Source organism: Zea mays, chromosome 4 (assembly GCF_902167145.1).
Source record: "Zea mays cultivar B73 chromosome 4, Zm-B73-REFERENCE-NAM-5.0, whole genome shotgun sequence".
In the NCBI taxonomy this organism is placed as follows: Eukaryota; Viridiplantae; Streptophyta; class Magnoliopsida; order Poales; family Poaceae; genus Zea; species Zea mays.
The window spans coordinates 30382974-30455062 of NC_050099.1; the positions used below are offsets into that span (position 1 = coordinate 30382974).

Sequence of the window (72089 nt, forward strand, 5' to 3'; positions counted from 1 at the left end):
GGCGAACTCCGCTCCGCCCGACCCAGGGCTCAGACTCGGGCTAAGCCCCGAAAGACGGTGAACTCCGCTCCGCCCGTCCCAGGGCTCGGACTCGGGCTAAGCCCCGGAAGACGGCGAACTCCGCTCCGCCTGACCCAGGGCTCGGACTCGGGCAAAGCCCCGGAAGACGGCGAACTCCGCTCCGCCCGACCCAGGGCTCGGACTCGGGCTCAGCCCCAGAAGACGACGAACTCCGCTTCGCCCGACCCCAGGGCTCGGACTCCGCCCAGGCCTCTGCCGAACAATCTCCGCCTCGCCCGACCCAGGGGCTCGGGCGCGGTCTCGGCCATGGAAGACAGACTCGACCTCGGCTTCGGAGGAGCCTCCACGTCGCCCGACCTAGGGCACAGGCCCGCCACGTCAACAGGAAGCGCCATCATCACCCTGCCCCGAGCCGACTCGGGCCGCAGAGAACAAGACCGGTGTCCCATCTGGCTCGCTCCGCCAGATAGGCAATGATGGCGCCCCGCTAGCCCTGTGACGACGGCGGCTCTCAGCTCCCTTATGGAAGCAGGGGGACGTCAGCAAGGACTCAACCGCTCCGACAGCTGTCCCTCCGCCAGGCTCCGTTGCTCCTCCGACAGCCACGACATCACACCAGCAGGGCGCTAAGATCTCTCCGGCTGCCACATTAGCATGTACTTAGGACACTAGCTCTCCCTCCGCTAGACACGTAGCACTCTGCTACACCCCCATTGTACACCTGGATCCTCTCCTTACGCCTATAAAAGGAAGGACCAGGGCCTTCTTAGAAAAGGTTGGCCGCGCAGGGATGAGGACGGGACAGGCGCTCTCTTGGGGCCGCTCGCTTCCCTCACCCGCGTGGACGCTTGTAACCCCCTACTGCAAGCGCACCCGACCTGGGCGCGGGACGAACACGAAGGTCGCGAGATTTCCACCTCTCTCACGACCCGTCTCCGGCCACCTCGCTCTCCCCCCTTCGCGCTCGCCCACGCGCTCGACCCATCTGGGCTGGGGCACGCGGCACACTCACTCGTCGGCTTAGGGACCCCCCGGTCTCGAAACGCCGACAAGATGTGAGTGGTTATTTGTAAAATAAAAAATAATCGGATGTTTAGTATTACTTCCGACTGGTGTCCTTGAGACCACGGAAATAAGCAAGCACAATCGGATGTTTCTTTGTTTCATGTTGTGCACGATAGGTAATAAAAATTTATCTGCCATTGCTAACCATGACGAAAGAATGAGTCTCGAAGTCGAAAGAAAAGCACAATTTTATTTGTCTCGACGTTTTTTATTGTAAGTTATTGTAGTGGGAGTCCCTACATTATTTTTTATATCAAAGAATGAGTATCTATAGGTTACATGTGGGATCGAGAGAGAGAGAGGTTACAATGTTTGTGTCTATAGACTAACGGAGTGTTTTGTTATATAATAGTTGAGCATAGTATCTCCCTCTTGAACAATTTTTTACAATTGTTTACAGTTTTATTATATAACTTTTTCTGCATTTCTAGATACATAATTTTATTTGTCTCGATGTTGACAAGTACAATAGAGATTAGATTAAATTGAACAGTTCTACTACAGTGATATATGGTAATTGATCACAGGGGGTCCGACTATTAGGGGGGAATTAGGACCTGAGGTGGGAATTAGGACCCTGTCATGCTGGAGGTCAAGGAGTTGGTGCCCGCCGTACTAAGAAGAAGTCAAGTGCTTGCTTGATCTAGCTAGTAAAACGTGTACGACACATGTTGGTTTGGTGGAACCGACACATATTATATTCCACAAGAGGAACAAGCCACACAAATTCGGTGGTGGCGTCTCCTCCTGCTCTCCCTCCGTTGTTCTTGTCTCGTTACCTACAGATGCGTGTGGTGGTAGAGAGTCGCGGCAGTGGTTCGAGACACTTGTCGATGGAGGAAGATAAAGACGGCACCGCGTGCGGGATGCGACGGTGACGACTAGTGAGTCGGACTCCAAAAAGATGATCTCTACTTGATGTCTTCTATGGTGGTGTGAAAGAATTTGGATAAGGGTGGTGGAGACAGAGAAAGAGATGGAAAATTGAGGGTTAATATACGACGACAACATTGAGGAAGACGTGATTGGTTACACATGCAAGCAAGAGATAAGTCTTATCCACTAGTAGAAAAGAGCTCAAAACCTGCGGTGGGATTTAATTTTTACAGACCGATTCGGTTATCATCCGTCAGTGCTATTTCTAGTGACGGTTCCTTAAAAAACCGCTACTAGAAATCATATTTCTACATGCGATTCGTTAAGAAAACCAAATGTGGAAATCTATGATTTCTAGTGGCGGTTTTCTTAAGAGACTGCCACTAGAAATCATTTTTATCCTTTTTTTCTTGAGTTTTTCAAACGACCTTGGATGATAAACCACCAATATAAAAGTTATAGATCTTGAAAAGTTATGAAACCTTGTAGTTGACAACTTTTTAAATTGAAATCATCTCAGCTCTCAAAAATTGCATTCGAATTTGTCAAATTCAAAATGCAATTTTTTGCAAACGACCTTGGATGGAAAAATATCAACATAAAATTGTAGAACTTCAAAAGTTATAAAATTATGCAGTTGACAATGTTTTCAATTGAATTCGTTTACAGCCTCAAATAGTCAATTTATACTCGGAATGTTCTAATATGTGAGCAACAAAACTGCAATATAGACACAAGGCACGTCATAGGTGGAGTGGTAGAGGATATTTTATGTTTACTGGAAAATATTCTCACTAGCGGTTTTATTACCTTGACTGCCAGTGAAAATCGATTTTCACTGGCGGTTTTACTAGCCCGACCGATAGTGGAAATCGATTTCCACTGGCGGTTCTCAGTTACTCGTCTGTACAAATAATTTTAAAGAAACTAGTACAATGTTCGTCGTTGCGACAACACACAATCATATTTGATAACTATAAAAATAAATTTAATATCAAAGTGAGCATATGGTCCACATATTAGATATTAAACTGATAAAAACAAATATTATAATTTATCTTAGTGACAACATTTGAACTTACACGTGACGACGTTTTCATGTACTAGTTAATGATAAAAATAAATAATTACCTTATCAAAAGATCACTCATTGTACAAATGTGTTTTTTATGTACACATTATGATTTCTTACATCTGACAATGTGTAGAAGTAACAATGTTTTACATTAATAACATATGAAGTGATGTCACTTATTTAGAAGTGACAAGGTGGCCTCCTACGCCTCCTTGTGGTCCCTCTCGGCCACCTGTTTAAGCTAAAAGGCAACGATGGGGAAGGTGCGTCAGAGCCCGGCGAGGGTGTGCAACATGAGCTTGGTGCCGGAGGGGTTGACCTACGAACATTATTATAGGTCGGTGAGCACGGTGGACGGGGTGGCTCTAGCGCGACATGCACGGAGGGTCATTGGCGACCATGTGCGACATGCATGGAGTTTGTTTGAGCGTTTTGGTGGGTCGCAGCCGTGGCATCCGATCATCTGTTCCGTTGAGCCTCAGGGTGGGGGGCAACGTTTGGGGCGGGCCGCAATGACACCTGGTCCAGTGCGCCGTTGGCGACGACAAAATCGAGGCTAGGGCGCCGTCAGCGGAGGCGATGGGATGGGGCCAGGGTTGCTGGGTGATCGGGGCAGGGGATCGGGTCCTATTGTTTTTGGGGCTGGGGCTGGGGATCGAGTCCCGTTGTTTTCGGGGCCGGGGCGGGGGATCGGGTCCCGTTGTTTTTGGGGCCGGGACGGCGTGATCAGGGCGCGCGGGATCATTCGGATGGTGGGCAAATCGGACGGCTTAGATTGCATAACGGTACAACGGACTGCTAATTTGCGTAACGGTAGAACGGTCGGGAGGCAGCCTACCCCTTGCAGCCTTAATAAGTAGTAGAGATTATACGACGGTATGGTGGTGCACTTTCTCTTTGTTGACTTCTCTTCGTCTTCTTTTTTTTGGGGGGGGGGGGAGTTGACTCTTTCTATATACATTGGTTATTAGTGAGCACACGAATAGTTGGTCTCTTTGCTTCTTAGTTGGTCTCCTCAGCTGGTCTCTTTCAACGTGCTCCTTGATTTGTTTTTTTAATGACAAATAACAGTGTTTGTGTTGGTTCATTGCACAACCTATATAAGTTTTATGCTACCATACGTACGTAGAAAGAGTCAACTCACAAAAATTATAGAAATAGTCAGCAATGCTTGTTCGCCTTGTGGAATATATATCTGTCAGCTCCACACCAAACGAACTTGTGAAACCGAAAGATATGTTTGTGTTGTTTTTTTGCCGATTGCCCGACATAAAGTACTCGGCAAAGAGGCCGTAGCCAATAAACTGTTTACCGAGACCTGTTTGCCGAGTGTTACACTCGGTAAAGCATTTGCCAGCTGTTGTTGAGGTTTTGATAAGTGCCGCATGCACTCCGCAAAGAACATTGTTCCGGTAGTGGTTGTTACAATTGGTTTGGTGTGAAACCGAAAGATGTATATATTCCACAATTTAGAAAAGCAAAAAAAACGGTGAACACGCTAGTAAACATTGCAAACATTCATATGTTATATTTGACTCGTCAAGTGATCACGGATGACGGATGACGAAACGAAGATTGTTGGATATAGTTACGACTATATGAGGTGGTGTCGTTTGTTTCGCATATTTGTAACGTGATATGTAATTGATAATGTTAAATCATTTTTGTTTAATTCCAACCGTAATCTAATACTACACTAGAATGTGATACCGACCTATTTAAATTTATTACCGTGGATAACTGAGCAAGAATAATTGTCATTACCATTTATATTACATTTCGTTGACCAAACTGTAGAAAATATTACACGTTGGTGTGAGTACAAGAATAGATCGTTCCATGAACCATTATCACAGTCCAGCAACAGCAACAAATAATTTGTCTTCTCATCTACGAGATGGGGGTAGAAATGGATGTCCAATCGTCCGTTTTTTTATATGTATCCATCGACGAATCCTCCATTATTTCGCAGTTTATTAACAATTTAAAATTTGGATCACTAAGAAATCGCAGTTCGCTGGAACCTAGCCACTCAAATATACAAAAAGAAAAGAAAGAACACACAAAAGGCATCGTAGGTTTAAACCGCTGAAATAAGGCATCGTAGCTAGAGACTATTTCTCCAGGTCGGCTGATAGGTTCAACCAAAGACTTATTCAGCTACTGATACGTACACGTCGCAACATGCGCTCGGGCAGGCTATATAAACCTCACCGTCCCCATGCCCAAAGCATCAACAACCATAGACACAAACACAACAAGCTAATAAGAAGCTACGTAGCTGAATATTCAGAGAGCACAAACACAAACGCGAGTGCAAAACCAAATGGCTGCCTCGACCTACTTCCTTCTTGTTGCTTTTCTAGCATTGGTCACTTCTCATGCCATTGCTTCTGATCCTAGCCCGCTCCAAGACTTCTGTGTTGCCGACAAAGACTCTCCGGGTATGCGTGCTCTCGTCTTGACTTATCATGTGTTCTTATAATAAATACCTGATCAAATAAGGTTCATTTAATTTGTTCAAATATCACATCTACGTACAATAAGCATTTCTAGGTATGCATGGCCCAATGGCCTATTCTCCATCTAATTGCTTGCCTTCGTCTATGCATACAGTGAAGGTGAATGGATTTGTTTGCAAGGATCCCATGGCTGTGAACGCTGACGACTTCTTCAAGGCTGCAAAACTTGACCAGCCAAGGGACACCACCAAGAGCAAGGTGGGATCCAACGTTACTTTGATCAATGTCTTGCAGCTACCTGGACTCAACACGTTGGGCATCTCGTTGGCTCGCATTGACTATGAGCCCTTAGGACAGAATCCTCCACACACACACCCACGTGCCACAGAGATCCTCACCGTGCTTGAGGGGACACTCTACGTCGGATTTGTCACCTCCAACCAAGCTGACAGAAGCAACAAGCTATTTGCCAAGGTTCTCAACAAGGGCGATGTGTTTGTATTCCCCCAAGGACTAATCCACTTCCAGTTCAACCCGGCCCATGACAAGCCAGCAGTCGCGCTCGCTGCTCTAAGTAGCCAGAACCCTGGAGCTATTACTATTGCCAATGCAGTCTTTGGATCAAAGCCACCTATCTCGGATGATGTCCTAGCTAAGGCCTTTCAGGTGCAAAAGGGTACAATTGATTGGCTTCAAGCTCAGTTTTGGGAGAACAACCACTATTGAAAAAAATAAATCAAGTTACAGTTCATTGTATGGGAATATAATGATTTATTTACATTTTACATACTACTCTATGTATTTATTTTTTCTAGACTTTCAGCTGATAATAAAATAAATGGATTGTATTTATGTACTATAATTGTAATTGTGTCCCAACTGTGGTTCTACCACCATCTCCTTAATCGAAAGTGCATGTAATGTATATGGCACTCTCTCGTTTCCCATTTTATTGAGATGGTTCATATATTAAGCCATCTCTAGAACGATTGACATAATTACACCACTCCTAAAATTTCACTATTATCATGAATGATTATCATAAAGAACTGTCCTTAAAGATCAAATTTCATGGGTGGATTCTTATGCCAACCGTTCCTGAAAAATAGAAGATTTCTACTCAAAAGGTGCTAGCTAGCATGGTTGAGGACCAAAAAAATTCATAGATTTTCAAATATAGTCATTAAGTGACAAGCTTTATATCAAATTTGTAAAGCCCAACAATATCTAAAACTTTATAGGTAACAACTTTTTATTTAAGACCATTTAGAGACCTAAATATATGTTTTGTCTTCGAAGAGTTGAAAATTCAGAATTTCAAATTTCATTTCTAGTGGCAGTGGGCTTTCATTTTCCACCGTCAACACTTCTATAAAAAACTCTTATATAATTATATAGTGATTTGATATTTTTATACATGGCATACCAGTAATATAAATTCAACGTTATGCTTAATTGGTCTCTGTACTACCCACTTTGTAAGAAAAACCTAAAAAGAGAAATCTCATTGCTTCATATATGTGTGTCATCTCTATTTATCATTTCATGTGGACACCCCCACTTAACCAGAATAAATGGTTAACAAAAGACACTCAAATAACTTATCCATTCTTTGGAGTTTTGTTTGCTTGTGCATTAAAATAATTAAAATAATAATGCTAGTAGAAATAAAACAATGACTTGAGATGAAGTTTGAATCCTAAATTGAGAATTAGGGTTTGAAATAGAGAAGGAAAGAGAAAATACTATACAATACAAAAATAAATTTATAAATAGATAAATTTATTCCACAATAATTATTCAAATCATATACTCAGAAATTTGAGTACAAGTTCACCACAAATTTGAAATTCAAATTTAGATTCAAAAATAAGAATGAAAAGAAAATGAATCGAAAAAGGAAAATAAAAAGAAAAGAATAAAGACACCTAACTCGGCCGCGAGGCCGTATTTCGGCCCGTTCACTGTTACTTCGCGCGGCCCATCACTTCGTGGAGGCGTGCTGACACGTGGGGCCATCTGGCCAGCCACACACCGCGCGATACAGCAGCGTTGGCTCGTGCCGACACATGGGGCCATCTGGGCAGCCACCCACGCACGAACCCGCGGACGCCACGGTCACCTGCCCCACCTGTCAGAGAACACGATGGATCTTCTTCGTTCCGCCATTGTCGCGCTGACCGGCGGCAATCGCGCCACTCCACCGTTTTCTGGGGGGTTGTTGGACTGGAGCACCCGAGCTATAAGGACCGGCTTCGGATGCGGTTCCCCACCTTTGCCAACTCGTCGCGCCCCAACCATTGAGCTCAATGAGGGAGAGAGAGAATCACTTTGCCGCCGTCCTCGGGCCGCCACCGGGAATCCTCGCACCGCGAACACACCGTCTGCGGAATTCGGGTCCGGGGCTTCGTGTTTTTGCGAGGAATACATGTGTGGTGTTGCGGTGACTGGGGTACCGTCGGTGCGCTTAGAATCGCTCGCCTGTGTTCTTCTTCCGCCGCGTCGCGTGGACAACTGCCTCTGCACCATCAATCGCCGTCGGGTAACTACTCTACTTGCCAAGCTTTGTCTTCGCTACGTGTATTCCGGTTTAGATCGAAGCTTTAGGCGCGGGATCAGGTAATGGGGGATTCCGACGATGGCGCTCCGCCGTGGGGGCCCTGGTCTTCCCTCCGGCCGTGGTCTGGGGGTAGGAGACGTTGTAGCCACCGTTACCTGTTAGATGTGCGACTCAGATTGGAAACCAGTTATCAATTCGGACGCGTTCGCCTGAGACATTCGATTAGTGATCCGAGGGTAGGGATCGGATCTGGGCATTGTAAAACCCTAGTCGTTGATCTGTCAACATATGCCCAGGATCAGAGGGGGAAATACATCGTTTCATTTAATTAAATCAACATCGTTGATTCCCAATCCAACGCATAGCATCGCATACCGATTCGGGTGTGGGCTTGATATAATCAGAACCCTCGGTTGTCGATCGGACGGCTCTGAACGAAGGATACCCCTTCAACCCAGTAAAACTGCAAAAGAGACCCTATGCTATTTTAGATTCAACCCGACGTCCATTTGTGGGGCGCTCTGTGTCTTAGAGATTTTTACCTTGAGACCCCTGAGTTCCTCTAGTTTTCTGCGCCTAGCCCATGAGAGTAAGAAATCCAGGAAATTAAATAGAAAATAGATTTTTAATATATAAATAAGTGCTAGAACTTGTAAAATTTATAGAAAATTCATTTTTAGTCCTAATTACTCCATTTCAGTTTCTAAAATTTTGTAATATTCTTCTCTATCACTTAGAGTCTCTGTTTTGACATGAAAACAGTAAGAAAATTTATTTCTCACTTAATCCTATTTTAAGCATATAAAACATTTGGAAATTCATAACTTAAAATCTATAACTCCAAAATTTATTATTCCTATTCCTAGGATTTTATTTTAATGTGTAGATTATTATTATGTATTTTTTACATGTTTGGTGTGATGTTAATTTTCTCTATATACTGTGCTTGTTTGTATTGTGGCGAGTAGAAGAGCCTGTGACTAAGGATCCTGGTGCTCAGCAGATAGAAGTTGCTGAGCAGGAGCTCATTGAAGGCAAGTTGTGCCCTTGACCACTTTTTACCCAATAATATTTTTTAATATCACTTATTCATGCATAGGTTTAATTTTGATGGGACCCAATAGGTCACCCTAGTCTGTTTATCCATTTTACCTTGTTTACCCCTGAATCATTTGGGTAGTTATGCTATTGCCTCACATGGTTTTGGGTTAATATTTCATTATATCCATGTTCCAATTATTTTGTTATTTTATTTATGTTCATGTCAAGATCATTAATGTTAATTGGAATATGGAGCTTAACTTGAGAAACACGTGCCACCACAAGGGTGGAATGGGACGCCCTTGGCTGACTAATTAGGAAAGCTAGTGGAAGACTACCTTACCCGAAAAGGGCAAGGGCAGTAGGGGAGTTACATGCAAGGAGGTTCTCGGGTTGATTTTGCTGCGATGGCGGTCAGACGGGGGATTCTTGCAAGTGCTCTTCCCATAAACTATAGCGGGTTTTCGGAAGCTAGTGGAACTTTGTAAAGGCCTCGTAGTGTTGCCCTGCCTCGCTTCCTTAGTAGAGGTGTATGGGAGTCGCGATCCCTTGGCAGATGGGTAACATGACTTGTGGGTACAGGGTACAACCTCTGCAGAGTGTAAAACTGGTATACTAGCCGAGCTCACGGTCATGAGCAGCTGAGGACTCTCGCATGATTAATTTATGAAACTTAAATTCAATTTGTCATTTGCATTGCATGGGATTATTTATTAATTTTGTTCTATTACTTTTATTAAGGTTTGGTATTTACTTACATCTAGTAACTGCTAATAAAATTTTGACCAACTAATTAAAAGAAATGCTCAGCTTTAACCCAATTGTTGAACAGCCTTACACATCACATGAACTCCCACCTTTGGTGAGTTCATGCCCACTGGTTTCCCATAACTTGTTGAGCTATGATCATGTGTGAGCTCACCCTTGCTGTCTCACACCCCCCACAGGAGAAGAACAGGTGGTTCAAGAGGAGCCACACAACGAGGAGTTTGATCTGATCTAGGTGGCGCTGTTTTGATATGAAAACAGTAAGAAAATTTATTTCTCACTTAATCCTATTTTAAGCATATAAAACATTTGGAAATTCATAACTTAAAATCTATAACTCCAAAATTTATTATTCCTATTCTTAGGATTTTATTTTAATGTGTAGATTATTATTATGTATTTTTTACATGTTTGGTGTGATGTTAATTTTCTCTATATACTGTGCTTGTTTGTATTGTGGCGAGTAGAAGAGCCTGTGACTAAGGATCCTGGTGCCCAGCAGATAGAAGTTGCTGAGCAGGAGCTCATTGAAGGCAAGTTGTGCCCTTGACCACTTTTTACCCAATAATATTCTTTAATATCACTTATCCATGCATAGGTTTAATTTTGATGGCACCCAATAGGTCACTAGTCGGTTTATCCATTTTACCTTGTTTACCCCTGAATCATTTGGGTAGTTATGCTGTTGCCTCACATGGTTTTGGGTTAATATTTCATTATATCCATGTTCCAATTATTTTGTTATTATATTTATGTTCATGTCAAGATCATTAATGTTAATTGGAACATGGAGCTTAACTTGAGAAACACATGCCACCACAAGGGTGGAATGGGACGCCCTTGGCTGACTAATTAGGAAAGCTAGTGGAAGACTACCTTATCCGAAAAGGGCAAGGGCAGTAGGGGAGTTACATGCAAGGAGGTTCTCGGGTTGATTTTGCTGCGATGGCGGTCAGACGGGGGATTCTTGCAAGTGCTCTTCCCATAAACTGTACCGGGTTTTCGGAAGCTAGTGGAACTTTGTAAAGGTCTCGTAGTGTTGCCCTGCCTCGCTTCCTTGGTAGAGGTGTATGGGAGTCACGATCCCTTGGCAGATGGGTAACATGACTTGTGGGTACAGGGTACAACCTCTGCGGAGTGTAAAACTGGTATACTAGCCGAGCTCACGGTCATGAGCAGCTCAGGACTCTCGCATGATTAATTTATGAAACTTAAATTCAATTTGTCATTTGCATTGCATGTGATTATTTATTAATTTTGTTCTATTACTTTTTATTAAGGTTTGGTATTTACTTACATCTAGTAACTGCTAATAAAATTTTGACCAACTAATTAAAAGCAATGCTCAGCTTTAACCCAATTGTTGATCAGCCTTACACATCACATGAACTCCCACCTTTGGTGAGTTAATGCCCACTGGTTTCCCCACAACTTGTTGAGCTATGATCATGTGTGAGCTCACCCTTGCTGTCTCACACCCCCCCACAGGAGAAGAACAGGTGGTTCAAGAGGAGCCACACAACGAGGAGTTTGATCTGATCTAGGTGGCGTTTCCCGGCTGACTTTTCGCTCCAAGGATGATCCTTAGTTCGTTTTATATTTATCTTTTATTTTGTAATAAGACTTCCGATATGTAATAAATACTCTGATGTTATTGTGACATTTATCTCTATACACTCTGTTATTATATATGTTGTCTTCTTGGCGCATGTATCAGATGCACCCGGCTTTGTTCCTTAAAGCCTGGGTGTTACAGTCTCTTTGCTTCTAGCACACAACGTTGATGTCGTTGGATTGTGATAGTTGCGTAAACAAGAAAAATATTTCATTGGACAACCTAATTATGCTTTTGCTACACATACTGCTTTTCTTCCGGCTAGGAACATCATGGAGGGAGTGGTAGTCTTACATGAGACTATTCATGAACTGCATCGAAAGAAGTAAAATGGGGTAATTCTCAAGATAGACTTTGAGAAGGCTTATGATAAAGTGAGGTGGAGTTTTGTTCAATAAACTTTGCGGATGAAAGGTTTCTCAGATAAATGGTGCTCTTGGATTAATGCTTTCATTAGGGGTGGTCATGTGGCAATCAAAACAAATGATCAGTTGGGACAGTTTTTTCAAATGAAAAAGGGGCTGCGACAAGGTGATCCCTTATCTCCTCTCTTGTTTAATATTGTAGTTGACATGTTGGCTATATTAACCAATAGAGTGAAACAAGTGGGTCAATTATCCGGCTTGGTGCCACAATTAGTGGATGGTGTCTTGTCGATTCTCCAATATGTGGATGACACCATTTTATTTATGGTTCACGATTTCGAGAAAGCAGTGAATATGAAAATGCTTTTACGTGCTTTTGAGTAGTTATCAGGGCTCAAAACTAATTTCCACAAAAGTGAGGTTTATTGCTTTGGAGAAGCAAAAACTCAAGAACATCAATACGCATAGCTCTTTGGTTGCAGAAAAGGGGATTACCCGTTTAGATACTTAGGTTTATCAATGCATTATAGAAACTAAGTATGGTAGATTGGAAGATAATTGAGAACAAATTCGAAAAGAAATTATCCAGCTGGAAAGGGAAATACATGTCTGTGGGTGGAAGACTAGTTCTTATTAACTCTACCCTTACAAGCCTTGCGATGTTTCTGACGTGTTTTTTTGAGATCCCAAGAGGTGTTTTGGAAAAAATGGACTATTACAGATCGTGGTTTTTTGGCAAGGGGAGGATAATGAGAAGTCACTTTATTTTAGTAGCTTCGGCTATATGTTGGGCAATCTGGTTGAGCAGGAATGATGCAGTGTTTGATAATGCTCCAATAAAATCTTCTTTGCAGGTGGTTTTTCGGGCTATGCATTGGCTCCGCTTCTAGACTTAACTACAACTTAGACAGGATGATCAAGAACTAATAATCAAGGCATGTCGTAGATTGGAGGAGTTGGTGATGCAGATTTTTAGACATCATGGATGGGGATCTGCATGTAGACTTTGTCTTTAGTCTCGTTTCGCCGCACTATGTTTTGCTTTTCTCCGAGTTCTCAGATAGTGATATTCCTATCTGAGTCTGTAATAATTCGGCTATAGTCTCTTTGAGACAAAGGCCGGGAACTTTCAATTCCCATTATCTAAAAATGTACATAGAAAGAGTCAACTCACAAAAATATAGAAATAGTCAGCAATGCTTGTTCGTCTTGTCTATCAACTCCACACCAAACCAACTTTTGTCGTACACATTTTAATAGATCAAGCACTTGATAGCTTCTTTCAATTGTCATATTAAAAATTTAGATTGTTGCTAGGCCCATATTCTTTTTCTAGAACAAATTTACTTTTATTTTGTTATATGAAGAAATGTTCAAAATATAAATTGTACATCATGATGAGTTATACAAATTTGTAGTTGAAAACTTTTTCATTTGAATTAATTTACTGTTTTAAAATGTGATTTTTAAATTGTCTTTGCCTAGTGTTGAAAAAAAACACTTGGCAAAGAAGCTCTTCGCCGAGTGTTAAAAAAACACTCGGCAAAGAAACTCTTTGTTGAGTGTCAAAAATAAAACACTCGGCAAAGAACTTCTTTGCCGAATGTTTTCTTTTACCGAGGGTTTTTTCTTGGCACTCGGCAAAGAGCCGAATTCCGGCAGTGGCCTTTATATTGTTTAGATGGCCACGTTCAGTTGTTACTATAGCTAACTATAGACGAAGGAAATTCAGATATGAGACGCATGTCGATAGAAATTAATAATTTTTCACCGGCTGTCTAATAGAGTCCGATGAAAACTAAGTGATTTCTAGCTACTTCATAGCGGCATTTCGTTCTTCCTTTCTCACGACTCTACTCTCTCACACATCCAGCTCCCCCTGCTCGTGTCGTTGCTCTATGACACCTCGCACCCGTTTGCGCCAACACCGACTTCCCTATCCCGAGCAGTGAGTATTGATCATTGCATGGTTAATTTAATATTAGTTTGGTCAACCTAGTTACAATATAATATTTGTTGGTTAGTTTTTTATAATTAGATTTTACATTTAGCTACTAGCAATTTTTTGTGTTTAAATATAATACGGTATTATCAAATAATTTCATTTTTAAGAGCATATAAAATATTAATAGGTTCATAAATTGTATGTCAATCGTTTCGATCGGCATACTTCATATGTGCCTCACATGTGAGATATGTTGTTTTAGAATCATTTCTATTTGAACGGTTTTATGACGACTGACTATGTGCTATTTATGGACAATCTAGGTTTGCCGAGGGTGTAAAGGAAGATGGTGAAAAGATAATAAAAATTATGCATAAGCAACTTAATATTTTTATATATGTCATATCATCACTACTAGAAAAATGGTCTTTAATTTACAAACACCGAGGTGTGTTGTTACTAGAAATGGCAATGGAGCGTCGATCCCTGAATTTCCGAGGAGAATTCCTTCATTAGAGGATGAGAAGTTTTTCCCCAATGGGGATGTAAACGGGGAATAATTCTCCCCGACGAGTAAGGGACATGGATGGCCAGTGAATTATTTCCCATCCCTGTTTCCCATGGGGGCATTAAACTTGCACATGACGATGATTTCATGTAACAGTTAATGATAAAAATAAATAATTACCATAGTAATAGATCACTCATTATACAAATGTGTTTATTTTGATGTATGCATAACGATTTCTTACATAGGATAATGTGTCTAAGTAAAAGTGTTTTGCATTAATAACAAAGGACGTATGTCCTAATTATAATTTAAGCAGGGACGAGTACCCCTGTCAGGGATTTATCCTGTGGGGAATGAGGATGGGTAAAAAATGTCCTTTATAAGCGTTCGTGGAGATCCCTATTGAGAAAAATATTGTCACGAAAACGGAATGGAGAGCTATTCTCCAATAAGAAATTTTCCGTTGCCATCGTTAATTGTTACGGTTGGTTTGGTGTGGAACTGAAAGATGTATTTATTTCCCAATTCACAAAAGCAAAAAAAACATGGTCAACAAGTAAACACTGGGAAAAATAATCTAATATGACTCGTCAATTGGTCATGGATGACGATACGGAGATTGTTGGATATAGTTACGACGCTATATGAGGTGCAAAAAGTAATTAAAGATATTACTCTCAGCGGACTTTTTAATTGCCACAGTTTAGTTTAAAAATAAACTAGCAAGCAACAAATATTTGAGAACGGAGGTAGTATATAGAACGGTGGTGTAGTTTAATTTCTCGTTGTTGACTTCTTTTTTCGGGGTGGGTAGGGGGAGGGGTGACTCTTTCAATATACGTTGGTGAGCACAAGATTAGAGGCATGTTTGGTTCGCTGCCTAACTTACTATATTTTATCTAACTTTTTTGCCTAAGGTTAGTTCTTGAATTCGGACCACTAATTTTAAGTAAAGTGTGGCACAGTTAGCCACTAACCAAATAGGCCCTTGATCGTTCAATAAACCATTTTTCTTGTTTACGCAACTATCACAGTCCAACAACAGCAACACGGTCTTCAAAAAATTGAAAGGACAGAGTACACGAAAAGCATGGTAGGTTTAAACGTTCAATTAAGATAACTGTATTGTTTTATGGGCAGGTTCTAGATGCTGGAGACTACTTCAAGTCAGCTGATTCATGTCGGCATGCTAGAGAGACGGGTGTAATAACCGTAGATTACATCATGTCTGAAAGGAACCTTGCTGCTCCTTTCACCAAAGGAGTGGCTCAAAAGCCAATCCAAGCAGCGTGCATGGGAATGAGACTCGTACCCTGTTAGCGGTTTTAACTGCGGATAACTGTCCTGTGTGACCGGAGGTCCCGAGATCCAGGCTCCAGGAAACGAAGCACTGTGGAACCAAGAGCACAAAAGATGAAGAGTCTCATGAGCTGTTGTGCTCTGTCTGTATGGCAGGTTGAGCGATATGCTCTTAATGAAGTCAATGCTATAAGCAGGGAAATTGTCCTACAGAATTTCCTTAATGATTTCACCTATATGAGCTGACTGTGGGGTCGCAGTCGGGGAGAGAATGGGGTTTTCTCTCTAGTGAGCTCATGAATAGATATTAAAGGGCATGACCGTAACGCCTTGCCCCATAAGAGAAGTAGATAATCTACCTAGTACTATGTGCCTTTTGTGCGAAGATTCTCACACTAGGGTTTGTGGATCAAGGCGTAGTCATCCGCTTACTCGTGCAGGGTTGGAGTACATTGGGATAGGCTTTGGTTCAAACCTAACAAGTACCTCTGCCGAAAAGTAGTATGTAAACAGTACGAGAGCTCAATGACATTGATCAGAAAATAAGAGTGAAAATGGTGGGGATTGCTGTCCACTTTGAAGATTTTCACTTTATTTGAAAAAAAAGAGAAGGAAGGCTGGGTGGGCCGCTACAAGGCCGGGTGGCCGAGCAACCCACCAAGTAGCTCATTCCTAGGGCAAATGGAAGCTGAGGCTGGTAGTCCGTGCGTAGGAGAAGAGTAGTCGTAGGCTCTGGCCGCGGCGCGGTTCTGGCTCTAGTGATTCGACGCCCGCCGAACTCCATGCTGATCCCTGCACAACTGCCTGGCGGCCGTCTCCTTAAGATGGGCGAGCGCTCCTCTGGCTTTGGTTAAGTTCGCTCTGCCGTTCTTCCTCCTCTCTACTAGCTTGCTAATCCTGTGACGAATTCTACCGGTTCGCTCTCGTGTGCGTCTCACGGGTAAGCAAGTGAAAGAGGGAAGATTTGCCTTTGCGCTCATCGAGTTTGGCATATCTGTGCTCTGTTGCCGGAATCGTGCATTTGTGTGGTGTTGCAGTTCTTCTCTGATCTCTGTCCACCGTGGCCTAGTGCTTGGGCTCCCTGCTGCGCGGTGTTCTTCTTCTCGGTCTAGTGTCGTGGACGTCTCCCACGGCCTCAGCAGCGGCTCTAGTATCTCTGTCAACCTCCCGTCGTGCAGGTCCGGACGTGGGCGGTGGAATTGGTTTTCTGGGACAGAACCTTGTGTTCGCTGCGCTGGACTTCCCACGTAGACAATCTACATGCTGTGAGTTACCTGTTGCCTCTCTATATTTATTGAGTAATTTTGTGCAATCTGCTAGTATCATTTACTTGGGTGTGATTGCACAATTTGTGGGCGGATTTAATTGCTCGATGATGATAGCGGTGTAGTGAGACGACGTGACAGTCTGGGTTTTAGTGTGTTGTTATTTTCAGCATTGATATTTTTTGTGCCTAATTATATCTCTATTTGTTAAGGTTGTTTACCTGTGTTAAATTCTGTTATTTTATTTAGTACACAGCTCCTTACTATTAATATTTATACTTGATTATTAGGCTTATTACATCTGATCTAAAACCCTGATTTGGTAAGATAGGACTGACACGTTAGTCGAGAATCTCTGATCACCATTTAGCGTTGGAGGGCTGTTTATTACAGCAACCCGCTATTTTGAGAGCAATGTAAAAAGATAAACAATAATGTTTATGTGCAAAATCTGTCTTCTTCATCTGCAAGTCATGTTTAATTTTGAAATGGACATGAGCAACTATTTTAAATGTTTACATGTCCTAAAATTGCTATTGTTCATTGCTGCTATAATTACGTATGGCACTTATCTGAGTTATATGTTTGTTTTATTCGAAATTAGAATATTTAATATATTTAAATATGATGGAAGAAGCATGTCACTTATTTCTCTAATATTACAACAGCTATTGCCATCTATATATCGTAGTTGCTGCTCTGTTAGCTTTAATTGTAAATAGGCAATGGATAATTTATGCAGCAACTTAGATGTCATTATTAATGTTGTCTTGTTAGTGGTTGATTTACTATGACTTCATTTCTCTTTACCGAGTTGGTTATTGAATTTAATATAAAATTATATGTACTCCCCTGTCCTAAATTAAAATTCGTTTTAGGTAATTAATAGATTCATATAATGTTTGCTCTATGTATTTTATATATGTGTCTAGATTCATCGCTATACATTTTAATATAGACATAAAACCCAAGAGCTAAAATAAATACTATTTTGGAACGGAGGGAGTACATTATATAGAATTGTATGTAAAAGTTTTATCGTGGCACACCACTACACCAAAATGCTTAACTTCCTAGGGCCTAAACCGTAGGAAGTTAGTGCAAAACTCTCGGAAGTTATACAAACCGTCGGAAGTTAGCCGAAACCGTCGGAAGTTAGCCCGTCGGAACAAATTGGTCGGAAGTTAGGGTAACTTCCGACGGGCTCTCGGAAGTTAAGGAAACTTCCGAGAGGGTCGTCCGCCTCTCGGAAGTTAATGATTAACTTCCGAGAGGGCGCTTCCCTCTCGGAAGTTAAGTGCTGATGCCGTCCAGCACGGGGCTAACGCCGTCCAGGAATAACTTCCGACGGCCTCTCGGAAGTTAACCATTAACTTCCGAGAGTTTGCTATTCCTCTCGGAAGTTAAATTGACCAGCACTAAATATACAATTTGTTTTTGGTAATTCAACACATTACATACATAACAAATATATATAACAGCCACAATACACAACATATCACATATAACATCTCACTTACATAATAACAACATAAGAATTCACAAGTCTCACAAGACACAAGTCTCACAAGTCAAATCCACCTCGACATAAGAATTCACAAGTCTTACAAGACACAAGTTTGAAGTCTCACAAAACACATCGAATGGAAGCCCACTACTGTCGATCAACATTAGGAAATAGCGAAGAGTGATGCTCGCTACCTCCACTCGCGAAGAGCGTATTGACAAAGTCTAACCCATCATCTTGTTGCTGTGCCGACAAGGTAGCTGGAGGAGTCTCATATACCTATACAAATGACATTCACGGAGTTACATCGTAATGTAGCAAGTAAATTATGATAAATTTGCATACCTGATGTTCGGTAGGTGGAGGTGGAGGTGAAGGCCAAGGAAAATGTATGGAAGGTGGAGGTGGGGGGGCCATCGAAAACTATATCCCTTGGGCTTGTGCTAGTTGCTACCAAATTTCCGAACACATTAATGTCAGTGTTTTAAATCAATACATAACTTAAAATGAATGATCTTTTTGAACTTACTTGTATCAGTGCTTGCTGTTGTTGAAACTGAGTAGCATAGTATTCTTGTTGAGCAGCATGTTGCCTCAAGTATTCCTCCTGAACCCTTTGCCGCTCCTGATGTTGCCTAAGCTCTTCTCGTAGTTGCTCAACTTCTGCAGTATCCTGAGTAGAGCGACGGGAGCTACAAGCAGCAGACCTCGACGAACCTCCCCTCTGAACCGTCACCTGGCTCGAGTCGATGACGTTATCGAAAATCAAGTACCTTCAAACAAGTAACATCACGACAGATTCAAAAATAATCTATTGTACTTAAACCGATGAAACAAGATAAGGTATGTAGAGTCCACACCTTCCATGGGGTTTTCCACCACTTGCATACACAGCCTAAGGATCAATAGGTGCGGTCCTCCAGTCATAGTCCGATCCGTGTTGACTAGACATCGCCTCAGCATATGCAGCCTCCATACAAAAGAACAATGCAATCTTACATCACTGGGCACATACATAAATTCATATGAACAAAATCTACCAAGCATTTCAAAACACTCACCAGACGATCTGTTGCCTTTTGGCTACACAACACATCTGGATTTGCAGGATCTGATCCTCTGTGCCCCCTCAGGTATATTTGAACATCACTAGGCACTACACCACTGCTAGCTTCCTGTACGTACATTTGACAAACATTATAATCAGAAATGACATCAAGTCATATACAATCAACAAAACTACACCACTGCTAGTTTCCTGTACTTACCATTCGTTTTGCCAAACGAAAGTGATCATCACCTCCATACTTGTGATACGACTCGGTTCCATGATTGGAACTTTGTCGTATAGACTTTGCCTTGAAATTATCCGAAGCCCAATAACGGCATAAGGCACGCCAAGCAGCATCATTGGCGGCTATCCATGGAATCGAATGCTACAGAAACACAATTCATTTATAAGTAACTGTAACATATACAAGGAACATAGTACATCATATGCAAAAACATCAATTTTTTCCAACATAAGCAAAAACATCAATTACGTGAAGAAAATCTTGCTCAGTCATAGAAAGTCCATATTGTGATGCCTCGCTCTTACTGGTTGCACGTCGTCCTTCACTACTCAACATAGCTTGATTAATCACCTGGATTCGAACATAGTACATCATATCCGCAACAACATCTGTCACGTTCTTATGGAACACGGAGTGTGCATGCTCGGTATGAGTATCTCCATCAGGCAACTTATAATATTTCTGAAAAAGAAACATAGTCAAGAATCCATAATATGAATCAATCATTGAGCTGATAACTCGCAAGAAGATAGATAAACATACCCAGAAGTCGTGCCAAACTGCACCTTGCGCATTCCCATGTTGCGCGTTAACCGCAAGGCCGTATTGATCCCATCTTGTGACAGGGACCTCAATACCATCCTCAATCACCAATCCAAGCCATCTCATACGACAGATATTGCCCAACACTTTATTTACTTGCCTTACACGATCTTTGCCGGTGAAACTACTATCCAGCCAAGCCCTAACAACACAAGCACAATTGTCAAATTCAAAAAATAATTGTTTATCCTCAATGTGTAAGACATAAGAACAAAGCAAAGATGCTCTTACCCATCTCCACTCGGGATTATCTCAACCTTGTTAACTGGTTCTTTAGGAGGGGGAACCCAACTAGTCTTCCGCGGCTTCCGGACCCGTGAAGACCCTCCAACTCCCCCGCTTCCAGAACCTCCTCTTGAAACACCAGCTTCCCCTTCCCTTGACCCACTAGCTCCCCCAACTCCCGACCCTCCATCATTGGGCCATTCACCCCACCCTGTCTCCACCTCCCTACCCTGGACATCCTCATCATCTTCCACTTGTCTCCACTCCTCTGTCTCTTCCTCATCTTCAGGCTCATCCTATAGATCAAAATTAATAATTTAGTTATTCGAACTCATACAAATATTACATTACAAAACAAATATATTGGTTACCTCATCCTCTGTACGCTGACTGCCTGACCCTGCAACTCTGGAACATGCTCCAACAAAGCTCTACGCATGCTCGAGCTTGAACTAGTGCCCTAGAACACTAAGTCCTCCTTTCTCCCAAAAATGGAGGCTCTCCTCGCTAGTCCCTTAGTGAGCTGCTTGACCTTTTTAGACATCCTGTTATTAAAACAAAATCAAATTAGTAATTGAGCATAATGTAAATGAACATAATGTATTGAAATGAACATAATGTATTGAAATGAACAATAAATATATAATTACTTTTTAGTCGTATTCAAAATCAGGATCAAATTGTTTTCTTCGATTCGATGTTTTCTTCTTTGACTTCCGTTTCCATTTTTTGGGACTTACTACATCTTTAGGATCTCCCACTAATGATTCTGGCAAAACCTCAGTATCTATATTAAAATTGGTCGGAAGTTCATCTTCTTGGTAAATTTCTTCAACTTCCGCCTCGAACCATTCACGATTGGTGTGTAACTGTTCACGAGGATTCACTTTGTACACTACCCATGTGGCTTCCAGCTTTATAGATGGATACGATATGTAGTACACCTGGTCAACTTGGTGAGCAAGAACAAATTTGCTACATGCACTTGTTTTGAGCTCATGTTTGACTTCTACCATGCCAAATTGGTTTTCTACAGTCCCTTGATTGGGATCAAACCAATCACATTTGAAAAACACCACCTTAAGATTTTTGCTCCCGGCGAAGTCGTACTCGAGTATGTCATTAATAACTCCACAATAGTTCATCTCTCTTCCACGATCATCGACTGCCCTGCATACAACTCCAGTATTTTTTATCGCCGCAAATGGACGAGTACATTCAAATTTGGTCGAACGAAAACGAAACCCCTTAATGTCGTAACGACCGTAGCTTCTGACTTTTACGATTGCGTAAGACATCTGAAGCAAGTCCTCGTCTAAATTTGGAATTTTGTCACACTGCCAATCAGATGGTGAAATTAGATTTCTAAAACAAAATATATAAAGTAGAACAAGAGTGTTAGGTTATTTACATAATTTCGAAACCAATTAATGAAATTGGGCTTCCCATGTCTTCCTCGAAGCGCGTTTTCATACTGCCTCGAGGACAATTTCTCATTAAGATGCGATTGGAATTCTCTGTTACAACAAGTAAACAAATGAGGTGCGGAACACGATTACTACAAGTAAACAAATTGAAATATGGAGTCATCTTACTTGAAATATTGAGTCATTTCATCCATATTTTCATACATATAGAGCAAAGCGTCCAACTTTTCTTCGCGCTCAAGATGATATTCTGTGGATGCCCCGACAGTCTTGCCCTCAATCTCAAAAATTTGGAGATTGCTGCGGGTCCCTACTTTGTCATCATGATACCTCAATGTAGGGGCATTGATATTGTGCTCGTCTGCAAAGTATACACTCGTGAAGGCTGCTACCTCTTTATATTTGAATTTTTCAGCTATACACCCTTCAACTCTTCCTTTGTTACCAACCATTGAACTAAGCTTCTTTAATGCCCTTTCAATATGGTACATCCACCTGTATTGCACAGGACCACCAACCTTAGCTTCATATGGAAGGTGGACAAGTAGATGTTGCATTGGATTGAAGAATCCTGGGGGGAATATTTTTTCCAACTTGCATATAAGGACATGAATTTCTGTCTCCAACTTCTCCATCACGTCTTTGTTTATTTCTTTAGCACAAAGTTGCCTATAAAAGTAGCTTAACTCAGCTAAAGACTGCCAGATACTGACTTTCAAGTACCCACAGAACATTATAGGGAGGAGCCTTTCCATCATTATATGATAATCATGGCTCTTCAATCCAGTTATTTTATTTGTCTTTAAGTTCACAGCTCTCCTAAACCCAGCCGCATAACCATCTGCGAATTTCAAATTTTTCAACCATTCCATTACTTCTTTCTTCTGTTTAGGTTTTAGACAAAATTGAGCATGTGGCTTTTTTTCATTTTCGTCGAGTTCCTGGGTTGGTCGGTTACAATGTTTTGCTAAGTCCTTTATGGCCTTTATATTGTCTTTTGTTTTGTCACCTAGATTCATCCAAGTACTTAGAATGCTTTCACCAACATTACATTCCTGATGCATGACGTCAATGTTATGCATCAGAATCAATGCCTTAACATAAGGTAGACCCCATAAACCACATTTATGTGTCCAGTTATGCTCGGTTCCAAAACCTATGTATCCATCACCACTTTCATTCTCTTTCAAATTAGTAAGCATAGCCTCAATCTCTATTCTGCTAAGACGCCTGGGCGGTCCCTTTGTCACGATAGTGCCCTTCTTAAAGGTGTTAACCTCGAACCTATACGGGTGTTTTTGGGGTAAGAAGCATCTGTGGCAGTCAAAGTAACAGATCTTCCCTCCAAACTCAAGGCGGAAACAATCTGTATCCTTGCCACATATTGGACATGTCAGAGTTCCATGGCAGCTCCATCCAGCAAATAAACTGTATGCCATGAAATCATGAACGGACCACAAATACGCAACTCGAAGTGTGAATATCTCGTTTTTGTAGCAATCGTATGCTTCGACTCCTTTCCATAACTTTTTGAGATCATCGATCAAGGGTTGCATCATCACATTCAGCCCTTTCCCAGGATGGTCTGGACCAGGAATAATTAGGGAAAGAAACATGTAATCATATTTCATGCACAGATGAGGTGGAAGGTTGTATGGAATCACAAATACAGACCAACAAGAATATGATGTTGCGTTCGTATTGAAAGGTGTGAAACCATCTGTCGCCAACCCAATTCGAATATTTCTCGCTTCACTAGCAAATTCTGGATCAAAGTCATCTAGATCCTTCCATGCATCACTGTCAGACGGGTGTGTCATCACATGAGTGTCCCCTCGTTCACGTTCTTTATGCCATCTCATGTGCCTAGCTGTGTTCCTCGAAAGAAACAAACGCTTAACACGAGGCACAAGAGGCATATAACGAAGTTGCTTTTGGGCTACAGTTGATGTGACCATTTCACCATCATCGTTTTTAACCTCTACATATCTCGACTTGCCACACTTTAGACACTTACTATCATTCTCATGGTCCTTCTAGAACAGCATACAATTATCTGGACAGACATCGATTTTCTGATAGTCCATACCTAGACCAGAGAGCAGTTTCCTGCACTGATACACGTCTTTCGGCATCTTGGGATTTGGTGGAAACACATCGCTGATTAAGCTCAAGAGCTCATTGTAACAATTGTTCGAGAACATGAACTTAGACTTAATAGCCATAAGTCGAGTCACGAAAGCAAGGATGGAAACTGTTGTGTGTTCGTGCAACGACTCTTCTGCAGCCTTAAGAAGGTCGAAGAACTTTTTAACCTCTGGAGGAGGCGCCTCCTCAGGATTTGGTGGAAACACTAAATCAGGATCCCCCCTTAAATCTTCAAGCATCTCATCCATTCTATCGTATTCTACGTCGTCATTGTTGTGGGCTTCCGATGCATTTTCACGGGCAAACTCCTCGCCGTGATACACCCAGACTTCATAGTCAGGCATGTAGCCATATTTGCAAAGGTGTCCTGACAGAGTTCTCTTGTCTTGACATCTATAAATACGACACATACTACATGGACACCGCACATCTGTGCCAGTTCTTGACAAAGTAAAAGCACGAGCAATAAAAGTCTCTGTCTTTCTTATCCACTCTGCTGAGGGATCATTCATACGTCAACCTTCATACATCCATCGACGGTCCTCACCCACCATATTTGATGCTAAAACAGTAGAACATATGATTCACCCATAAGAGACCGCTAGAGCAACGATTTATGACACATAAGTTCCGCAACATTACGACAATTTTGCGAAAATATTACTAATCTGTAACAAACAACATGGTAACATAATTATATTATATGCAACAGTTAGCTTCTCAAGTTGATTAGCCTAATTGACATAATTTCCTACTGTTTAAAATTAGTTGACTCTCGGAAGTTAGTATATTTAATAAAAAAAATAAATACAAACACTCGGAAGTAATTACCTGAAGCGACGAAACGGTGAAGCGACGGGCGGCGGTGGCGGGGCGGCCGAGCAGACGGCGGTGGCGGGGCGACCGAGCAGCAGGCGGGCGCACGGGCCGGGGTGGCGGTGGAGTCCGGGGCGGCGGCGGCGGTGGAGTCCGGGGCGGCGGTGGCGAGCGGGACGGGCGGGCGTGGGGCGGGCGAGCAGCCGGCGAGCGGCGTGGCGGACTGGCGAGCAGCAGGCGGGGGCGCGCGCGACGGCGAGCGGTGGAGCAGCGAGCGGCGGAACGGCGAGCGGCGAGCAGAGTAGCGGCGGCAGCTGCAAAATGGAAGACGGAACAGAGACGGGCGCGCGCGCGCCGTTTCCTAAAAACATAACTTCCGAGAGGGCACTGTGCAGGCCGTCGGAAGTTAACCCTACAGCGACCGGTCAACGGCCTCAGTACGTAACTTCCGAGCGGCACTGTGCATGCCGTCGGAAGTTAACGTACTTCCGAGAGGCCCTCAGAAGTTAACGCAACTTCCGAGAGGCGTTGTGCCAGCCGTCGGAAGTTAACGTAACTTCCGAGAGGCGCTGTGCCAGCCGCCGGAAGTTAACGTAACTTCCGAGAGGCCCCAGTAGCCTCTCGGAAATTATTAATTTCCTACGGTTTTGAAAAAAACCCGTCGGAAGTTATTGGCCTCTCGGAAATTGATTATTTTGGTGTAGTGCACCCTATATAAAAAACTTAGGTCCGCCGTTGACTGAAAGATGTATTTATTCCCTAATTCGCAAAAGCAAAACAAAACATGATGAACAAGTAAACACTGGAAAAAATAATCTAATATGACTCGTCAATTGGTCAGGGATGACGATACGGAGATTGTTGGATATAGTTACGACGCTATATGAGGTAGTATATACGGCGGTGGTACACTTTAATTTCTCATTGTTGACTTCTTTTTTTGGGGTGGGTGGGTGGGGAGGGGGTGACTCTTTCTATATACGTTGGTGAGCACAAGATTAGATCGTTCAATAAACCATTTTTCTTGTTTACGCAACTATCACAGTCCAGCAACAGCAACACGGTCTTCAAAAAAATTGAAAGGACAGAGTACACGAAAAGCATGGTAGGTTTAAACGTTTAATTAATATAACTGTATTGTTTCATGGACAGGTTCTAGCTAGATGCTGGAGACTACTTCAAGTCGGCTGATTACTAGACATTTAAAATTCGGATCACCTACTATGTGATTACTAGAAATCTTCAACACGTATGCATGGTTTAAACGCTGAAATAAGATAACTGTATTGTGTCATCAGCAGGTTCGGGCTGCTAGAGACTATTTCTAAAGGTCGGCTGATATGTTCAACCAAAGACTTATTCAGCCACTGATACATACACGTCGCCACATGCGCTGTGGCAGGCTATATAACCTCACCATCTACATGCCCAAAGCATCAACAACATACACACAAGCAAAACAATAAGCTAAGAAGCTCCGTAGCTAAATTCAGATATTCCAACACAAAAGGGGAGTGCAGAACCAAAATGGCTGCCTCGACCTTCCTTCTCGTTGCTTTTCTAGCATTGATCACTTCTCAGGCCATTGCCTCTAATCCTAGCCCGCTCCAAGACTTCTGTGTTGCCGATAAAGACTCTCCGGGTATGAGTGCTCTCCTTTTGACTCAAGCAGTGTTCTTATAATATATACCTGATTAAATAAGGATCATTTGTTCAAACACACATCTACATACAATAAGCATTTCGAGGGTATATATGCATGTCCTATTAACCTGTTCTCCATCTAACTGTTTGTCTTCGTCTATGCATGCATCCAGTGAAGGTGAATGGATTTGTTTGCAAGGACCCTATGGCTGTGAACGCTGACGACTTCTTCAAGGCTGCAAAACTTGACCAGCCAAGGGACACCAGCAAAAGCAAGGTGGGATCCAACGTTACTTTGATCAATGTCATGCAGTTGCCTGGACTCAACACGTTGGGGATCTCGTTGGCTCGCATTGACTACGCACCATTAGGTCAGAATCCTCCACACACACACCCACGTGCCATTGAGATTCTCACCGTGCTTGAGGGGACACTCTACGTCGGATTTGTCACCTCCAACCAAGCTGACAGAAGCAACAAGCTATTTGCCAAGGTTCTCAACAAGGGCGATGTGTTTGTATTCCCCCAAGGACTAATCCACTTCCAGTTCAACCCAGTACATGACAAGCCAGCAGTCGCGCTCGCTGCTCTAAGTAGCCAGAACCCTGGAGCTATTACTATTGCCAATGCAGTCTTTGGATCAAAGCCACCTATCTCGGATGATGTCCTAGCTAAGGCCTTTCAGGTGCAAAAGGGGACAATTGATTGGCTTCAAGCTCAGTTCTGGGAGAACAACTACTACTGAAAAAATCAAGTCTGAGTTCAACATATGAGAATAAAGAAATGTACTTGTATTTTACATACTACTCTATGTGTCAACCTTTTTCTAGGTTGCGGCTGATAAATAAATAAATGTTACTCTGTCTTACTAGATATGAAACATTAACTTAGTTTAGTAATACACGAACAGTCGGTTATTACGAAGAAATCATTCCCCTACATCTATAGGAAAGGATAAGTCCTAAATTCAACCAGGAGTGACCAACAAAGCTCATATTTATGACAATGCATGAGCTCGAGCGAATTTTTGGCAGAGTAACCCTGATGTTCTCCATTTACATGCCTGAAAATGCTGCAATAGAGAACAAAGGGGTTATGCTTCTAAAATTACGCACAAGCACATGTCTTATTACAAATATGAGCTCTATCGGTCACTCTGAGGTTGTCCAATAAAGGGACAATCCTTCCCCAACATACGTCACATGCATCCCACGTGAGGTGTGTTGGACCAAAACGGGTGATGCGCAGATTCGGCTCCATTTGTTAACTCTATGTTACACACATTTATGCTACATCCGTCGATCGATATTATATAATTCAACTAATAAAACACTAATACAATGTTTTATACTACATAACATTGTTTTGGGTGAAAATAATATTAAATGACCTTATTTCCAAAGGTTTAATAATTACCATTAGAAATTACATATTTAAGTTTATTAAGCACCCTAAATGAACTAAAACAATCTAAATAAACTACATAATCACCATTACGGTCGTCAAATATATACAACACACATATTTCATACAAACAATCAATCAACACATGTAATTATAAAGCAAATGGTCTTACTTCGGGAGGCAGGGCGATGCTGTGGAAGGTGGGGAGGCGCTCTAGGAGGCGTGCGATGGACGAGGCGACGTTGCGGGAGGTTGGCGGAGCTTCGGGAGGCGTGTGGTGGGTGGTCGTGCCCTGGCGGATGGCGCTACGGGCGGTGGTGGCTTCGATGGAGCTTCAGGAGGCGTATGGTGGGTGGCAACGCCCCGACGGATGGCGCTACGGGCGTCGACAGCTTCAGCTCCGGCGAACGTGGCATCGACGAACGAGTGTGGGCGCGACTTCTACATGGCGGTGAGGGCGGCGACGATGAACAGCTTCGGCGAGGCATGGAGCCGGGGATGGGCCGAGAGTGGGCGCGGGTCATAGGCGATGGTGGGGCGGTGACGACAGGTCAAGCGGATGCAGCATACGACATGAGAGAGAGCAAACGGGCACGTGTGGGGAGAGAAAGTGAGACAGCGTGGTCGGGCGTTGTTTCCTTAAATCGACGTATGTCCGACAACGTGTCTGGCAGATGTGGGACATAAGGATTACTAGTCGGTTGTCCATGCGTTGCGACGGCTCACAACAATAACCGCGTAAACTATCCACCAAAAAGATCTCAAGATTTTTATTGATTGTCTCCGCTCTCCGCATAATATTTTTTTATTTGACTAACTGATGTTGTTGTTTACTCCATCCAATATGTCTTAGTACAACACGACCAATGAAGGGAGCGATTAGAAGAAATTTCACAATGACCGATTGAACGAATATAGATTATAGAATGACATAATTCCACCATACATAGACCAAATAAGAGGAAGTTTGTGAGCTCAAGTTTCTAAAATAAGTCACATGAACTAAAACTTATAAAAAAGATAGATCAAAATATGGATTGGTTGCTAAAGTCAGTCATCAATAAAAATTGGATGCGCTCCATACAAATTATGGTACTTCATAACAATTACTAACATTTGAAATCAACAAATAACCTTTCCTTTTATTGCTAGCGTGACAAATCATTGTTGCTCCATCCAATTTAGCAACCTAAAACACCATGGAGTCCATTGCGCCAATGTGGTCCCAGAAACGACCTAATGCATGCAAGAGCCAAGAACACAACGGACGAGCACCCTGTGATAGTTCCCGCATGGATCTCCAAATCCTAACACATATTTTGTAGGATCCATGAGCCATCATCAGAAAAATAGAAACCACGTGTAGACAATAAATAAAGTATTAACACACCCAAATTATGTTTAGTCATTAGCACAACAAAAAACTAACACCCAAAACAAAAGCGAAACAACACAATATTTTTTGCAATGACAGAAGGATTTGTGACAAGTACATAGAAGTGGTAGAAGCATACCGAGTCGACATCGTGGTAAGGGAAAGGCAATGTAGACAGGTGATGTCGAGCCTTCGAACGTGTACCAGGCAGCAAATCAGAGACCCCCATCCCTCGCCTCCCCCACTTCTAAGGTTTCGTAGAGCAGGAAGGGAAGGGAAGGAAAGAGGCGGACATACCTGTTCGTTGCTGGATAAGGACACGACAAAGACCTAGGCATCTGGAGGCGACATAGGTAGTATACCTCTAGATACATATAGGGAGAGAGCACACAAGAGGAGAAAAAAGGCTAATCGGAGCGGCTCCAAACCGAGAGGCACCCGCACTAGGCGTCAGTCTGAGAAGGGCGAGAGAATGCGAGTGGCTTCCCAGCCCTAGACCCGCCAAGGCGACACAACAACACCACCAACTCTGTAGCATATGTTGACTGCTATCGTGCCACGAGCCTTGGTTGTCCAATATCTCAGACCTGGACTCCTCATCATCAAGATAACCTAAGCGTGGCAGGCGCCACCGTGTCCTCCTCGGAGGTACGCACGAAGAAAGGCTAGGAGTAAGACCGACTCGCCCATACTCGTGTCGACGAGCGTCGGTCGGCTCGTGGCTGCGACCGTGGGCGGGGGCAGCAGGTTGGGGAGGAAGAACAGGGTGAAGGTCGAGAAGACGAACATGATGTCCGACGACGCCGAAAACGATGGTGCGCACATGCGGTGAAACGTCCTCGTGGACGTGCAATATCCACTGCGTTGGTCGGTGTCAGGGCTGGTGTCGGACGAATACGAGGAGGAGGTGCCTGCTCTCACGCCCTCTGCCAAGAATGGGGTGGCGCGGAGACAGAGGCATGAGGGGAGAGAGAGAAGAGAAGTAGGATGGCGAATGAGGTCGCGACAACTAAGGCGAAGACCATCATTACCGTGTGGAGGTATAGATGGCCAAATGGGTCGTGTCTGATGGCCCGGCCCGGGGCATGGCCAATTTAATAGTGTCTGGGCCAGTCCCGCACGACCGTCGTGCCGTGCTTGGGCCGTAGCCTCAGCCCGTAGTGCTGGCCCGATCCGGCACGATTATTTTTTTTATTTTACAAAAAATAATATATACATATGTATAATTTATATTCAATATTAAAAACACATGAGCATAATGTTCTACTGGTTAGATAGCTTCACCCAGTGCCTCCCGCCCTTCTTCCATTAGGGCGTGGGTTTGAACCCGCCTCCTGCAGCGTTTTTTAACATTTTACGTTGATTTAACCAAATGGTCCGACGGGCTAACGGGCCGGGCCGGCATGGTCAGTAGGACGGCGTGTCGTGCGTGTGCTGGAGCTGCGGCTCGCAGGCATCGATCCTAATGGGCCCGTGCCGGGCCGCCCGTTTGGCCCTCTATATACGGAGGTGTGGTTTGGGACGTGGATGTTGCTTGCACGGAGGGGCAGGTAACCATACGCGAAGAGGAAATTGTGCAGATTTTGCAACTGCACCAAGGAATAATAAAAAAGCACACAAAGTAGTTAGTAAGGAATTAATCCCATTATTAGGAATCCAGTTATTAGCTATTTTGAATAAATCCCGAAACTCCAAACTACATGTTATCCAAAAAACTTAAAATTCCTAATAACAGACCAAAATCCCCTACACGATTAGTTACAAAAGCTTTTTGACAAGCACTTGCTGCAATTGGCCGCGTAAACCAAAAGCCTATCAATAAATAGGAACACATCCCGACAAGTTCCCAAAAAAATAAATTTGCATCAAATTGGAACTAGTAACCAATCCTAACATGGAAGTATTAAAAAAACTTATATAAACAAAAAATCTCAAATATCGCAGCGAGTTAATTTAAAATAGATGTGAGTGGTTATTTGTAAAAATATGATGTGGGACGACCGTTAAAACCGAGGTTAGCGTTAGAAATAAAGTCGAGTCCGAAAGAGAGGGTGAAAACAAATCACAAGCAAATGAAGGCGGATGACACGGTGATTTGTTTTACCGAGGTTCGGTTCTTGCAAACCTACTCTCCATTGAGGTGGTCACAAAGACCGGGTCTATTTCAACCCTTTCCCTCTCTCAAACGGTCACCTAGACCGAGTGAGCTTTTCTCCTTAATCAACGGGTCACTTAGACCCCTTACTAGGACCACCACAACTTGGTGTCTCTTGCTTGATTAAAAGTTGCTTGAGAACAAGAATGGAGGAAGAAGAAAAGAGATCCAAGCAACAAGAACTCAAATGAACACAAATATCTCTCTCTCACTAGTCACTAATTGTTTGGAGTGATTCCGGACTTGGGAGAGGATTTGATCTCTTGTTTGTGTCTTGGAGTGAAGTCTAGAGCTCTTGTATTGAATGCAATGGCTGAAAACTTGGATGCCTTGAAGTATGGTGGTTGGGGGGTATTTATAGCCCCAACTACCAAAATGGCCATTGGGGAGGCTGTCTGTCGATGGGCGCACCGGACAGTCCGGTGCGCCATCGGACACTGTCCGATGCGCCAGCCACGTCACCCAACCGTTAGGGTTCTAACGGTTTCGACCGTTGGAGCTATGACAGATTGGGGCACCAAACAGTCTGGTGCGCCTTCTGGCGCTGCTCTGACTCTGCGCGCGCTGTCCGCGCACTGTTCACGTTCACTGTTCACTTTTGCAGACGACCGTTGGCGCAGTAGCTGTTGCTCCGCATGGCACACCGGACAGTCCGGTGCTACACTGGACAGAAAGGTGAATTATAGCGGAGTGGCTTTTCCAGAAATCCGAAGGTGGCGAGTTTAGTTGATCCACCCTGGTGCACTGGACACTGTCCGGTGGCACACCGGACAGTCCGGTGCGCTAGACCTGGGCAGCCTTCGGTTTCTTTTGCTCCTTTCTTTTTGAACCCTATCTTGGACTTTATATTGGTTTGTGTTGAACCTTTGGCACCTGTAGAACTTATAATCTAGAGCAAACTAGTTAGTCCAATTATTTGTATTGCGCAATTCGACCACCAAAATCATTTAGGAAAAAGGTTTGACCCTATTTCCCTTTCAGTGTGACCTTGGGCGGGGGCAGCAGGTTGGGGAGGAAGAACAAGACGAAGGTCGAGAATACGAATGGGACGTCTGACGACGGAGAAAACGATAGTGCACGCATGCTGTGAAACGTCCTCGTGGACGTGCAATATCCACTGCGCGGGTCGGTGTCAGGGCTAGTGTCGGACGAATACGGGGAGGAGGCGCATGCTCTCATGCTCTCTACCGAGAATGGGGTGACGTGGAGACGGAGGCATGAGGGGAGAGAGAAAAGAAGTAGGATGGTGATGTATGACGAAGACAAGCTGTCATGCATTTCTCCAATAAGCATTTCTAGGTATGCATGGACCAATGGCTTGTTCTCCATCTAACTGCTTGCCTTCGTCTATTCATACAGTGAAGGTGAATGGATTTGTTTGCAAGGACCCCATGGCTGTGAACGCTGACGACTTCTTTAAGGCTGCAAAACTGGACTAGCCCAGGGACACCACCAAGAGCAAGGTGGGATCCAACGTTACTTTGATCAATGTCATGCAGCTGCCTGGACTCAACACGTTGGGAATCTCGTTGGCTCGCATTGACTACATGCCCTTAGGACAGAATCCTCCACACACACACCCACGTGCCACGGAGATCCTCACCGTGCTTGAAGGGACACTCTACGTTGGATTTGTCACCTCCAACCAAGCTGACAGAAGCAACAAGCTATTTGCCAAGGTTCTCAACAAGGGCGATGTGTTTGTATTCCCCCAAGGACTAATCCACTTCCAGTTCAACCCGGCCCATGACAAGCCAGCAGTCGCGCTCGCTGCTCTAAGTAGCCAGAACCCTGGAGCTATTACTATTGCCAATGCAGTCTTTGGATCAAAGCCACCTATCTCGGATGATGTCCTAGCTAAGGCCTTTCAGGTGCAAAAGGGTACAATTGATTGGCTTCAAGCTCAGTTTTGGGAGAACAACCACTATTGAAAAAAATAAATCAAGTTACAGTTCATTGTATGGGAATATAATGATTTATTTACATTTTACATACTACTCTATGTATTTATTTTTTCTAGACTTTCAGCCGATAATAAAATAAATGGATTGTATTTATGTACTATAATTGTAATTGTGTCCCAACTGTGGTTCTACCACCATCTCTATAATCGAAAGTGCATGTAATGTATATGGCACTCTCACGTTTCCCATTTTATTGAGATGGTTCATATATTAAGCCATCTCTAGAACGTTGACATAATTACACCACTCCTAAAATTTCACTATTATCATGAATGATTATCATAAAGAACTGTCCTTAAAGATCAAATTTCATGGGTGGATTCTTATGCCAACCGTTCCTGAAAAATAGAAGATTTCTACTCAAAAGGTGCTAGCTAGCATGGTTGAGGACCAAAAAAATTCATAGATTTTCAAATATAGTCATTAAGTGACAAGCTTTATATCAAATTTGTAAAGCCCAACAATATCTAAAACTTTATAGGTAACAACTTTTTATTTAAGACCATTTAGAGACCTAAATATATGTTTTGTCTTCGAAGAGTTGAAAATTCAGAATTTCAAATTTCATTTCTAGTGGCAGTGGGCTTTCATTTTCCACCGTCAACACTTCTATAAAAAACTCTTATATAATTATATAGTGATTTGATATTTTTATACATGGCATACCAGTAATATAAATTCAACGTTATGCTTAATTGGTCTCTGTATTACCCACTTTGTAAGAAAAACCTAAAAAGAGAAATCTCATTCCTTCATATATGTGTGTCATCTCTATTTATCATTTCATGTGGACACCCCACTTAACCAGAATAAATGGTTAACAAAAGACACTCAAATAACTTATCCATTCTTTGGAGTTTTGTTTGCTTGTGCATTAAAATAATTAAAATAATAATGCTAGTAGAAATAAAACAATGACTTGAGATGAAGTTTGAATCCTAAATTGAGAATTAGGGTTTGAAATAGAGAAGGAAAGAGAAAATACTATACAATACAAAAATAAATTTATAAATAGATAAATTTATTCCACAATAATTATTCAAATCATATACTCAGAAATTTGAGTACAAGTTCACCACAAATTTGAAATTCAAATTTAGATTCAAAAATAAGAATGAAAAGAAAATGAATCAAAAAAGGAAAAGGAAAATAAAAAGAAAAGAATAAAGACACCTAACTCGGCCGCGAGGCCGTATTTCGGCCCGTTCACTGTTACTTCGCGCGGCCCATCACTTCGTGGAGGCGTGCCGACACGTGGGGCCATCTGGCCAGCCACACACCGCGCGATACAGCAGTGTTGGCTCGTGCCGACACATGGGGCCATCTGGGCAGCCACCCACGCACGAACCCGTGGACGCCACGGTCACCTGCCCCACCTGTTAGAGAACACGATGGATCTTCTTCGTTCCGCCATTGTCGCGCTGACCGGCGGCAATCGCGCCACTCCGCCGTTTTCTGGGGGGTTGTTGGACTGGAGCACCCGAGCTATAAGGACTGGCTCCGGATGCGGTTCCCCACCTTTGCCAACTCGTCGTGCCCCAACCATTGAGCTCAATGAGGGAGAGAGAGAATCACTTCGTCGCCGTCCTCGGGCCGCCACCGGGAATCCTCGCACCGCGAACACACTGTCTGCGGAATTCGGGTCCGGGGCTTCATGTTTTTGTGAGGAATACATGTGTGGTGTTGCGGTGACTGGGGTACCGTCGGTGCGCTTAGAATCGCTCGCCTGTGTTCTTCTTCCGCCGCGTCGCGTGGACAACTGCCTCTGCACCATCAATCGCCGTCGGGTAACTACTCTACTTGCCAAGCTTTGTCTTCGCTACGTGTATTCCGGTTTAGATCGAAGCTTTAGGCGCGGGATCAGGTAATGGGGGATTCCGGCGATGGCGCTCCGCCGTGGGGGCCCTGGTCTTCCCTCCGGCCGTGGTCTGGGGGTAGGAGACGTTGTAGCCACCGTTACCTGTTAGATGTGCGGCTCAGATTGGAAACCAGTTATCGATTCGGACGCGTTCGCCTGAGACATTCGATTAGTGATCCGAGGGTAGGGATCAGATCTGGGCATTGTAAAACCCTAGCCGTTGATCTATCAACATATGCCCAGGATCAGAGGGGGAAATACATCGTTTCATTTAATTAAATCAGCATCGTTGATTCCCAATCCAACGCATAGCATCGCATACCGATTCGGGTGTGGGCTTGATATAATCAGAACCCTCGGTTGTCGATCGGACGGCTCTGAACGAAGGATACCCCTTCAACCCTGTAAAACTGCAAAAGAGACCCTATGCTATTTTAGATTCAACCCGACGTCCATTTGTGGGGCGCTCTGTGTCTTAGAGATTTTTACCTTGAGACCCCAGAGTTCCTCTAGTTTTCTGCGCCTAGCCCATGAGAGTAAGAAATCCAGGAAATTAAATAGAAAATAGATTTTTAATATATAAATAAGTGCTAGAACTTGTAAAATTTATAGAAAATTCATTTTTAGTCCTAATTACTCCATTTCAGTTTCTAAAATTTTGTAATATTATTCTCTATCACTTAGAGTCTCTGTTTTGACATGAAAACAGTAAGAAAATTTATTTCTCACTTAATCCTATTTTAAGCATATAAAACATTTTGAAATTCATAACTTAAAATCTATAACTCCAAAATTTATTATTCCTATTCCTAGGATTTTATTTTAATGTGTAGATTATTATTATGTATTTTTTACATGTTTGGTGTGATGTTAATTTTCTCTATATAATGTGCTTGTTTGTATTGTGGCGAGTAGAAGAGCCTGTGACTAAGGATCCTGGTGCCCAGCAGATAGAAGTTGCTGAGCAGGAGCTCATTGAAGGCAAGTTGTGCCCTTGACCACTTTTTACCCAATAATATTTTTCAATATCACTTATTCATGCATAGGTTTAATTTTGATGGGACCCAATAGGTCACCCTAGTCTGTTTATTCATTTTACCTTGTTTACCCCTGAATCATTTGGGTAGTTATGCTATTGCCTCACATGGTTTTGGGTTAATATTTCATTATATCCATGTTCCAATTATTTTGTTCTTCTATTTATGTTCATGTCAAGATCATTAATGTTAATTGGAATATGGAGCTTAACTTGAGAAACACGTGCCACCACAAGGGTGGAATGGGACGTCCTTGGCTGACTAATTAGGAAAGCTAGTGGAAGACTACCTTACCCGAAAAGGGCAAGGGCAGTAGGGGAGTTACATGCAAGGAGGTTCTCGGGTTGATTTTGCTGCGATGGCGGTCAGACGGGGGATTCTTGCAAGTGCTCTTCCCATAAACTGTAGCGGGTTTTCGGAAGCTAGTGGAACTTTGTAAAGGCCTCGTAGTGTTGCCCTGCCTCGCTTCCTTGGTAGAGGTGTATGGGAGTCGCGATCCCTTGGCAGATGGGTAACATGACTTGTGGGTACAGGGTACAACCTCTGCAGAGTGTAAAACTGGTATACTAGCCGAGCTCACGGTCATGAGCAGCTCAGGACTCTCGCATGATTAATTTATGAAACTTAAATTCAATTTGTCATTTGCATTGCATGGGATTATTTATTAATTTTGTTCTATTACTTTTATTAAGGTTTGGTATTTACTTACATCTGGTAACTGCTAATAAAATTTTGACCAACTAATTAAAAGCAATGCTCAGCTTTAACCCAATTGTTGATCAGCCTTACACATCACATGAACTCCCACCTTTGGTGAGTTCATGCCCACTGGTTTCCCCACAACTTGTTGAGCTATGATCATGTGTGAGCTCACCCTTGTTGTCTCATACCCCCCCACAGGAGAAGAACAGGTGGTTCAAGAGGAGCCAGACAACGAGGAGTTTGATCTGATCTAGGTGGCACTGTTTTGATATGAAAACAGTAAGAAAATTTATTTCTCACTTAATCCTATTTTAAGCATATAAAACATTTGGAAATTCATAACTTAAAATCTATAACTCCAAAATTTATTATTCCTATTCTTAGGATTTTATTTTAATGTGTAGATTATTATTATGTATTTTTTACATGTTTGGTGTGATGTTAATTTTCTCTATATACTGTGCTTGTTTGTATTGTGGCGAGTAGAAAAGCCTGTGACTAAGGATCCTGGTGCCCAGCAGATAGAAGTTGCTGAGCAGGAGCTCATTGAAGGCAAGTTGTGCCCTTGACCACTTTTTACCCAATAATATTCTTTAATATCACTTATTCCTGCATAGGTTTAATTTTGATGGGACCCAATAGGTCACCCTAGTCTGTTTATCCATTTTACCTTGTTTACCCCTGAATCATTTGGGTAGTTATGCTATTGCTTCACATGGTTTTGGGTTAATATTTCATTATATCCATGTTCCAATTATTTTGTTATTCTAATTATGTTCATGTCAAGATCATTAATGTTAATTGGAACATGGAGCTTAACTTGAGAAACACGTGCCACCACAAGGGTGGAATGGGACGCCCTTGGCTGACTAATTAGGAAAGCTAGTGGAAGACTACCTTACCCGAAAAGGGCAAGGGCAGTAGGGGAGTTACATGCAAGGAGGTTCTCGGGTTGATTTTGCTGCGATGGCGGTCAGACGGGGGATTCTTGCAAGTGCTCTTCCCATAAACTGTAGCGGGTTTTCGGAAGCTAGTGGAACTTTGTAAAGGCCTCGTAGTGTTGCCCTGCCTCGCTTCCTTGGTAGAGGTGTATGGGAGTCGCGATCCCTTGGCAAATGGGTAACATGACTTGTGGGTATAGGGTACAACCTCTGCAGAGTGTAAAACTGGTATACTAGACGAGCTCACGGTCATGAGCAGCTCAGGACTCTCGCATGATTAATTTATGAAACTTAAATTCAATTTGTCATTTGCATTGCATGGGATTATTTATTAATTTTGTTCTATTACTTTTATTAAGGTTTGGTATTTACTTACATCTAGTAACTGCTAATAAAATTTTGACCAACTAATTAAAAGCAATGCTCAGCTTTAACCCAATTGTTGATCGGCCTTACACATCACATGAACTCCCACCTTTGGTGAGTTCATGCCCACTGGTTTCCCCACAACTTATTGAGCTATGATCATGTGTGAGCTCACCCTTGCTGTCTCACACCCCCCACAGGAGAAGAACAGGTGGTTCAAGAGGAGCCACACAACGAGGAGTTTGATCTGATCTAGGTGGCGTTTCCCGGTTGACTTTTCGCTCCAAGGATGATCCTTAGTTCGTTTTATATTTATCTTTTATTTTGTAATAAGACTTCCGATATGTAATAAATACTCTGATGTTATTGTGACATTTATCTCTATACACTCTGTTATTATATATGTTGTCTTCTTGGCGCATGTATCAGATGCACCCGGCTTTGTTCCTTAAAGCCTGGGTGTTACAGTCTCTTTGCTTCTAGCACACAACGTTGATGTCGTTGGATTGTGATAGTTGCGTAAACAAGAAAAATATTTCATTGGACAACCTAATTATGCTTTTGCTACACATACTGCTTTTCTTCCGGCTAGGAACATCATGGAGGGAGTGGTAGTCTTACATGAGACTATTCATGAACTGCATCGAAAGAAGTAAAATGGGGTAATTCTCAAGATAGACTTTGAGAAGGCTTATGATAAAGTGAGGTGGAGTTTTGTTCAATAAACTTTGTGGATGAAAGGTTTCTCAGATAATTGGTGCTCTTGGATTAATGCTTTCATTAGGGGTGGTCATGTGGCAATCAAAACAAATGATCAGTTGGGACAGTTTTTTCAAATGAAAAAGGGGCTGCGACAAGGTGATCCCTTATCTCCTCTCTTGTTTAATATTGTAGTTGACATGTTGGCTATATTAACCAATAGAGCGAAACAAGTGGGTCAATTATCCGGCTTGGTGCCACAATTAGTGGATGGTGTCTTGTCGATTCTCCAATATGTGGATGACACCATTTTATTTATGGTTCACGATTTCGAGAAAGCAGTGCATATGAAAATGCTTTTACGTGCTTTTGAGTAGTTATCAGGGCTCAAAACTAATTTCCACAAAAGTGAGGTTTATTGCTGATAGTCGCCTAGAGGGGGGGTGAATAGGGCGAAACTGAAATTTACAAATATAAACACAACTACAAGTCGGGTTAGCGTTAGAAATGTAAACGAGTCCGTGAGAGAGGGCGCAAAACAAATCGCAAGCAAATGAAGAGTGTGACACGCGGATTTGTTTTACCGAGGTTCGGTTCTTGCAAACCTACTCCCCGTTGAGGAGGCCACAAAGGCCGGGTCTCTTTCAACCCTTCCCTCTCTCAAACGGTCCCTCGGACCGAGTGAGCTTCTCTTCTCAAATCAAAGCCGGGAATAAAACTTCCCCGCAAGGGCCACCACACAATTGGTGCCTCTTGCCTTGATTACAATTGAGTGTTGATCACAAGAGCAAGTGAGAAAGAAAAGAAGCAATCCAAGCGCAAGAGCTCAAAAGAACACGGCAAATCTCTCTCGCTAATCACTAAAGCCTTTTGTGGAATTGGAGAGGATTTGATCTCTTTGGTGTGTCTAGAATTGAATGCCTAGCTCTTGTAAGTGGTTGAGAAGTGGAAAACTTGGATGCAATGAATGGTGGGGTGGTTGGGGTATTTATAGCCCCAACCACCAAAAGTGGCCGTTGGGAGGCTGTCTGTTCGATGGCGCACCGGACAGTCCGGTGCACACCGGACATGTCCGGTGCCCCCGCCACGTCATCACTGCCGTTGGATTCTGACCGTTGGGGCTTCTGACTTGTGGGCCCTCCTGGATGTCCGGTGCACACCGGACATGCACTGTTCTTTGTCCGGTGCGCCAGTATGGGTGCGCCTGACTCCTGCGCGCGCAGAGCGCGCATTAATTGCGTCGCAGGTAGCCGTTGGCGCCGAATAGTCGTTGCTCCGGAGTTGCACCGGACAGTCCGGTGCACACCGGACATGTCCGGTGAATTATAGCGGACTAGCCGTTGGAGATTCCCAAAGCCGGCGAGTTCCTGAGGCCGCTCTTCCTTGGTGCACCGGACACTGTCCGGTGTACACCGGACAGTCCGGTGAATTATAGCGGAGTCGCCTCTGGAAATTCCCGAAGGTGGCGAGTTTGCGTTGGAGTCCTCTGGTGCACCGGACACTGTCCGGTGGCACACCGGACAGTCCGGTGCGCCAGACCAGAGGTGCCTTCGGTTGACCCCTTTGCTCTTTTGTTGAATCCAACTCTTGGTCTTTTTATTGGCTAAGTGTGAACCTTTAACACCTGTATAACTTATACACTGGAGCAAACTAGTTAGCCCAATTATTTGTGTTGGGCAATTCAACCACCAAAATTAATTAGGGACTAGGTGTAAGCCTAATTCCCTTTCAATCTCCCCCTTTTTGGTGATTGATGCCAACACAAACCAAAGCAAATATGGAAGTGCATAATTGAACTAGTTTGCATAATGTAAGTGTAAAGGTTGCTTGGAATTGAGCCCATATAAGTACTTACAAGATATGCATTGATCGTTTCTTTCTTATTTAACATTTTGGACCATGCTTGCACCACATGTTTTGTTTTTGCAAACTCTTTTGTAAATCCTTTTCAAAGTTCTTTTGCAAATAGTCAAAGGCAAATGAAGAGAAGCATTTTCAAGATTTGAAATTTTCTCCCCCTGTTTCAAATGCTTTTCCTTTGACTAAACAAAACTCCCCCTAAATGAGATCCTCCTCTTAGTGTTCAAGAGGGTTTTGATATATCATTTTGAAATACTACTTTCTCCCCCTTTTGAACACAATAGGATACCAATTGATAATATTCTTGGAAAACACAAAGTTTTTGAAATTTTTTGAAATAGGTGGTGGTGCGGTCCTTTTGCTTTGGGCTCATACTCTCTCCCCCTTTGGCATGAATCGCCAAAAACGGAATCATTAGAGCCCGCGAAGTGCTATCTTCCCCTTTGGTCAAAAATAAATGAGTTAAGATTATACCAAAGACGAAGTCCTTTTGCTCTCTCCCCCAAAGATGGAGAGTCTCTTGGAGCGACGGCGAAGGATGAGTTATGGAGTGGAAGCCTTTGTCTTCGTCGAAGACTCCAATTCCCTTTCAATACACCTATGACTTGGTTTGAAATAGACTTGAAAAATACATTAGTCATAGCATATGAAAGAGACATGATCAAAGGTATATAGAAGAGCAATGTGTGTAATTTAACAAAAGAAGTTCCTAGAATCAAGAATATTGAGCTCATTACTAAGTTTGTTAAAAGATTGTTCATCAAGAGGCTTGGTAAAGATATCGGCCAATTGATCTTTAGTATTAATGTATGAAATCTTGATATCTCCCTTTTGTTGGTGATCCCTAAGAAAATGATACCGAATGGCTATGTGTTTAGTGCGACTATGCTCGACGGAATCATCCGCCATCTTGATTGCACTCTCATTATCACATAGCAAAGGGACTTTGGTTAATTTGTAACCGTAGTCCCGCAGGGTTTGCCTCATCCAAAGCAATTGCACGCAACAATGGCCTGCGGCAATATACTCGGCTTCGGCGGTGGAAAGAGCGACCGAATTTTGCTTCTTTGAAGCCCAAGACACCAAGGATCCTCCCAAGAACTGGCAAGTCCCTGATGTGCTCTTCCTATTGATTTTACACCCCGCCTAATCGGCATCCGAATACCCAATTAAATCAAATGTGGATCCCCTAGGATACCAAAGCCCAAACTTAGGAGTATAAGCCAAATATCTCAAGATTCGTTTTACGGCCGTAAGGAGAGCTTCCTTAGGGTCGGCTTGGAATCTTGCACACATGCATACGAAAAGCATAATGTCCGGTCGAGATGCACATAAATATAGCAAAGAACCTATCATCGACCGATATACCTTTTGATCCACGGACTTACCTCCCGTGTCGAGGTCGAGATGCCCATTGGTTCCCATGGGTGTCTTGATGGGCTTGGCATCCTTCATTCCAAACTTGCTTAGAATATCTTGAGTATACTTTGTTTGGCTAATGAAGGTGCCCTCTTGGAGTTGCTTGACTTGGAATCCTAGAAAATACTTCAACTCCCCCATCATCGACATCTCGAATTTCTGTGTCATAATCCTACTAAACTCTTCACATGTAGACTCGTTAGTAGACCCAAATATAATATCATCAACATAAATTTGGCATACAAATAAGTCATTTTCAAGAGTTTTAGTAAAGAGTGTAGGATCGGCCTTTCCGACTTTGAAACCATTAGCAATAAGGAAATCTCTAAGGCATTCATACCATGCTCTTGGGGCTTGCTTGAGCCCATAAAGCGCCTTAGAGAGCTTATAGACATGGTTAGGGTACTCACTGTCTTCAAAGCCGGGAGGTTGCTCAACGTAGACCTCTTCCTTGATTGGTCCATTGAGGAATGCACTTTTCACATCCATTTGATAAAGCTTAAAGCCATGGTAAGTAGCATAGGCCAATAATATGCGAATTGACTCAAGCCTAGCTACGGGTGCATAGGTTTCACCGAAATCCAAACCTTCGACTTGGGAGTATCCCTTGGCCACAAGTCGAGCTTTGTTCCTTGTCACCACACCATGCTCATCTTGCTTGTTGCAGAAGACCCATTTGGTTCCTACAACATTTTGGTTAGGACGTGGAACTAAATGCCATACCTCATTTCCAGTGAAGTTGTTGAGCTCCTCTTGCATCGCCACCACCCAATCCGAATCTTGAAGTGCTTCCTCTACCTTGTGTGGCTCAATAGAGGAAACAAAAGAGTAATGTTCACAAAAATGTGCAACACGAGATCTAGTGGTTACCCCCTTATGAATGTCGCCGAGGATGGTGTCGACGGGGTGATCTCGTTGGATTGCTTGGTGGACTCTTGGGTGTGGCGGCCTTGGTTCTTGCTCATCCTCCTTTTCTTGATCATTTGCGTCTCCCCCTTGACCATTGCCATCATCTTGAGGTGGCTCATCTTCTTGATCTTGCCCTTCATCAACTTGAGCCTCGTCCTCATTTTGGGTTGGTGGAGATGCTTGCGTGGAGGAGGATGGTTGATCTTGTGCCTTTGGAGGCTCTTCGGATTCCTTAGGACACACATCCCCAATGGACATGTTCCTTAGCGCGATGCACGGGGCCTCTTCATTACCTATCTCATCAAGATCAAGTTGCTCTATTTGAGAGCCATTAGTCTCATCAAACACAATTTCACAAGAAACTTCAACTGGTCCTGAGGACTTGTTAAAGATTCTATATGCCCTTGTGTTTGAGTCATATCCTAGTAAAAAGCCTTCTACCGTTTTAGGAGCAAATTTGGATTTTCTACCTCTCTTAACAAGAATAAAGCATTTGCTACCAAAAACTCTAAAATATGAAATATTGGGCTTTTTACCGGTTAGGAGTTCATATGATGTCTTCTTGAGGATTCGGTGTAGATACAACCGGTTGATGGCGTAGCAAGCGGTGTTGACCGCCTCGGCCCAAAACCGATCCGAAGTCTTGTACTCATCAAGCATGGTTCTTGCCATGTCCAATAGAGTTCGATTCTTCCTCTCCACTACACCATTTTGTTGTGGGGTGTAGGGAGAAGAGAACTCATGCTTGATGCCCTCCTCCTCAAGGAAGCCTTCAATTTGAGAGTTCTTGAACTCCGTCCCGTTGTCGCTTCTAATTTTCTTGATCCTTAAGCCGAACTCATTTTGAGCCCGTCTCAAGAATCCCTTTAAGGTCTCTTGGGTATGAGATTTTTCCTGCAAAAAGAACACCCAAGTGAAGCGAGAATAATCATCCACTATTACAAGACAATACTTACTCCCGCCGATGCTTATGTAAGCAATCGGGCCGAATAGATCCATGTGGAGTAGCTCAAGCGGCCTGTCGGTCGTCATGATGTTCTTGTGTGGATGTTGGGTTCCAACTTGCTTCCCGGCTTGGCATGCGCTACAAATCCTGTCTTTCTCAAAATGAACATTTGTTAATCCTAAAATGTGTTCTCCCTTTAGAAGCTTATGAAGATTCTTCATCCCAACATGGGCTAGTCGGCGGTGCCAGAGCCAACCCATGTTAGTCTTAGCAATTAAGCAAGTGTCGAGTTCAGCTCTATCAAAATCTACCAAGTATAGCTGACCCTCTAACACTCCCTTAAATGCTATTGAATCAGCACTTCTTCTAAAGACAGTGACACCTACATCAGTGAATAGACAGTTGTAGCCCATTTGACATAATTGAGAAACGGAAAGCAAATTGTAATCTAATGAATCAACAAGAAAAACATTGGAAATGGAATGGTCAGGTGAAATAGCAATTTTACCCAAACCTTTGACCAAACTTGATTTCCATCCCCGAATGTGATCGCTCTTTGGGGATCTTGGTTTTTCTCATATGAGGAGAACATCTTTTTCTCCCCGGTCATGTGGTTTGTGCACCCGCTGTCGAGTATCCAACTTGAGCCCCCGGATGCATAAACCTACAAAACAATTTTAGTTCTTGACTTTAGGTACCCAAACGGTTTTGGGTCCTTTGGCATTATAAACAAGAACTTTGGGTACCCAAACACAAGTCTTGGAGCCCTTGTGTTTGCCCCCAACAAACTTGGCAACTACCTTGCCGGATTTGTTAGTAAGCACATAAGATGCATCAAAAGTCTTAAATGAAATGTCATGATCATTTGATGCATTAGGAGTTTTCTTACTAGGCAACTTAGCACAGGTTGGTTGCCTAGAGCTAGATGTCTCACCCTTATACATAAAAGCATGGTTAGGGCCAGAGTGAGACTTCCTAGAATGAATTTTCTTAATTTTGCTCTCGGGATAACCGGGAGGGTACAAAATGTAGCCCTCGTTATCCTGAGGCATGGGAGCCTTGCCCTTAACAAAGTTAGACAAGTTTTTAGAAGGGGCATGAAGTTTGACATTGTCTCCCCTTTGGAAGCCAATGCCATCCTTGATGCCAGGGCATCTCCCATTATAGAGCATACTTCTAGCAAATTTAAACTTTTCATTTTCTAAGTTATGCTCGGCAATTTTTGCATCTAATATTGCTATATGATCATTTTATTGTTTAATCAAAGTCATGTGATCATGACTAGCATCAATATCAACATCTCTACATCTAGTACAAATGGAAACATGCTCAACACTAGATGTAGAGGGTTTGCATGAATTAAGTTCAATGATCTTAGCACGCAAGATATCATTATTATCTCTAAGATCGGAAATAGTGACATTGCAAACATCAAAGTTTTTAGCCTTAGCAATCAATTTTTCATTTTCTACTTTAAGGCTAGCAAGAGAAATGTTTAATTCTTCAATCCTAGCAAGCAAATCATCATCATTATCTCTAGGATTGGGAATTGAAACATCACAAACATGAGAATCAACCTTAGCATTTAATCTAGCATTTTCATTTCTAAGGTTGTCAATGGTCTCATGGCAAGTGCTTAGCTCACTAGACAATTTTTCACATTTTTCTACCTCTAGAGCATAAGCATTCTTAACCTTAACATGCTTTTTGTTTTCCTTAATAAGGAAGTCCTCTTGTGAGTCCAAGAGATCATCCTTCTCATGGATGGCACTAATTAGCTCATTTAGTTTTTCCTTTTGTTCCATGTTAAGGTTGGCAAAAAGAACGCGCAAGTTATCCTCCTCATTGCTAGCATCATCCTCATCACTAGAGGTTTCATATTTAGTGGAGGATCTTGATTTTACCTTCTTCCTTTTGCCGTCCTTTGCCATGAGGCACTTGTGGCCGACGTTTGGGAAGAGGAGTCCCTTGGTGACGGCGATGTTGGCGGCGTCCTCGTCGGAGGAGGAGTCGGTGGAGCTCTCGTCGGAGTCCCACTCGCGGCACACGTGGGCATCGCCGCCCCTCTTCTTGTGGTACCTCTTCTTTTCTTTCCTCTTTCCCTTCTTGTCGTTATCCCTGTCACTGTCACTTGATAATGGACATTTAGCGATAAAGTGACCGGGCTTACCACACTTGTAGCAAACCTTCTTGGAACGGGATTTGTAATCCTTCCCCTTCCGTTGCTTGAGGATTTGGCGAAAGCTTTTGATGATTAAAGCCATCTCCTCATTGTCGAGCTTGGAGGCGTCAATTGGTTGTCTACTCGGTGTAGACTCCTCCTTCTTCTCCTCCGTCGCCTTAAATGCCACCGGTTGTGCTTCGGACGTGGAGGGTTCATCAAGCTCGTTGATCTTCTTGGAGCCCTTGATCATACATTCAAAGCTCACAAAATTCCCGATAACTTCCTCGGGGGTCATTAGTGGATATCTAGGATTACCACGAATTAATTGAACTTGAGTGGGGTTAAGGAAAATAAGAGCTCTTAAAATAACCTTAACCACCTCGTGGTCATCCCACTTTTTGCTCCCGAGGTTGCGCACTTGGTTTACCAAGGTTTTGAGCCGGTTGTACATATCTTGTGGCTCTTCCCCTTGGCGAAGTCGAAAGCGACCGAGCTCCCCCTCGATCGTTTCCCGCTTGGTGATCTTTGTTAGTTCATCACCCTCGTGCGCGGTCTTGAGGAGGTCCCAAATTTCCTTTGCATTCTTCAACCCTTGCACCTTGTTGTATTCCTCTCTATTTAGAGAGGCCAAGAGTATGGTTGTGGCTTGGGAGTTGAAGTGCTCGATTTGGGCCACCTCGTCCTCATCATAATCCTCATCCCCTACGGATGGTACCTGTGCTCCAAACTCAACAACATTCCATATACTTTTGTGGAGTGAGGTTAGATGAAATTTCATTAAATCACTCCACCTAGCATAATCTTCACCGTCAAAGGTTGGCGGTTTGCCTAATGGAACAGAAAGTAATGGAGTATGTCTAGATGTACGAGGATAATGTAAGGGGATCTTACTAAACTTCTTACGCTCTTGGCGTTTAGAAGTTACGGAGGGCGCATCGGAGCCGGAGGTCGATGTTGATGAGGTGTCGGTCTCGTAGTAGACCACTTTCCTCATCCTCTTGTGCTTGTCGCCTTTCCGATGCGACTTGTGAGAAGAAGATTTTTCCTTCTTCTCTTTGTGGTGAGAAGAGGAAGATCTTTTCTCCTTCCGTTTGGAGGAGTCCTTCTTCTTCTCCTTCCTCTTGGTGCGGGATTCTTCCGATGAAGTGCTCCCTTGGCTTGTAGTGGGCTTTTCGCCGGTCTCCATCTCCTTCTTGGCGTGATCTCCCGACATCACTTCGAGCGGTTAGGCTCTAATGAAGCACCGGGCTCTGATACCAATTGATAGTCGCCTAGAGGGGGGGTAAATAGGGCGAAACTGAAATTTACAAATATAAACACAACTACAAGCCGGGTTAGCGTTAGAAATGTAAACGAGTCCGTGAGAGAGGGCGCAAAACAAATCGCAAGCAAATGAAGAGTGTGACACGCGGATTTGTTTTACCGAGGTTCGGTTCTTGCAAACCTACTCCCCGTTGAGGAGGCCACAAAGGCCGGGTCTCTTTCAACCCTTCCCTCTCTCAAACGGTCCCTCGGACCGAGTGAGCTTCTCTTCTCAAATCAAAGCCGGGAATAAAACTTCCCCGCAAGGGCCACCACACAATTGGTGCCTCTTGCCTTGATTACAATTGAGTGTTGATCACAAGAGCAAGTGAGAAAGAAAAGAAGCAATCCAAGCGCAAGAGCTCAAAAGAACACGGCAAATCTCTCTCGCTAATCACTAAAGCCTTTTGTGGAATTGGAGAGGATTTGATCTCTTTGGTGTGTCTAGAATTGAATGCCTAGCTCTTGTAAGTGGTTGAGAAGTGGAAAACTTGGATGCAATGAATGGTGGGGTGGTTGGGGTATTTATAGCCCCAACCACCAAAAGTGGCCGTTGGGAGGCTGTCTGTTCGATGGCGCACCGGACAGTCCGGTGCACACCGGACATGTCCGGTGCCCCCGCCACGTCATCACTGCCGTTGGATTCTGACCGTTGGGGCTTCTGACTTGTGGGCCCTCCTGGATGTCCGGTGCACACCGGACATGCACTGTTCTTTGTCCGGTGCGCCAGTATGGGCGCGCCTGACTCCTGCGCGCGCAGAGCGCGCATTAATTGCGTCGCAGGTAGCTGTTGGCGCCGAATAGCCGTTGCTCCGGAGTTGCACCGGACAGTCCGGTGCACACCGGACATGTCCGGTGAATTATAGCGGACTAGCCGTTGGAGATTCCCAAAGCCGGCGAGTTCCTGAGGCCGCTCTTCCTTGGTGCACCGGACACTGTCCGGTGTACACCGGACAGTCCGGTGAATTATAGAGGAGTCGCCTCTGGAAATTCCCGAAGGTGGCGAGTTTGCGTTGGAGTCCTCTGGTGCACCGGACATGTCCGGTGGTGCACCGGACACAGTCCGGTGGCACACCGGACAGTCCGGTGCGCTAGACCAGAGGTGCCTTCGGTTGACCCCTTTGCTCTTTTGTTGAATCCAACTCTTGGTCTTTTTATTGGCTAAGTGTGAACCTTTAACACCTGTATAACTTATACACTGGAGCAAACTAGTTAGCCCAATTATTTGTGTTGGGCAATTCAACCACCAAAATTAATTAGGGACTAGGTGTAAGCCTAATTCCCTTTCAATTGCTTTGGAGAAGCAAAAACTCAAGAACATCAATACGCATAGCTCTTTGGTTGCAGAAAAGGGGATTACTCGTTTAGATACTTAGGTTTATCAATGCATTATAGAAACTAAGTATGGTAGATTGGAAGATAATTGAGAACAAATTCGAAAAGAAATTATCCAGCTGGAAAGGGAAATACATGTATGTGGGTGGAAGACTAGTTCTTATTAACTCTACCCTTACAAGCCTTGCGATGTTTCTGACGTGTTTTTTTTGAGATCCCAAGAGGTGTTTTGGAAAAAATGGACTATTACAGATCGCGGTTTTTTTGGCAAGGGGAGGATAATGAGAAGTCACTTTATTCTAGTAGCTTCGGCTATATGTTGGGCAATCTGGTTGAGCAGGAATGATGCAGTGTTTGATAATGCTCCAATAAAATCTTCTTTGCAGGTGGTTTTTCGGGCTATGCATTGGCTAGCTTCTGGACTTAACTACAACTTAGACAGGATGATCAAGAACTAATAATCAAGGCAGGTCGTAGATTTAAAGGAGTTGGTGATGCAGATTTTTAGACATCATGGATGGGGATCTCCATGTAGACTTTGTCTTTAGTCTCGTTTCGCCGCACTATGTTTTGCTTTTCTCCGAGTTCTCAGATAGTGATATTCCTATCTGAGTCTGTAATAATTCGGCTATAGTCTCTTTGAGACAAAGACCGAGAACTTTCAATTCCCATTATCTAAAAATGTACATAGAAAGAGTCAACTCACAAAAATATAGAAATAGTCAGCAATGCTTGTTCGTCTTGTCTATCAACTTCACACCAAACCAACTTTTGTCGTACACATTTTAATAGATCAAGCACTTGATAGCTTCTTTCAATTGTCATATTAAAAATTTAGATTGCTGCTAGGCCCATATTCTTTTTCTAGAACAAATTTACTTTTATTTTGTTATATGAAGACATGTTCAAAATATAAATTGTACATCATGATGAGTTATACAAATTTGTAGTTGAAAACTTTTTCATTTGAATTAATTTACTGTTTTAAAATGTGATTTTTAAATTGTCTTTGACTAGTGTTGAAAAAAACACTTGGCAAAGAAGCTCTTTGCCGAGTGTTAAAAAAACACTCGGCAAAAAAACTCTTTGTTGAGTGTCAAAAATAAAACACTCGGCAAAGAACTTCTTTGCCGAATGTATTCTTTTACCGAGGGTTTTTTCTTGGCACTCGGCAAAGAGCCGAATTCCGGCAGTGGCATTTATATTGTTTAGATGGCCACGTTCAGTTGTTACTATAGCTAACTATAGACGAAGGAAATTCGGATATGAGACGCATGTCGATAGAAATTAATAATTTTTCACCGGCTGTTTAATAGAGTCCGATGAAAACTAAGTGATTTCTAGCTACTTCATAGCGGCATTTCGTTCTTCCTTTCTCACGACTCTACTCTCTCACACATCCAGCTCCCCCTGCTCGTGTCGTTGCTCTATGACACCTCGCACCCGTTTGCGCCAACACCGACTTCTCTATCCCGAGCAGTGAGTATTGATCATTGCACGGTTAATTTAATATTAGTTTGGTCAACCTAGTTACAATATAATATTTGTTGGTTAGTTTTTTATAATTAGATTTTACATTTAGCTACTAGCAATTTTTTGTGTTTAAATATAATACGGTATTATCAAATAATTTCATTTTTAAAAGCATATAAAATATTGATAGGTTCATAAATTGTATGTCAATCGTTTCGATCGGCATACTTCATATGTGCCTCACATGTGAGATATGTTGTTTTAGAATCATTTCTATTTGAACGGTTTTATGACGACTGACTATGTGCTATTTATGGACAATCTAGGTTTGTCGAGGGTGTAAAGGAAGATGGTGAAAAGATAATAAAAATTATGCATAAGCAACTTAATATTTTTATATATGTCATATCATCACTACTAGAAAAATGGTCTTTAATTTACAAACACCGAGCTGTGTTGTTACTAGAAATGGCAATGGAGCGTCGATCCTGTTGGGGACTTGTTCTCAAATGCTAAGAATTAAGAACAAGGCAACATAAAAAGTGGTAAGTGTTAAAGTTCTTCGTCCTTCGAAGCATTATGTCCCTTCGGGAAATAATGAGTCTCGGACGAAGGTCATGAGAGACATACCTTCGTAAACATAACAGGTAATGACGAAGGACTCACACAAAGCATGAAAAATAATATAAGCATCATCATAGATTCATTTCTATTTTATTAACATGGAAAAACAGAAATGATTTCAAATTACAAATGTACCTTCGGTCCTGAGAGAAGGTGAAAAGTACGAGCGTGACGCAAAAGCAAATGCCAAGTCCGCGTGAACAGTACGGGGGTACTGTTCATCTATTTATAGACACAGGACGCAGCCTGTGACGAATTACAATTATGCCCTTTACAAAAGTTTACAACATTATGTTAGACCTCTATGGATAAAAAGGTCATTCTATCTTTATGTCGGTTTGCAACGCCGAAGCTCTATAAAAAGGAACCTTCGGCCATTTCCTGGGGACGATTTCAGCCGAAGCTGCTTCTTCACGCAAGACCTTCGGCGCAACGAAGCATGGGCCCAACAGTAGCCCCTTTCGCGGCGCTAGATCGTTTTTCGTAACGAGCTTGAACCGTGAAAAAATCCTCTCAAGCTTCGGGAAGCCGAAGGTCCAAAAAACACCTTCCCTGAGCTCGTTGCCGAGAAACGATTCATTTCCCGAGATCGTGTCGGTCCCACCTTGCAGAGTCACTGTTTGGTCTTTACGGTCCACTGCGCAGCGAGTACAAGTTGCTGCCCGCCTGGTGTAAAAACCCTGCCGCTTCGCCTTCTTACCTGCAGCACTATATAAACAGACGAGTAGGTGTGAAGTTACCACAGCATTTACTGCTATTTGCACTGTTTTGCTGCCAAAATTTTTAACCATCACCGAAGCTTGTTTGTCAGATTTGGACGAAGCTCCATCTTGAAGCCTGCTTCGGAGAAAAAAGTATCAAAGTTTCACAAGTTCATAATTAAATGGCCAGAGTTCGCTCTACAGCTAGGGTTGAGCGCGAGGGGGACGAAACTGGAGCTTCGGAGACTATGCCCATCTCCGAAGCGATGCAGCGCTCCGGACTAGTGACTGCGGAAGAAATGCCTGCTGCCGAGGCAAACCCGACAGCTGCCGAAGGAGAAGGGAACATTGAAGAAACCGACTCCGAAGATGACTACCGTATTGCCATGCCCAGCAAACCCAGCCACCTAGACTTCGGAAAATCGACTGTTTCAAAGGTTGATCTCGCCAAGATGGTGAAAGCAGGCTTTTTTAGTGAAGATCAGAAGAAGCTACTTCGCTTCGGGGGAGAAGAGACCACCCCGAAGCCAGAGAAAGACGAGGTTGTCATCTTCAAAAGCTTTTTAAAGGCTGGGCTAAGATTCCCTGTTCACGAGATTGTTGCGGAGATATTGAAGAGGTTTGGCATCTACCTTCATCAGTTAACTCCTAACGCTATCGTTAGGCTTAGCGTTTATATTTGGGCCCTCCGAAGCCAAGCAGTAGAGCCTTTTGCTGATAGTTTCTGTCGAGTTCATGAATTACATTATCAAACAAAGGCCAGAAAAGATGGGCTTCATGAAAACTTCGGTTGCTACAATTTTGCCTACCGGAAAACCGCAAAGTTTCCTGTAATCAGCTACCGAAGCAAATGGCCGGCAGGCTGGAAATCAGAATGGTTCTATGTCAAGGTTGATGAGGACAAGGAGAAGCTTGTGCAAAGTCCACTCGAGCTAACTTTCGGAGAAACCCGACCCCACTGCAACATGACACCAGAGGGTCAAACTCAACGGGCAATGGATGAATTCAGGATCATTGCAGAGCATATTGGTACCAGGGATCTGGTTCAAGAATTCTTAGCATTCAGAGTCTTCCCTACTCTGAAAAAATGGGAAATGCCAAAGTTAAAGGGGGAGAAGAAGGAAGGGGATCTTGTCCGGCTTCCTTACCACTTCAAATTCAAGAAATATTTTAAGAAGCCCTGCCAAGAGTGGTTGGATACAGTTGAGGTGATGTGTAATGAAATTCTTGGAAATTATTCGAAAAAAGAAGATCAACTGATGACAGCAGCCTTCGGCACCCGTCCGAAGCGAAGGCTGAACCGAGTGCTTGATGCACTGGGTTTCGAATATCCTGATTATGCGCAGCTGAACAAGGATGCTGAGGGCCAGAGAAGAAAAAGAGCGGCCGAAGCTTTAAACAAGGACGAAGAACAACCACCAAAAAAGAAGAAAATTGCCAAGAGAAAAATATCAACTCCAAAGCGAAAACTATCCGAAGAAGAGGGGACCCCCACACCACCTTCTACTAGCGACGTGGAGGAAATTCTAAAGGTAATGACTGAACCCATGCCCACGAAGCTAAGTCCATTAGGGCCTCGACTGACGAAGCTTTTTCAAAAGGTGGCGGAGCCGGGAAAAACGAAGATAGCCAAAGCGAAAAGGCAAAGAATTATTGCCGTAACAGAAGTTATTGACAAGACGCCACCGAGGGCGTCAATTCAGAAAACACCAGCCGTTGAGGGCACAGAAAATGTCGAAGTCGCACCTTCGGAGGTCGCGGCCACCGAAGCCGCTACAGCCGGAGATGTAAACTTAGAATCTACTGTTGAAGACATCAACAAAATTTTAACAGACATGGCTGCAGAAGAAGCTGCCACCACTGCTGAAGAAACCATGGCCGCAGTGCCTGGGAAAGAGAAAGAAATAGCCGAAGACACTTCGGACGACGAAGCCTACTTATTTCAAAATTTAGTCGGGCAAAAACTGTCGAAGGCCGAAAAAGAAGAGCTTAAGGAATACGCCAAATCTTGCGGATACAAGCCAGGAGCTCTTCTATTTGGAGGCATTGATGATGAAAAACTGGGCTGCATCCGGGACTCAGCTGGGGCTAAGGTCATCGGTACTCTATCAAAGAGTATCGGTTTTCCGAAGCTAGAGACAGACATCAGCCGCTACCGACGACAACATATCGTCGGCAGCTTATTTTATTCAAATTTCAAGGTAAACATCCTTCTCTCTAACTTCTATTGTTTTTTAATAATGGCAATATTCTTTAACGAAGGTTGTTTATTTGCAGAGCATGCTTCTAAGCAAAGCTTTGAGGATGCAGCAAGATCTAGAAGATAAGAAGCACGAAGCTATAATTGAAAATTTAGAGAGCAAGATAAAAGAACAATCAGCTATTATTGAAAAGAAAGACTTCGAACTTCAATCAACCGAAGGCTTGCTGGCAGAAACTGAAGCCAAAGTAGCAGAATTGAATTCGAAGCTTCTCTGCCAATCAAAACAATTTGAACAAGAGAAGCTAGAACTTAATTCGAAACTTGAAGCCGAAGTCCAAGCCAACTCAAATTTGAAGAAATCATTAACAAGCCTTCAGGATAAATGTTTGAATTTTAGCAACAATTGTATCCAACAACTAAAGAAGATCTTTTACTCAGTTGGAGCCAGCAGCGGGAAATTTACCCCTTCGGATGAAGATTTACCAAAAGCCTTCGATCATATCGAAGCTGAAATTGAAGAACTTGACGAAGTTATAGCTGGGCACGGTGACTTCTGTGCCTGGGTAGCTTCTCGGGGTACTGCTGCAGCATTCCTGAAGGCTGGCTGCGAGCATGGAAAAATTGTCAACAGGCCCAACTTCGCCCTGTCTCCATCAATTCTCGACGACATTCCTGACCTCGCCCGGAGCATCTCAAATAGATTCATAAAAATGATATGGACAAAAGGCGGGCGAGAGAAGGCTGGGGACGAAGCTCGAAGTCATCTTGAACCAGTAAGAAATCATACTTTGTACTGACCTTCTCCTTCACACTTGATTTTTACTTGGGATACCTTGATTCATGTAGGATGACGAAGCTGAAGGTGATGCTTAAAGTATATGCCGCCGAAGCAGAAACCTGACGAAGATTAATAGGAGCAGACTAGAAAAAACTCAGGAGAATTTGTAACAACTTTTTTTTTTGTAAATACAATTAATCTATTCTCAAGGAACTTTGTTCATACCTTGTAATATATTCTTACCCTTTTATTGAGACGCTTTGATGTGGACGAAATCAGTATTTTGAGCCGAAGGCGAAAAAACACCTTCCCTTCTTTTCGTACACAACGAAGCATAAAAGACCATTTCTTCTTTTTGCCAAAGCTTTTCTTTTTTGTACATGACGAAACATAAAGGACCGCTGCTTCCTCTTGCCGAAGCAACCACTTAGGAACACAAATGCTATGAATGAATGCTTATGAATGCAAATGCCATGATGTAATGTGCGAATGAATGTCCAAAGCATATAACCGAAGCCACACTCAACCATTATTTCCTTGGAATCAACCACACATCAGCTCTGCATTCCCTTAGGAACGACTTTGGAGCTTCCTCGTCTTTTACTTAGACGGTATAAACTCTGCATTCCCTTAGGAACGTCTTTGGAGTTTCTTCGCCTTTTACTTAGGCGGTATAAGCTCTGCATTCCCTTAGGAACGTCTTTGGAGCTTCTTCGTCTTTCACTTAGGCGGTATAAGCTCTGCATTCCCTTAGGAACGTCTTTGGAGCTTCTTCTCTTTTTTTCTTTTTCAGTTTCTGCACTCGATGGTGCGTTCTCAGCTGTTACATTTACATTTTTTGGGGGATTTTGCTCTTATAAAACTAAAAAAGGAAATTACACATGATGGCCCCATTAAAAACCTTTCTCCCCCTTCGGAAAGGAAAAGGGTGCCATGAAAAAGAAAAGAAAAAACATAAAAAATTACATCATGTTATACATAATATCGCCGAAGCTCATCCGCATTCCAAGACCTTGGAATTTCGTTGCCATCCATGTCCTTCAATCTGTACGATCCAGGCCTTGACGAAGATACTACTAAGAATGGTCCTTCCCATTTCAACTGTAGCTTACCCACTGTATCTGGGTTAGCCACTCTCCGAAGCACCAAGTGTCCCGGCTCAATATTTTTTAGCCGGACTTTTCTATCTCGCCATTTAACTGTTTCAGCCTGATATTTATTGATATTCTCCACGGCCTGAAGCCTGATCCCTTCTAGAGCATCCTTTTCCACAAGGCAAGGATCTTCGGGACCTGATTCTGCCGAAGCTACTACTCTTATTGATCCAGCTTTTGCTTCCTCCGGAGTTATTGCTTCGTCACCGAATAATAATTTGAATGGGGTAAAGCCTGTAGACCTTGATGTTGTTGTATTGTGGCTCCACACCACTTTGATTAACTGATCTGGCCACTTTCCCCTGGGTTGATTGAAGATTAACTTCATTATTCCTGTCATTATAATGCCGTTGGCCCTCTCAACGAGCCCATTTGACTCCGGATGCCTGACTGATGCAAAATGGATCTTCGTTCCAATTTGATCACAGAAATTTCTGAAAGCTTCGGAGTCAAACTGCGTTCCATTATCTACAGTGATTGCCTTCGGTACCCCGAAGCGACAGACAATATTCTGCCAGAAAAACTTTTGGACAGTGGCCGAAGTTATTGTGGCCAATGGCTTCGCCTCAATCCACTTGGAAAAATACTCCACAGCCACTATAACATATTTTAGATTCCCTTGAGCCGGTGGTAATGGACCCAACAAGTCAAGGCCCCATCTTTGCAATGGCCAGATGGGTTGTATCAGCTGTGTCAAAGACGAAGGTTGTTTTTGATCTTTTGCACATTTCTGACAACCTTCGCACTTTTGCACTAACTCCGCCGCATCCGAAGCTGCCTTCGGCCAATAAAACCCTTGGCGGAAGACTTTCCCAAGTAATGGCCTGGATCCGATGTGGGATCCACACAGGCCTGCATGTATCTCTTTCATCAACTCTATACCTTCGGCTCTAGATAAGCACTTGAGCAGCGGAGCGCAAACTCCATGTTTGTATAATTCCCCTTCTATCATGACATACGGACGAGCTCTTGCCTCTATTCTTTTGTTGTAAGCTTCGTCATCTGAAAGGAACTTACCCTGAAGGTAAGAGATTATTTCAGTTCTCCAATCTTCGCTGTAAACAGGAGATATATTGAGGACTGCTCTTTCAAGGAGCTCCACTGAAGGTGCCTTTATTGTTTCGAAGAACACATCCGAAGGTAACGGCAGCCCCTGTGCCGCAGACTTAGCTAGCAAATCAGCATGCTCATTTTGTCCTCGAGGAATATTTTTGACAGAGAATCCTTCGAAGGATGCTTCGATCCTTCGGACCGTATCTAGATATTTTTCAAGCTTCGGATCTTTAGCCTTGCAACTTTTGTCAACATGACCCGAAACCACCTGGGAATCAGTTTTGAGAATTGCCCTTCTGATTCCCATTGCCTTTAATTTCCGAAGGCCCAAAAGCAGGGCTTCGTACTCAGCAATATTGTTCGTGCAGCTAAAATCAAGCCTTGCTGCATAACAAGTTTTGACCTTGGATGGTGAAACCAACACAGCAGCTGCACCTGCTCCGAAGATTCCCCAAGAGCCATCACAAAATACTGTCCACACTTCGGCATCTTTATTTGCTTCTTCATCCTGAGCCCCTGGCGTCCAGTCGGCAATGAAATCTGCCAATGCTTGAGACTGGATCGAAGATCTATGCACATAATCAATGTAAAATTCGTTGAGCTCTGCAGCCCATTTCCCAATCCGTCCAGTAGCTTCTCTATTTCTCATTATATCCTTCAACGGCTGCGAAGAAGGAACAATGATATTGTATGCCTGAAAATAATGCCGAAGCTTCCTGGATGCCATTAAAACGGCATATAATACCTTCTCCAGCTCTGTATAATTTTTCTTTGAGACACTAAGGACCTCAGATACAAAATACACTGGGACTTGCTTCTTAAGCTGGCCATAAAGCTTCTCCTGGACAAGCGCCGCACTTACTGCTGAGTGCGAAGCTGCCACATATAACAACAGAGGAGCCCCTGGCGTTGGCGGAGTTAATGTTGTGAGATCTATCAAGTATTGCTTCAACTCTTCGAAGGCTTTTTGTTGACTTGGGCCCCATTGAAAGACTTCGGCTGACTTCAGCACCTCGAAAAATGGTAAGTTTCTTTCTGCTGATCTGGATATAAATCTGTTGAGAGATGCCAGCCTTCCTGTCAATCTTTGGGCCCCTTTTCTTGTAGTTGGTGGCTCCATTCGAAGTATAGCTTCGATTTTATTTGGATTAGCTTCGATTCCCTTTGTTGAAACCAAGCATCCAAGAAATTTACCCTTCTTTACTCCGAAGACACATTTCTCTGGATTCAGCTTCAAACCAGCTTGTCTGAAGCTGGCGAAGGTCTCCTGCAGATCAACAATATGATTTTCCTGCTTCGTGCTTTTGACGATAATGTCATCAACATAGGTCAACACATTTCTGCCTATTTGAGACTGAAGAACCTTCGCAGTCATTCTGCTGAAACTTCCTCCAGCGTTTTTGAGCCCCTCAGGCATCCGAAGATAGCAATACGTGCCACTTGGAGTTATGAAGCTAGTTTTCGGCTCATCTTCCTTTTTCATCCAGATTTGATGATATCCTGAGTAACAGTCCAAGAGACTCATGAGCTCTGAAGAAGCTGCTGCATCGACTAGAGAGTCTATCCTTGGCAGCGGGAATTCGTCCTTCGGACAAGCCTTGTTGAGATCTGTGAAATCGATACACATTCTCCACTTGCCATTGGCCTTCTTCACCATAACAGTGTTAGCTAGCCACTCTGGATACTTCACTTCTCTGATAACTCCTGCACTGAGGAGTCTTTTTACTTCATCGCGAGCCCCTTCGGCCTTGTCATCAGACATTTTCCGAAGCCTCTGCTTTCGGGGTCTGAAGGATGGGTCAACATTGAGCGAATGTTCAATAACATCCCGATTTACTCCACAGAGATCATTAGCCGACCATGCAAAAACATCTTTATTGTTGAATAAAAACCTTATCAAGGTTTTCTCCTGATCTTCAGATAATTGCGAACCCAACAGCACCTTCTGCTCTGCTATGTCCTCACACAAAAGCATGGGCTTCGGCTGATCTGCTGAAGCTGCCTTCTCCCTTCTGAATTTGTACTGTTCACAAGCTTCAGTTCCATCTATATTATGGATTGCCTTGGAGTCGGTCCAGCTTCCTTCGGCCCTTCTAGCAGCTTCCTGGCTTCCATGGATGGCAATAGGCCCTTGGTCCGAAGGTATCTTCATGCAAAGATAGGCAGGATGAAGGATTGCTTCGAAGGCATTAAGAGTACCTCGACCAATAATTGCATTGTAAGGATATTCCATGTCAACAATGTCAAACACAACTTGCTCAGTTCTAGTGTTGTTGATGAATCCGAAGGTTACTGACATGGTGATCTTGCCCAGTGCTACAATCTGTCTTCCTCCGAAGCCACAAAGAGGATGTGTAGCATCATGAATCTTATCTTCTGGCTCTTGCATCTGTCTGAAGGCTTTAGCAAATATGATGTCAGCTGCACTGCCTGTATCGACCAAGACATTGTGAACCAGAAATCCTTTGATAACACAAGAGATAACCATAGCATCGTTGTGTGGGTAATCTTTGAGTTGAAGGTCCTCTTGAGAGAAGGTAATAGGAATGTGAGACCATCTTGATTTGATGAAGGGTCCTTGCACCCCAACATGCTGTACTCTTCTCTGCGCTTCCTTCTTCTGCTTCTTGTTAGCTGGCTCTGAGGACGAGCCACCTGTGATCGGGAGCACCAGCTTCGAGTCCGAAGCAACTCCAGCTTGATTGTTGAATGAAGCCATCAGCTCAGAAAAGTGGAAGTGAGTTCACCGGAGGTGGGCGCCAATGTTGGGGACTTGTTCTCAAATGCTAAGAATTAAGAACAAGGCAACATAAAAAGTGGTAAGTGTTAAAGTTCTTCGTCCTTCGAAGCATTATGTCCCTTCGGGAAATAATGAGTCTCGGACGAAGGTCATGAGAGACATACCTTCGTAAACATAACAGGTAATGACGAAGGACTCACACAAAGCATGAAAAATAATATAAGCATCATCATAGATTCATTTCTATTTTATTAACATGGAAAAACAGAAATGATTTCAAATTACAAATGTACCTTCGGTCCTGAGAGAAGGTGAAAAGTACGAGCGTGACGCAAAAGCAAATGCCAAGTCCGCGTGAACAGTACGGGGGTACTGTTCATCTATTTATAGACACAGGACGCAGCCTGTGACGAATTACAATTATGCCCTTTACAAAAGTTTACAACATTATGTTAGACCTCTATGGATAAAAAGGTCATTCTATCTTTATGTCGGTTTGCAACGCCGAAGCTCTATAAAAAGGAACCTTCGGCCATTTCCTGGGGACGATTTCAGCCGAAGCTGCTTCTTCACGCAAGACCTTCGGCGCAACGAAGCATGGGCCCAACAGATCCCTGAATTTCCGAGGAGATTTCCTTCATTAGAGGATGAGAAGTTTTTCCCCAACGGGGATGTAAACGGGGAATAATTCTCCCCGACGAGTAAGGGACATGGATGGCCAGTGAATTATTTCCCATCCCTGTTTCCCATGGGGGCGTTAAACTTGCACATGACGATGATTTCATGTAACATTTAATGATAAAAATAAATAATTACCATAGTAATAGATCACTCATTATACAAATGTGTTTATTTTGATGTATGCATAACGATTTCTTACATCAGATAATGTGTCTAAGTAAAAGTGTTTTGCATTAATAACAAAGGACGTATGTCTAATTATAATTTAAGCAGGGACGAGTACCCCTGTCAGGGATTTATCCTGTGGGGAATGAGGATGGGTAAAAAATGTCCTTTATAAGCGTTCGTGGAGATCCCTATTGAGAAAAATATTGTCACGGAAACGGAATGGAGAGCTATTCTCCAATAAGAAATTTTCCATTGCCATCGTTAATTGTTACGGTTGGTTTGGTGTGGAACTGAAAGATGTATTTATTTCCCAATTCACAAAAGCAAAAAAACATGGTCAACAAGTAAACACTGGGAAAAATAATCTAATATGACTCGTCAATTGGTCATGGATGACGATACAGAGATTGTTGGATATAGTTACGACGCTATATGAGGTGCAAAAAGTAATTAAAGATATTACTCTCAGCGGACTTTTTAATTGCCACAGTTTAGTTTAAAAATAAACTAGCAAGCAACAAATATTTGAGAACGGAGGTAGTATATAGAACAGTGGTGTAGTTTAATTTCTCGTTGTTGAGTTCTTTTTCGGGGTGGGTAGGGGGGAGGGGTGACTCTTTCAATATACGTTGGTGAGCACAAGATTAGAGGCATGTTTGGTTCGCTGCCTAACTTACTATATTTAATCTAACTTTTTTGCCTAAGGTTAGTTCTTGAATTCGGACCACTAATTTTAAGTAAAGTGTGGCACAGTTAGCCACTAACCAAATAGGCCCTTGATCGTTCAATAAACCATTTTTCTTGTTTACGCAACTATCACAGTCCAACAACAGCAACACGGTCTTCAAAAAATTGAAAGGACAGAGTACACGAAAAGCATGGTAGGTTTAAACGTTCAATTAAGATAACTGTATTGTTTTATGGGCAGGTTCTAGATGCTGGAGACTACTTCAAGTCGGCTGATTCATGTCGGCATGCTAGAGAGACGGGTGTAATAACCGTAGATTACATCATGTCTGAAAGGAACCTTGCTGCTCCTTTCACCAAAGGAGTGGCTCAAAAGCCAATCCAAGCAGCGTGCATGGGAATGGGACTCGTACCCTGTTAGCGGTTTTAACTGCGGATAACTGTCCTGTGTGACCGGAGGTCCCGAGATCCAGGCTCCAGGAAACAAAGCACTGTGGAACCAAGAGCACAAAAGATAAAGAGTCTCATGAGCTGTTGTGCTCTGTCTGTATGGCAGGTTGAGCAATATGCTCTTAATGAAGTCAATGCTATAAGCAGGGAAATTGTCCTACAGAATTTCCTTAATGATTTCACCTATATGAGCTGATTGTGGGGTCGCAGTCGGGGAGAGAATGGGGTTTTCTCTCTAGTGAGCTCATGAATAGATATTAAAGGGCATGACCGTAACGCCCTGCCCCATAAGAGAAGTAGATAATCTACCTAGTACTATGTGCCTTTTGTGCGAAGATTCTCACACTAGGGTTTGTGGATCAAGGCGTAGTCATCCGCTTACTCGTGCAGGGTTGGAGTACATTGGGATAGGCTTTGGTTCAAACCAAACAAGTACCTCTGCCGAAAAGTAGTATGTAAACAGTACGGGAGCTCAATGACATTGATCAGAAAATAAGAGTGAAAATGGTGGTGATTGCTGTCCACTTTGAAGATTTTCACTTTATTTGAAAAAAAGAGAAGGAAGGCCGGGTGGGCCGCTACAAGGCCGGGTGGCCGAGCAGCCCACCAAGTAGCTCGTTCCTAGGGCAAATGGAAGCCGAGGCTGGTAGTCCGTGCGTAGGAGAAGAGTAGTCGTAGGCTCTGGCCGCGGCGCGGTTTTGGCTCTGGTGATTCGATGCCCGCCGAACTCCATGCTGATCCCCGCACAACTGCCTGGCGGCCGTCTCCTTAAGATGGGCGAGCGCTCCTCTGGCTTTGGTTAAGTTCGCTCTGCTGTTCTTCCTCCTCTCTACTGGCTTGCTGATCCTGTGACGAATTCTACCGGTTCGCTCTCGTGTGCGTCTCACGGGTAAGCAAGTGAAAGAGGGAAGATTTGCCTTTGCACTCGTCGAGTTTGGCATATCTGTGCTCTGTTGCCGGAATCGTGCATTTGTGTGGTGTTGCGGTTCTTCTCTGATCTCTGTCCACCGTGGCCTGGTGCTTGGGCTCCCTACTGCGCGGTGTTCTTCTTCTCGTTCTGGTGTCGCGGACGTCTCCCACGGCCTCAGCAGCGGCTCTAGTATCTCAATCAACCTCCCATCGTGCAGGTCTGGACGTGGGCGGTGGAATTGGTTTTCTGGGACAGAACCTTGTGTTCGCTGCGCTGGTCTTCCCATGTAGACAATCTACATGCTGTGAGTTACCTGTTGCCTCTCTATATTTATTGAGTAATTTTGTGCAATCTGCTAGTATCATTTACTTGGGTGTGATTGCACAATTTGTGGGCGGATTTAATTGCTCGATGATGATAGCGGTGTAGTGAGACGACGTGACAGTCTGGGTTTTAGTGTGTTGTTATTTTTAGATATTTTTTGTGCCTAATTATATCTCTATTTGTTAAGGTTGTTTACCTGTGTTAAATTCTGTTATTTTATTTAGTACACAGCTCCTTACTATTAATATTTATACTTGATTATTAGGCTTATTACATCTGATCTAAAACCCTGATTTGGTAAGATAGGACTGACACGTTAGTCGAGAATCTCTGATCACCATTTAGCGTTGGAGGGCTGTTTATTACAGCAACCCGCTATTTTGAGAGCAATATAAAAAGATAAACAATAATGTTTATGTGCAAAATCTGTCTTCTTCATCTGCAAGTCATGTTTAATTTTGAAATGGACATGAGCAACTATTTTACATGTTTACATGTCCTAAAATTGCTATTGTTCATTGCTGCTATAATTACGTATGGCATTTATCTGAGTTATATGTTTGTTTTATTCGAAATTAGAATATTTAATATATTTAAATATGATGGAAGAAGCATGTCACTTATTTCTCTAATATTACAACAGCTATTGCCATCTGTATACCATAGTTGCTGCTCTGTTAGCTTTAATTGTAAATAGGCAATGGATAATTTATGCAGCAACTTAGATGTCATTGTTAATGTTGTCTTGTTAGTGGTTGATTTACTATGACTTCATTTCTCTTTACCGAGTTGGTTATTGAATTTAATATAAAATTATATGTACTCCCCTGTCCTAAATTAAAATTCGTTTTAGGTAATTAATAGATTCATATAATGTTTGCTCTATGTATTTTATATATGTGTCTAGATTCATCGCTATACATTTTAATATAGACATAAAACCCAAGAGCTAAAATAAATACTATTTTGGAACGAAGGGAGTACATTGTATAGAATTGTATGTAAAAGTTTTATCGTGGCACACCACTACACCAAAATGCTTAACTTCCTAGGCCTAAACCGTAGGAAGTTAGCACAAAACTCTCGGAAGTTATACAAACCGTCGGAAGTTAGCCGAAACCGTCGGAAGTTAGCCCGTCGGAACAAATTGGTCGGAAGTTAGGGTAACTTCCGACGGGCTCTCGGAAGTTAAGGAAACTTCCGAGAGGGCGCTTCCCTCTCGGAAGTTAAGTGCTGACGCCGTCCAGCACGGGGCTAACGCCGTCCAGGAATAACTTCCGACGGCCTCTCGGAAGTTAACCATTAACTTCCGAGAGTTTGCTATTCCTCTCGGAAGTTAAATTGACCAGCACTAAATATACAATTTGTTTTTGGTAATTCAACACATTACATACATAACAAATATATATAACAGCCACAATACACAACATATCACATATAACATCTCACTTACATAATAACAACATAAGAATTCACAAGTCTCACAAGACACAAGTCTCACAAGTCAAATCCACCTCGACATAAGAATTCACAAGTCTTACAAGACACAAGTTTGAAGTCTCACAAAACACATCGAATGGAAGCCCACTACTGTCGATCAACATTAGGAAATAACGAAGAGTGATGCTCGCTACCTCCACTCGCGAAGAGCGTATTGACAAAGTCTAACCCATCATCTTGTTGCTGTGCCGACAAGGTAGCTGGAGGAGTCTCATATACCTATACAAATGACATTCACGGAGTTACATCGTAATGTAGCAAGTAAATTATGATAAATTTGCATACCTAATGTTCGGTAGGTGGAGGTGGAGGTGAAGGCCAAGGAAAATGTATGGAAGGTGGAGGTGGGGGGCCATCAAAAACTATATCCCTTGGGCTTATGCTAGTTGCTACCAAATTTCCGAACACATTAATGTCAATGTTTTAAATCAATACATAACTTAAAATGAATGATCTTTTTGAACTTACTTGTATCAGTGCTTGCTGTTGTTGAAACTGAGTAGCATAGTATTCTTGTTGAGCAGCATGTTGCCTCAAGTATTCCTCCTGAACCCTTTGCCGCTCCTAATGTTGCCTAAGCTCTTCTCGTAGTTGCTCAACTTCTGCAGTATCCTGAGTAGAGCGACGGGAGCTACGAGCAGCAGACCTCGACGAACCTCCCCTCTGAACCGTCACCTGGCTCGAGTCGATGACGTTATCAAAAATCGAGTACCTTCAAACAAGTAACATCACGACAGATTCAAAAATAATCTATTGTACTTAAACCGATGAAACAAGATAAGGTATGTAGAGTCCACACCTTCCATGGGGTTTTCCACCACTTGCATACACAGCCTGAGGATCAATAGGTGCGGTCCTCCAGTCATAGTCCGATCCGTGTTGACTAGACATCGCCTCAGCATATGCAGCCTCCATACAAAAGAACAATGCAATCTTACATCACTGGGCACATACATAAATTCATATGAACAAAATCTACCAAGCATTTCAAAACACTCACTAGACGATCTGTTGCCTTTTGGCTACACAACACATCTGGATTTGCAGGATCTGATCCTCTGTGCCCCCTCAGGTATATTTGAACATCACTAGGCACTACACCACTGCTAGCTTCCTGTACGTACATTTGACAAACATTATAATCAGAAATGACATCAAGTCATATACAATCAACAAAACTACACCACTGCTAGTTTCCTGTACTTACCATTTGTTTTGCCAAACGAAAGTGATCATCACCTCCATACTTGTGATACGACTCGGTTCCATGATTGGAACTTTGTCGTATAGACTTTGCCTTGAAATTATCCGAAGCCCAATAACGGCATAAGGCACGCCAAGCAGCATCATTGGCGGCTATTCATGGAATCGAATGCTACGGAAACACAATTCATTTATAAGTAACTGTAACATATACAAGGAACATAGTACATCATATGCAAAAACATCAATTTTTTCCAACATAAGCAAAAACATCAATTACGTGAAGAAAATCTTGCTCAGTCATAGAAAGTCCATATTGTGACGCCTCGCTCTTACTGGTTGCACGTCGTCCTTCACTACTCAACATAGCTTGATTAATCACCTGGATTCGAACATAGTACATCATTTCCGCAACAACATCTGTCGCGTTCTTATGGAACACGGAGTGTGCATGCTCGGTATGAGTATCTCCATCAGGCAACTTATAATATTTCTGAAAAAGAAACATAGTCAAGAATCCATAATATGAATCAATTATTGAGCTGATAACTTCACAAGAAGATAGATAAACATACCCAGAAGTCGTGCCAAACTGCACCTTGCGCATTCCCATGTTGCGCGTTAACCGCAAGGCCGTATTGATCCCATCTTGTGACAGGGACCTCAATACCATCCTCAATCACCAATCCAGGCCATCTCATACGACAGATATTGCCCAACACTTTATTTACTTGCCTTACACGATCTTTGCCGGTGAAACTACTATCCAGCCAAGCCCTAACAACACAAACACAATTGTCAAATTCAAAAAATAATTGTTTATCCTCAATGTGTAAGACATAAGAACAAAGCAAAGATGCTCTTACCCATCTCCACTCGGGATTATCTCAACCTTGTTAACTGGTTCTTTAGGAGGGGGGACCCAACTAGTCTTCCGCGGCTTCCGGACCCGTGAAGACCCTCCAACTCCCCCGCTTCCAGAACCTCCTCCTGAAACACCAGCTTCCCCTTCCCTTGACCCACTAGCTCCCCCAACTCCCGACCCTCCATCATTGGGCCATTCACCCCACCCTGTCTCCACCTCCCTACCCTGGACATCCTCATCATCTTCCACTTGTCTTCACTCCTCTGTCTCTTCCTCATCTTCAGGCTCATCCTATAGATCAAAATTAATAATTTAGTTATTCGAACTCATACAAATATTACATTACAAAACAAATATATTGGTTACCTCATCCTCTGTACACCGACTGCCTGACCCTGCAACTCTGGAACATGCTCCAACAAAGCTCTACGCCTGCTCGAGCTTGAACTAGTGCCCTGGAACACTAAGTCCTCCTTTCTCCCAAAAATGGAGGCTCTCCTCGCTAGTCCCTTAGTGAGCTGCTTGACCTTTTTAGACATCATGTTATTAAAACAAAATCAAATTAGTAATTGAGCATAATGTAAATGAACATAATGTATTGAAATGAACATAATGTATTGAAATGAACAATAAATATATAATTACTTTTTAGTCGTATTCAAAATCAAGATCAAATTGTTTTCTTCGATTCGATGTTTTCTTCTTTGACTTCCGTTTCCATTTTTTGGGACTTACTACATCTTTAGGATCTCCCACTAATGATTCTGGCAAAACCTCAGTATCTATATTAAAATTGGTCGGAAGTTCATCTTCTTGGTAAATTTCTTTAACTTCTGCCTCGAACCATTCACCATTGGTGTGTAACTGTTCACGAGGATTCACTTTGTACACTACCCATGTGGCTTCCAGCTTTATAGATGGATACGATATGTAGTACACCTGGTCAACTTGGTGAGCAAGAACAAATTTGCTACATGCACTTGTTTTGAGCTCATGTTTGACTTCTACCATGCCAAATTGGTTTTCTACAGTCCCTTGATTGGGATCAAACCAATCACATTTGAAAAACACCACCTTAATATTTTTGCTCTCGGCGAAGTCGTACTCGAGTATGTCATTAATAACTCCATAATAATTCATCTCTCTTCCACGATCATCGACTGCCCTGCATACAACTCCAGTATTTTTTATCGCCGCAAATGGACAAGTACATTCAAATTTGGTCGAACGAAAACGAAACCCCTTAATGTCGTAACGACCGTAGCTTCTGACTTTTACGATTGCGTAAGACATCTGAAGCAAGTCCTCGTCTAAATTTGGAATTTTGTCACACTGCCAATCAGATGGTGAAATTAGATTTCTAAAACAAAATATATAAAGTAGAACAAGAGTGTTAGGTTATTTACATAATTTCGAAACCAATTAATGAAATTGGGCTTCCCATGTCTTCCTCGAAGCGCGTTTTCATACTGCCTCGAGGACAATTTCTCATTAAGATGCGATTGGAATTCTCTGTTACAACAAGTAAACAAATGAGGTGCGGAACACGATTACTACAAGTAAACAAATTGAAATATGGAGTCATCTTACTTGAAATATTGAGTCATTTCATCCATATTTGCATACATATAGAGCAAAGCATCCAACTTTTCTTCGCGCTCAAGATGATATTCTATGGATGCCCCGACAGTCTTGCCCTCAATCTCAAAAATTTGGAGATTGCTGCGGGTCCCTACTTTGTCATCATGATACCTCAATGTAGGGGCATTGATATTGTGCTCGTCTGCAAAGTATACACTCGTGAAGGCTGCTACCTCTTTATATTTGAATTTTTCAGCTATACACCCTTCAACTCTTCCTTTGTTACCAACCATTGAACTAAGCTTCTTTAATGCCCTTTCAATATGGTACATCCACCTGTATTGCATAGGACCACCAACCTTAGCTTCATATGGAAGGTGGACAAGTAGATGTTGCATTGGATTGAAGAATCCTGGGGGGAATATTTTTTCCAACTTGCATATAAGGACAGGAATTTGTGTCTCCAACTTCTCCATCACATCTTTGTTTATTTCTTTAGCACAAACTTGCCTATAAAAGTAGCTTAACTCAGCTAAAGACTGCCAGATACTGACTTTCAAGTACCCACAGAACATTATAGGGAGGAGCCTTTCCATCATTATATGATAATCATGGCTCTTCAATCCAGTTATTTTATTTGTCTTTAAGTTCACAGCTCTCCTAAACCCGGCCGCATAACCATCTGGGAATTTCAAATTTTTCAACCATTCCATTACTTCTTTCTTCTGTTTAGGTTTTAGACAAAATTGAGCATGTGGCTTTTTTCCATTTTCGTCGAATTCCTGGGTTGGTCGGTTACAAAGTTTTGCTAAGTCCTTTCTGGCCTTTATATTGTCTTTTGTTTTGTCACCTAGATTCATCCAAGTACTTAGAATGCTTTCACCAACATTACATTCCTGATGCATGACATCAATGTTATGCATCAGAATCAATGCCTTAACATAAGGTAGTCCCCATAAACCACATTTATGAGTCCAGTTATGCTCGGTTCCAAAACCTATGTATCCATCACCACTTTCATTCTCTTTCAAATTATTAAGCATAGCCTCAATCTCTATTCCGCTAAGACGCCTGGGCGGTCCCTTTGTCACGATAGTGCCCTTCTTAAAGGTGTTAACCTCGAACCTATACGGGTGTTTTTGGGGTAAGAAGCATCTGTGGCAGTCAAAGTAACAGATCTTCCCTCCAAACTCAAGGCGGAAACAATCTGTATCCTTGCCACATATTGGACATGTCAGAGTTCCATGGCAGCTCCATCCAGCAAATAAACTGTATGCCATGAAATCATGAATGGACCACAAATACGCAACTCGAAGTGTGAATATCTCGTTTTTGTAGCAATCGTATGCTTCGACTCCTTTCCATAACTTTTTGAGATCATCGATCAAGGGTTGCATCATCACATTCAGCCCTTTCCCAGGATGGTCTGGACCAGGAATAATTAGGGAAAGAAACATGTAATCATATTTCATGCACAGATGAGGTGGAAGGTTGTATGGAATCACAAATACAGGCCAACAAGAATACGATGTTGCGTTCGTATTGAAAGGTGTGAAACCATCTGTCGCCAACCCAATTCGAATATTTCTCGCTTCACTAGCAAATTCTGGATCAAAGTCATCTAGAGCCTTCCATGCATCACTGTCAGACGGGTGTGTCATCACATGAGTGTCCCCACGTTCACGTTCTTTATGCCATCTCATGTGCCTAGCTGTGTTCCTCGAAAGAAACAAACGCTTAACACGAGGCACAAGAGGCATATAACGAAGTTGCTTTTGGGCTACAGTTGATGTGACCATTTCACCATCATCGTTTTTAACCTCTACATATCTCGACTTGCCACACTTTAGACACTTACTATCATTCTCATGATCCTTCCAGAACAGCATACAATTATCTGGACAGACATCGATTTTCTGATAGTCCATACCTAGACCAGAGAGCAGTTTCCTGCACTGATACACGTCTTTCGGCATCTTGTGATTTGGTGGAAACACTTCGCTGATTAAGCTCAAGAGCTCGTTGTAACAATTGTTCGAGAACATGAACTTAGACTTAATAGCCATAAGTCGAGTCACGAAAGCAAGGATGGAAACTGTTGTGTGTTCGTGCAACGACTCTTCTGCAGCCTTAAGAAGGTCGAAAAACTTTTTAACCTCTGGAGGAGGCGCCTCCTCAGGATTTGGTGGAAACACTAAATCAGGATCCCCCCTTAAATCTTCAAGCATCTCATCCATTCTATCGTATTCTACGTCGTCATTGTTGTGGGCTTCCGATGCATTTTCACGGGGAAACTCCTCGCCGTGATACACCCAGACTTCATAGTCAGGCATGTAGCCATATTTGCAAAGGTGTCCTGACAGAGTTCTCTTGTCTTGACATCTATAAATACGACACATACTACATGGACACCGCACATCTGTGCCAGTTCTTGACAAAGTAAAAGCACGAGCAATAAAAGTCTCTGTCTTTCTTATCCACTCTGCTGAGGGATCATTCATACGCCAACCTTCATACATCCATCGACGGTCCTCACCCACCATATTTGATGCTAAAACAGTAGAACATATGATTCACCCATAAGAGACCGCTAGAGCAACGATTTATGACACATAAGTTCCGCAACATTACGACAATTTTGCGAAAATATTACTAATCTGTAACAAACAACATGGTAACATAATTATATTATATGCAACAGTTAGCTTCTCAAGTTGATTAGCCTAATTGACATAATTTCCTACTGTTTAAAATTAGTTGACTCTCGGAAGTTAGTATATTTAATAAAAAAAATAAATACAAACACTCGGAAGTAATTACCTGAAGCGACGAAACGGTGAAGCGACGGGCGGCGGTGGCGGGGCGGCTGAGCAGACGGCTGCGGCGGGGCGCCCGAGCAGCCGGCGGTGGCGGGGCGACCGAGCAGCAGGCGGGCGCACGGGCCGGGGCGGCGGTGGAGTCCGGGGCGGCGGCGGCGGTGGAGTCCGGGGCAGCGGTGGCGAGCTGGACGGGCGGGCGCGGGGCGGGCGAGCAGCCGGCAAGCGGCGTGGCGGACCGGCGAGCAGCAGGCCGGGGAGCGCGCGCGACGGCGAGCGGTGGAGCAGCGAGCGGCGGAACGGCGAGCGGCGAGCAGATTAGCGGCGGCGGCTGCAAAATGGAAGACGGAACAGAGACGGGCGCGCGCGCGCCGTTTCCTAAAAACATAACTTCCGAGAGGGCACTGTGCAGGCCGTCGGAAGTTAACCCTACAGCGACCGGTCAACGGCCTCAGTACGCAACTTCCGAGCGGCACTGTGCAGGCCGTCGGAAGTTAACGTACTTTCGAGAGGCCCTCAGAAGTTAACGCAACTTCCGAGAGGCGTTGTGCCAGCCGTCGGAAGTTAACGTAACTTCCGAGAGGCGCTGTGCCAGCCGCTGGAAGTTAACGTAACTTCCGAGAGGCCCCAGTAGCCTCTCGGAAATTATTAATTTCCTACGGTTTTGAAAAAAACCCGTAGGAAGTTATTGGCCTCTCGGAAATTGATTATTTTGGTGTAGTGCACCCTATATAAAAAAACTTAGGTCCGCCGTTGACTGAAAGATGTATTTATTCCCCAATTCGCAAAAGCAAAACAAAACATGATGAACAAGTAAACACTGGAAAAAATAATCTAATATGACTCGTCAATTGGTCATGGATGACGATACGGAGATTGTTGGATATAGTTACGACGCTATATGAGGTAGTATATACGGCGGTGGTACACTTTAATTTCTCATTGTTGACTTCTTTTTTTGGGGTGGGTGGGTGGGGAGGGGGTGACTCTTTCTATATACGTTGGTGAGCACAAGATTAGATCGTTCAATAAACCATTTTTCTTGTTTACGCAACTATCACAGTCCAGCAACAGCAACACGGTCTTCAAAAAAATTGAAAGGACAGAGTACACGAAAAGCATGGTAGGTTTAAACGTTTAATTAATATAACTGTATTGTTTCATGGACAGGTTCTAGCTAGATGCTGGAGACTACTTCAAGTCGGCTGA

At 43.0% G+C, this 72089-nt stretch overlaps 3 protein-coding genes across 3 annotated transcripts; all 3 read left to right on the forward strand.

Annotated features, from left to right (window-relative positions):
- Positions 1-5269: 5269 nt before the first annotated feature.
- Positions 5270-6424, forward strand: LOC103653012 (putative germin-like protein 12-4). The gene is made up of 2 exons (XM_008679989.2): positions 5270-5481; positions 5654-6424. The coding sequence occupies exons 1-2, from the start codon at positions 5364-5366 to the stop codon at positions 6223-6225; spliced, it is 690 nt and encodes a 229-aa protein (XP_008678211.1). The 5' UTR covers positions 5270-5363; the 3' UTR covers positions 6226-6424.
- A 19906-nt stretch (positions 6425-26330) lies between these two features.
- LOC103653015 (putative germin-like protein 12-4) lies at positions 26331-27398 on the forward strand. Its single transcript, XM_008679992.3, has 2 exons — positions 26331-26531; positions 26707-27398. Exons 1-2 carry the CDS (start codon positions 26417-26419, stop codon positions 27276-27278), a joined length of 687 nt encoding a protein of 228 aa, XP_008678214.1. The 5' UTR covers positions 26331-26416; the 3' UTR covers positions 27279-27398.
- Positions 27399-32900: 5502 nt separating this feature from the next.
- LOC103653016 (germin-like protein 8-11) lies at positions 32901-33486 on the forward strand. The gene has a single exon (XM_008679993.3). The coding sequence runs from the start codon at positions 32961-32963 to the stop codon at positions 33396-33398; it is 438 nt and encodes a 145-aa protein (XP_008678215.1). The 5' UTR covers positions 32901-32960; the 3' UTR covers positions 33399-33486.
- The last annotated feature ends 38603 nt before the right edge of the window (positions 33487-72089 follow it).

What these genes read in the sequence shown, in the direction of transcription:
- LOC103653016 (XM_008679993.3), top strand. Translation starts at nt 32,961, where the DNA reads ATGCAGCTGCCTGGACTCAACACGTTGGGAATCTCGTTGGCTCGCATT.
- LOC103653015 (XM_008679992.3), top strand. Translation starts at nt 26,417, where the DNA reads ATGGCTGCCTCGACCTTCCTTCTCGTTGCTTTTCTAGCATTGATCACT. An exon ending in TGCCGATAAAGACTCTCCGG is followed by an intron (nt 26,532 to 26,706) that starts GTATGAGTGCTC and finishes GCATGCATCCAG; the next exon opens with TGAAGGTGAATGGATTTGTT.
- LOC103653012 (XM_008679989.2), top strand. Translation starts at nt 5,364, where the DNA reads ATGGCTGCCTCGACCTACTTCCTTCTTGTTGCTTTTCTAGCATTGGTC. An exon ending in TGCCGACAAAGACTCTCCGG is followed by an intron (nt 5,482 to 5,653) that starts GTATGCGTGCTC and finishes CTATGCATACAG; the next exon opens with TGAAGGTGAATGGATTTGTT.